The 64777-nt window shown below is 62.6% G+C and overlaps 6 protein-coding genes across 10 annotated transcripts; 2 read left to right on the top strand and 4 right to left on the bottom strand.

The window, feature by feature from the left end:
- Positions 1-16724: 16724 nt before the first annotated feature.
- Positions 16725-20665, bottom strand: SLC35C2 (solute carrier family 35 member C2). Its single transcript, XM_070744301.1, is given in 10 exon segments — positions 16725-17441; positions 17520-17646; positions 17971-18082; positions 18084-18145; positions 18863-18946; positions 19025-19193; positions 19302-19374; positions 19471-19534; positions 20260-20416; positions 20495-20665. Coding segments are annotated over 10 exon segments (1707 nt in total). The 3' UTR covers positions 16725-16753.
- Positions 20666-20709: 44 nt separating this feature from the next.
- On the bottom strand, positions 20710-28099 carry ELMO2 (engulfment and cell motility 2). Of its 5 annotated transcripts, none has more exons than XM_070744296.1 (22): positions 27972-28085; positions 26323-26432; positions 26145-26185; positions 25965-26037; positions 25821-25871; positions 25516-25697; positions 25023-25122; positions 24780-24931; positions 24580-24658; positions 24356-24391; positions 24116-24166; positions 23888-24010; positions 23670-23792; positions 23479-23583; positions 23276-23384; positions 22718-22854; positions 22475-22638; positions 22278-22390; positions 22086-22193; positions 21916-21998; positions 21742-21819; positions 20710-20988 (listed from the first exon to the last, which is right to left on the bottom strand). In XM_070744296.1, exons 2-22 carry the CDS (start codon positions 26398-26400, stop codon positions 20788-20790), a joined length of 2187 nt encoding a protein of 728 aa, XP_070600397.1. In that variant the 5' UTR covers positions 26401-26432; positions 27972-28085; the 3' UTR covers positions 20710-20787. The 5 variants fall into 5 exon arrangements, with proteins under 5 accessions (XP_070600397.1, XP_070600398.1, XP_070600399.1 ...); XM_070744297.1 differs by having other exon boundaries at positions 27976-28081; XM_070744298.1 differs by lacking the exon at positions 24356-24391 and having other exon boundaries at positions 27972-28099.
- SNRPB (small nuclear ribonucleoprotein polypeptides B and B1) lies at positions 27637-30022 on the top strand. Its single transcript, XM_070744302.1, has 7 exons — positions 27637-28367; positions 28455-28606; positions 28704-28815; positions 28992-29144; positions 29255-29393; positions 29591-29716; positions 29861-30022. Exons 1-7 carry the CDS (start codon positions 28365-28367, stop codon positions 29896-29898), a joined length of 723 nt encoding a protein of 240 aa, XP_070600403.1. The 5' UTR covers positions 27637-28364; the 3' UTR covers positions 29899-30022.
- Positions 30023-33514: 3492 nt separating this feature from the next.
- On the bottom strand, positions 33515-41125 carry DDX27 (DEAD-box helicase 27). The gene is made up of 21 exons (XM_070744293.1): positions 40704-41125; positions 40476-40598; positions 40324-40383; positions 40090-40234; positions 39628-39677; positions 37455-37544; positions 36953-37058; positions 36692-36865; positions 36441-36591; positions 36261-36360; positions 35985-36126; positions 35743-35896; positions 35582-35663; positions 35323-35500; positions 35117-35223; positions 34802-34904; positions 34620-34714; positions 34390-34531; positions 34185-34272; positions 33888-33962; positions 33515-33802 (listed from the first exon to the last, which is right to left on the bottom strand). The coding sequence occupies exons 1-21, from the start codon at positions 40779-40781 to the stop codon at positions 33787-33789; spliced, it is 2259 nt and encodes a 752-aa protein (XP_070600394.1). The 5' UTR covers positions 40782-41125; the 3' UTR covers positions 33515-33786.
- On the top strand, positions 41112-46763 carry CCNDBP1 (cyclin D1 binding protein 1). The gene is made up of 10 exons (XM_070744294.1): positions 41112-41251; positions 41347-41411; positions 44736-44817; positions 44922-45027; positions 45147-45220; positions 45342-45418; positions 45694-45941; positions 46151-46211; positions 46344-46390; positions 46541-46763. Exons 1-10 carry the CDS (start codon positions 41149-41151, stop codon positions 46710-46712), a joined length of 1035 nt encoding a protein of 344 aa, XP_070600395.1. The 5' UTR covers positions 41112-41148; the 3' UTR covers positions 46713-46763.
- Positions 46764-47509: 746 nt separating this feature from the next.
- On the bottom strand, positions 47510-55051 carry TGM5 (transglutaminase 5). Its single transcript, XM_070744292.1, has 13 exons — positions 54529-55051; positions 54258-54437; positions 52457-52693; positions 52012-52130; positions 51710-51838; positions 51419-51596; positions 50797-50935; positions 50004-50107; positions 49676-49915; positions 48524-48853; positions 48282-48442; positions 48047-48180; positions 47510-47745 (listed from the first exon to the last, which is right to left on the bottom strand). Exons 1-13 carry the CDS (start codon positions 54626-54628, stop codon positions 47571-47573), a joined length of 2226 nt encoding a protein of 741 aa, XP_070600393.1. The 5' UTR covers positions 54629-55051; the 3' UTR covers positions 47510-47570.
- Between the last annotated feature and the right edge of the window lie 9726 nt (positions 55052-64777).

Below are 64777 nucleotides of genomic sequence, written 5' to 3'. Positions count from 1 at the left end.
CCAGGAAGCCTGCCCCACTCAGAACCCCCTTTCCCTGGGGCCACGCAGCAGACCCAAGGGGGGGGGGGGACACTGCAGAGCTGCATCCAGGGATGGGACCCCCAGGCCCTTCCTATCCCAGGGGCTCGGAGCTTCAGCCGAGGGCAGCGGGGGGGGGGGGTTGGGAGGGGCAGAAGGAATGCCTGGAAGATAAAGGGTGCCCCCCCCCCTTCCCACCGCTGGGCTCCACCGGCTGAGCTGATGGAAGGGCAGTTGGCAGCCAGGAGGAGGCAAGGGGGCCTTGGCAGGGACGCCGCCGGGCAGCAGCGGAATGAACGCCCACTCCGCCCGGGGACTGGCCGGCGGCAGGAGGCCGAGAAGAGGCGCCCCTCCACCCAAGACGCAGACGGGAGCCCCCCTTTGCGCGGGAGTCGCAGCCCGGGCGCCCACGGCGAGCGCTTCAGCCCGGCCAGACCCGCCCCGAACGACCGGCGGCCGAAGCCGGCTGACCCAGCGGCGCCCGGCGAAACGAGGCCGCCCGCCCAACAACCCCGGCCAGACCCGCAGGAACCGCGAGAGGAGACGCCTCTTCCCGGCGAGGCACGGCGACGCTCCCAGGGCAGCCGAGGGCCCGTGGCGGCCCCAGCGACAAAGTTTGCGAAGTTGAGCGGCTCCTCGGCGGGCCGACGGGGCGGACGCGCCTCTCCCGGCCGGCGCCACGGAAAGCGGCTTACCTGGATCGGCGGCGGCGGGGCTCCCGCGGCGGAAGGGCGCATCTCCCGGCGGCTGAAAGCTTCCCAGCGAGCCCCGGCGGCTAGGCGGCGAAGCGGGGACGGCTGGGCGGCCGGTCGGTCTGTCGGTGGGGCGCGCCCCTACCTAGCCGGCGCGAGGTGAGCCGTGGCTGGAGCGCGCCGGTCAGCGGGCCGAGGCGGGGAGGGAGCCGCCCGAGCCCAGCCTGGCCAGCGGCCCCGGCGAGCTGAGTGTGGCGGGCGGCGGGCGGCCGCGGGGAGGGGCCGGTGCGGCCAGCGTCCTCCCCGCCTGCTCACCGTGCGCCAGCCCAGCCCGGGCTTCCCCCCGCCGCCGCCGCCGCCCGCCGCCGCCCGCGCCCGCCCGCCCGCGGACTCCCGGCGCTCGCGATCCCCCTCTGCCGGCCGCGGCGCTTTGTCTCCCTCGGGCGGTGGCCGGCGCGGCGGGGTCCCCCGGAGCTCCCTTCGGGTCCGCCCGTCTGAAGCTGAGGCGAGCGCCCGGCGCCGGCCCGCCCAAGGTTCCCGTGGGGCTGGCGGGGAGCGGGGCGGCCTCGCCGGAGGGAGGAACGCTGCCGCCCAGGAGCCTCGCCCCGGAGCTCGCCAGCAGGACGGGGGCAGCGGCGGCGGCGGGGCTTCGGGCGGCGGCGGCGGGCGAGGCCGGGGTGGGGGGCGCCAGGCGGGGCGAGGGCGGCCGGGCTGAGCCGCGGAACGCGTGAGCTGCCGGTCTCGCTCCACTCCCGGCACGGGCAGCGCGGAGTCGGAAACCGGCGCCAGGTCAACTCACTCCCAATACCGCAGCGCCCCCTGCGGGCCTACCGAGGACGGCCGTCCGTGGGCCCGTCGCTTCCTCGAGCCGCTCGCCTCTCGGGCGGCTCCTGCGAAGGGGCAGAGGGGGGGGTCTTCCTTGCTCGACGCCCCCGATGGTCACTCTGGTTCCTGCGTGGTCTCTGCCTGCCTTCCTCCCTCCCCTGAGGGTCCCCTCGCTGCCCCCTGCCGCTTCTCCTGCCCTTTGCCCTCCCCAGACCGAAGCCTCCCCCCTCCCTTTGCTCAGGCTGCTTTCCCCTCGCCTGCAGGTCCCCCTCCTCCTCCTCCTCCTCTGCCCCCTCTGGCTTCCTGCTGGCATTGGAGGTCCCGTGGGGAGGGCAGAGGCAGGTCCCGGGGTGGATGAAAGGTCCTCCCAGTCAAGGCAGAGCAGGATACTGACCGGCTTGCCCTGTGGGTGGGGGGGCTTGGTCTGCGATTCGCTTGGATAGTCCCTGGGATGGTCTAGGCCAGAAAGCACTCTGCGCATGGGCAGGGGCGGCACAGCAGAAGCGGAGCGATTCTCACCCATCCCAAAGCAGGGCTGGCGCTGCCTAGAACATTTGCAGCAGCCGGAGTGGGCGCTGGCCACGCCCGGCCGCAGCAGATCTCCAGGGACCCTGCAGGAAGGACTCCCCAGCGCACACCTGGCTTCCCTGGGCGCTCCAAGCCGCCGCCTGCCTCCGTGGAGCAGATGTGTGCTTAGATTCTGCTGCCTTTATGAATAATTTGTTGTGCAGTTATAAAGCAAATATTTAATTGAACTTTATGCAAAATGTGCTGCCACTGCTGCAGCCTCTGAAAGGGAGACGTTCCGGCACCTGCCTCTGCCCCTGTGGGGGGGGGGGGCGAGACAGGTTCCTGTGGCCTGAAAGGCGGCTGGAGGAAGGGTCCGTGGAGGGCATCCAGACGGGTCTGCCTCCAAGGCTTTCCTCCAGCAAGAGAGGCCCCCTGGGACGCCCCTCCTTTGGCTTCTCAGAGGGGTCAGCCGGCCAAAGGGGAACCGCTGGGCCCTCCCTAGGATGCCTGCGTCCTCCCCACCCGCCAGCAGCCCCCTCTGCCCGAGGCAGCCCTCCCTCTTGGAGCCCGTCAGGCTGTGGCCTCTGGCTCCAGGGCCTCTGCTTACATGACAGCCCCCACCCTACCCCCCCCCGTGGCTCTCAGCGCCTGGCAGGGAGCCCCTCCTGGGCCTTGGCCCCCAGCCCCCAGCAGACCTGCCAATGGGGCAGCCAGAGAGGCAGCTCTGTGGAGGGGGGGGGCGCTTGAGCTGCCTGCCTGGGGTCCCAGCAGAGAATCCCGGGGAGGGCAGGTTGAGGGGAGGACTGGAGGGGTCTCACCTGAATGGGGTGGGAGAAGAGACAGGGTGGCATCTCCCCATACGTGGGGGGCTGCGGCAGAGAGGAAGAAGGGGGTCAAGCTATTCTCCAAAGCACCTGAGGGCCAGACGAGGGATACCGGGTGGAGACTGGTCAAGGAGGAACAGAGAGGCCGAAGAGCGTTCCCGGGAGAGCCGGCTGTGGGGTGAGGAAAAAGCCCCCCCCCAGGGAAGGGCTCGGTGGGGGGACAGAGAGAAGAATGGAAAAAGAATGGTTTCTTCTGAATTTCTTTGGCACATATATGAATAAAAAATATAGCAAACTTTTTAAACATTTGTCTACACTGTTTCCCACATAATTCTGATCTTCAAACCCAAAATCAATTTTTTCATTTCTTTCAGTTTCTCACAAGGGAGAAAAAAATGCTTTCCGGGTGGAAATAAAATGTGAGTGTCGCCAGATCCACCGATCACCCCAGGATCCCAGGATCTTCCACGTCCACGGTTCTCCCACTGCAGCTGTTTCTAAGTCCACCCATCTTTGAACTTATAATTTTTGTTGCCATTATTATTATCTTCCTCTCTCTTCTTCTATCATCTTCTCCTTTTCCTTCTTTCTGTGTCTTTCTTCTATCATCTACCCACCTCTCTGTGTGTGTGTGTGTGTGTGTGTGTGTGTGTGTGTGTGTGTGTGTGTGTGTGTGTACGTATGTTCCAGCATAACTCTGGAACCCATTGAGCAATTTCAACCAAACCTGGTACACAGGATGACTTGCCCTCCAGAGATAAAGGCGTAAGACACCGTGTGTGTGTGTGTGTGTGTGTGTGTGTGTGTGTGTGTGTGTGTGTTCCAGCATAACTCTGGAAATCCTGGGCCTTTTAAGGAGAGCGAGTCTGGCATCCTAGAGCGGCAATTGTTCACAACTAATTCATGGCAGGGAAAAGGGCGCCTGACTAGGCCCAGGACAGAGGCCTTGGACTGACCAGGCTGCCTCACGCAGGGGGCTTTTAAGGCCTCGGCCTCCCTCACAAAGTGGGCCTAGGAAGGGCGCCTGACTAAGCCCAGGACAGAGGCCTTGGATTGACCTGGCTGCCTCACTCAAGGGGCCTTTAAGGCCTCGGCCTCCCTCAGAAAGTGGGCCCAGGAAGGGCGCCTGACTAGGCCCAGGACAGAGGCCTTGGATTGACCAGGCTGCCTCACGCAGGGGGCCTTTAAGGCCTTGGCCTCCCTCAGAAAGTGGGCCCAGGAAGGGCGCCTGACTAGGCCCAGGACAGAGGCCTTGGATTGACCAGGCTGCCTCACTCAAGGGGCTTTTAAGGCCTCAGCCTCCCTCAGAAAGTGGGCCCAGGAAGGGCGCCTGATTAGGCCCAGGACAGAGGCCTTGGATTGACCAGGCTGCCTCACTCAAGGGGCCTTTAAGGCCTCGGCCTCCCTCACAAAGTGGGCCCAGGACAGAGGCCTTGGATTGACCAGGCTGCCTCACTCAAGGGGCCTTTAAGGCCTCGGCCTCCCTCAGAAAGTGGGCCCAGGAAGGGCGCCTGACTAGGCCCAGGACAGAGGCCTTGGATTGAGCAGGCTGCCTCACGCAGGGGGCCTTTAAGGCCTCGGCCTCCCTCACAAAGTGGGCCCAGGAAGGGCGCCTGACTAAGCCCAGGACAGAGGCCTTGGATTGACCTGGCTGCCTCACTCAAGGGGCCTTTAAGGCCTCGGCCTCCCTCAGAAAGTGGGCCCAGGAAGGGCGCCTGACTAGGCCCAGGACAGAGGCCTTGGATTGACCAGGCTGCCTCACGCAGGGGGCCTTTAAGGCCTTGGCCTCCCTCAGAAAGTGGGCCCAGGAAGGGCGCCTGACTAGGCCCAGGACAGAGGCCTTGGATTGACCAGGCTGCCTCACTCAAGGGGCTTTTAAGGCCTCAGCCTCCCTCAGAAAGTGGGCCCAGGAAGGGCACCTGATTAGGCCCAGGACAGAGGCCTTGGATTGACCAGGCTGCCTCACTCAAGGGACCTTTAAGGCCTCGGCCTCCCTCACAAAGTGGGCCCAGGAAGGGCGCCTGACTAGGCCCAGGACAGAGGCCTTGGATTGACCAGGCTGCCTCACTCAAGGGGCCTTTAAGGCCTCGGCCTCCCTCAGAAAGTGGGCCCAGGAAGGGCGCCTGACTAGGCCCAGGACAGAGGCCTTGGATTGAGCAGGCTGCCTCACGCAGGGGGCCTTTAAGGCCTCAGCCTCCCTCACAAAGTGGGCCCAGGAAGGGCGCCTGACTAAGCCCAGGACAGAGGCCTTGGACTGAGTGCCCCCACAGCCTAACCGGGTCATCCTCCCCCACCCACCTCACAAGTTTGGCCAGGATTGTCCTTTGCCCCAACTCATCCCATGGAGGACAGGACCACCTCAACCGACCATGGAGGCCAGAGAGGTGACCCAGCTTATCTCAGCAGGGCTGGCCCAGCTCAGGGATTTAAGTCCCAGGCCCACTTTGAGGAAATGGCGAAGAAGGGTAATGGAAGGGGTCAGGGGCATGGAAACAGGTGGGGGGTGAATGGCTCCCTGTCAGACAAACACTTCAACGTCTATAAATATCTGGGCAGCACCAGGTTATCAGGGAGCCAGATACGAAAACAAAATCCCATAAACGTTGGTTTGTCATTAAGGTCCAAGAAAGCCTGGTTCTGCATCAAAGTCTGCACTGGATCCCCTTTTTTCCTCCGTTGGATCCCATCAGCCCGGTTTCCCTGATCTGGAAGAGAAGCCCACTCCCTGGTCATAGAGGCCCTGCCAGCCCCACCTGCAGGGCAGCCCCTCTGAAGAAAGGGGGCGGAGGGCCTTCTCTCTTCTTTGGGGTCAGCCCACCCAGGCGGTGGTCTTGTGGACCGGCCCCAACTGGCTAAGGAAGGTCCTGCCTCAAATGCCCCCCACTCCAGATGTGGCCTTAGCAGTCTAAATTGTGCACATTGGGTGGTGAAGGGATTGGGCCTGTGAAACGGCAAGGGGCCTTCTTCCAGTCTCTGCTCCGGAGGAAGGAAGGGTGCCGCCCGGGTGGTCCTGGGGCCAGCCCTCTTCCCAGACCCAGCTCCGAGACCTCTGTTCCACCCCAAGGGATGCCCAGGGATGGCCACCTGCCATTCAGCAGAAGCTCTGGGCCTGACAGGTCATTAAGCCAGGGATTCCTTGAGATGCTGTCAGTTTTGGTGGCCCTTCAGAAAGCTGGATCCCAGAGAGGCCAGGGGAGTTAATACTATGAGTATAATTAGTTGCTTGCTACAATATGTAATTAACCAACAATGTATGTTTGGTAATGTTTCTTTAAGAGTAATGATTCCATTGGCCACAAGAGGGAGCCAGCAGTATTTCCTCTAAGGCAGTGATTTTCAACCTTTTTTGAGCCGCGGCACATTTTTTTACATTTACGAAACCCTGGGGCACATCGAGCGGGGGGGGGAGCGGCTAAAAAAAGTTTGGACAAAAAAATATCTCTCTCTCTTCCTCCCCTTCACTCTATTTCTTTCTCCCTCCCTCTTTCTCTCCCTTCCTTCCTTTCTCTCTCCATCCCTCTTTCTTTCTCTTCCTTCCTTCCTCTCATTTTAGCTCTTTTTCTCTCTCCCTCCCTACCTCCCTCTGTCTTTCTCTCTCTCTCCTACCCTCCCTCTTGCTCTCTCTCTTGCTTTCTTTCTCTCTCTTTCTCTCTCTCTTGTTTTCTCTCTCTCTTGCTTTCTTTATCTCTCTCTTGTTCTTTCTGTCTCTCTCTCTCTCTCTTTCTTTCTTTCTCTCTCATTCTTTCTTTCTCTCTTTCTTTCTTTCTCTCTGAGCTTCGCGGCACACCTGACCATGTCTCGCGGCACACTAGTGTGCCACGGCACACTGGTTGAAAAACACTGCTCTAAGGGGTGGGTGGATTATGGTAGGGTTGCTATGTGTAGAGAACTGTGTGTTCGGATCTCAGTTTGTATTTGTATATGATTGATTGATGTCTCTGTGAATGACTTGGATTGTTACTGACTATTCTATTGGATATATGTAAATAATATTTATACTTAAATTGGATTGGTCTGGGTTATTGGCTGCCTATCTACTACCACAACATTTACTCTGTATGGTTTTGCTTAAGAATATTGTACCTAATTCTTTGGGGTCTGGGTGGGTGTCAACAGACTCAAACTCAACCCGGATAAGACGGAGTGGCTGTGGGTTCTGCCTCCCAAGGACAATTCCATCTGTCTGTCCATAACCCTGGGGGGGGGATTACTGACCCCCTCAGAGAGGGTCTGCAACTTGGGCGTCCTCCTCGACCCACAGCTCACATTAGAGAACCATCTTTCAGCTGTGGCGAGGGGGACATTTGCCCAGGTTCGCCTGGTGCACCAGTTGCGGCCCTATCTGGACCGGGGGTCACTGCTCACAGTCACTCATGCCCTCATCACCTTGAGGCTCGACTACTGTAACGCTCTCTACATGGGGCGACCTTTGAAAAGTGTTCGGAAACTTCAGATTGTGCAGAATGCAGCTACGAGAGCAATCATGGGCTTCCCTAAATATGCCCATGTCACTCCGCAGTCTGCATTGGTTGCCGATCAATTTCCGGTCACAATTCAAAGTGTTGGTTATGACCTATAAAGCCCTGCATGGCATCGGACCAGAATATCTCTGGGACCGCCTTCTGCCGCACGAATCCCAGCGACCGATTAGGTCCCACAGCGTTGGCCTTCTCCAGGTCCCGTTGACTAAACAATGTCGTCTGACGGGTCCCAGGGGAATAGCCTTCTCTGTGGCGGCCCCGACTATGGAACCAGCTCCCCCCGGAGATTAGAACTGCCCCCACCCTCCTTGCCTTCCGTAAACTCCTTAAAACTCACCTCTGATGTCAGGCATGGGGGAATTGAGGCATTCCCCCTCCCTCCCCCCAGGCCTATATAATTTATGTATGGTGTGTCTGTGTGTATATGTGGTTTAATAATGGGGTTCTTTAATGTTTTTAAAAAATTATTAGATTTGTTATGAATTATCTTATTGTATGCTGTGAGCCGCTCCAAGTCTACGGAGAGGGACGGCATACAAATCTAATAAATAATAATAGTAGTAGTAATAATAATAATAATAATAGTAATAATATAATAATAATGATGATGATGCTAACAGGGCTCCTGAGGGAGGGGGGTTCAGCCCTTCCTGCCTCCTCCCCAATGAGAGCGGAGGGGCTCCCTGGCTGCTGTGGGGCCTGGTGGTCCCCTTCTTGGCTTGAGAAGGAGTCTGCCCCGTCACTCTCCGCTTTCCCTCTGGGGCACAGCGCGAAGTCTCCCTGGGGCAGCCCTGCTGAACGGGGACTCTGAGCTCGGGGGCTCTCCCCTGGCCCAGCGGCTGCCTCACAGGGCCTCTCCCCCAGTGGCTCCTTCTCTAGAGACCAGCCGGTTGGGATGGAGCCCCCAGGGGAGAAAAGCCATGAGGAGGCAGGCGGGGTCCCCAGAGATTGAGAAGCAGCCAGGGGACGGTCATCCCCACCACTCCCGGGGGGGCTGGAGTTAAGGGGAGAGTAATGGCGGCCTGAGGGTCTAAGCGGGAGACCCCCCTGGCAGGAACTCGTGGGGGCAGGGGGGTTTCCTGACCTCCCTGGATCTCATGCAGGTTGGTGGTGGTCATGTGCTGAAGACGTTTTCTCTCCAGTCCGAGCGAAGGCCTGGCTCCCCATTTCAACCCCTCCCTGTCTTTGGTGTCTGGAAGTCCCTCCGCTGGCATCCGGAACGCAGCATCTGCAGCCACTGAGGATCCGGAACGTGGTTTTTGTGCCCAGTGGCTGCGGCTGCCACACCGGCAGAAACGGAGGGTCTTGTGGAGGAAATAGGACCCCCTGCTCAGGGAGGGGGCTGGACTTGATAATAAATAAATACACCAATACAATCAAGGCAGCCCGGCTGGGATTCCGCCTTCCAGGGAAGCAGGAGGGAGCAGACCGGGGGGGGGGCAGCGCTCCCTAATGGGAGGGTGCAAACTCGGTGCAAAGAGCCTTCCCAGGAATGGTGCCGAGTAAATTGTGTACGTATCTATAGGGACCAGGCGCAACTACTCAGGGTTTAACTCAGTGACTTAGATTTGGCTTCCGAAAGCAAAGCCCCCACGCTGGGTTGTCTTCAGCCCCCCTGAGGCAGGTGAGCAGCCCCCTTCGCTGGCCCAGCCACCTGGACTGAACCCCCAGGCCTCTGCTGTGCCACTCGGTCCCGGCTGCCCTTCCCTCCCTCCCTCTCGTGGGTCTCCCCTGCAGCCCTCCGCCTCTGGCTCCCTGCCTGTGGGCCCCCCTGCCCCCCCCCACCTGGGTGCCTCCCCCTCCTCCTGCCCAGCCCAGAAGGCAGCCCCTCCTCCTGCCCTGTCTCTTGCTTCATCCTCCCTCCCTCCCTCTCCCTCCCCTCCCCTGCCAGCTTGCGAGGGGTTCCCGGGCGTCCCCTCCTCTCCTCTCTGCGTGGGGGCCACTGGCCGCCAGGCTGCTCCAGAGGAAAAGCCGGGAAACCCCCCCTGATAGAATTAATGGAGGCCTTTTCTCTGAATGGGGAAAGGGATGAAAACGCCCCCCGGGCTCCTGATCCTGCACCAACCGTTCTGGGGCAAAGCAGAGAAAGGAGGGAGAGAGACGCGGAGACTCTTTCTCAGGGCGGAGGGTCCCAGAAAAGCCCCCCTGCATTTCCTTTACTACCGGGTCTGTTGGCCTGCGACTGAGTGGGCGTGGCCAACGAGACATCACCCATGCGCTCCGTCACAGGCCCCTCCCCCTCCCAGCCACACCCACCAAAACGGTGGCAGAAAATTTGGGGACTCTGAAAGAGGGAAGCGGGGGGGGGCGGAAGAGAGGGGGAAAACAGACTGCGGGGGGGGGGTTGCTGTGAGCCGGTCTCTATAAAAGTTGTTCGTGTGTCCATTAGATTCCCACATACGGGGGGCACACGCGTGCGTGAAACTCCCCCACGGAAACCCCCAGGGGTGCAAACCCCAGGGAACACAAGGTGGGTTTCAGGGTTGGTGTCGGAGGGGCCTTCAGCTGAGCGCCCCCTCCTCCTTCTGCAACCCCCCCTCCCTGGCGAGGTTGAGAGGTTCCCCTCCCGGGTGGGTTCCACCTTTGACCCACCTGCCCGAGAAAGTGGCTGGTTTTGACTGGGGTCCGGTGGGCCGCCAGGTTCAGCTCTTGGCAGGGATCTCGTGGCCTCCCCCAGCCGGGCTTGGAGACTCCCGAGGCTGCTTTGGGGAGGGGGGCATTCGGGCAGCGTTACACAAACCCTCCCCTCCCCCAAGAGTCCGCAGAGGTTTTTCTTCCCTGTGCAAAGGCCAGCAGTTCCTCCAGGGCTGCAGACACCTGGGAAGGGGGGGACGCTGCCCGGCTGCCCCCTCCCAAAGCAAGGCTTCCAGCTCGGCTGGAGAGGCGGGCAGGGCGAGCAAGTGAGGGACGGTTCGGGGGGGGGGGGCACGGCCAGTCCCTCCTTTTATTCCCAGTTGTATAGAAAGGGCCGGAAGCCCCCTGTGCCTGAGAGGAGGGCGAGATCTCCTCTTTGGAGTTGCTGAAAAGGCCTTAGCGGAGCACAAACGGCCAATGCGGCCCCCCTGGCACGAAAGGGACCCCAGCAGGGGAGGGCAGGCAGGGGAGGGAGCGGCCCCCTCCTGAGCCGGTGAACCACCAGGGCCTCCAAAGGGATGTCCCCGACAGGCTGAGCCGGATGGACGGCTTCCTTCCACTCTCCAGCCACCGGCAGAGACGCAGGTGCCGAACCCTCCCAGCCAGAAGGTCCTGTGTCTTCCCATCCCCCCACTGAAGGGGGGCTCGGGGGGGGGAGATGCACTCGCTGCTTCCTGCCCTGGGGGGGGGGGTTCATTTTGAAAAGGTGACAGTTTGCATTTGGGTCCAGGGTCTCTTCGGCCTCTCCTGTCCCAGGGCCAAAGACCCCCTCAAAGTCCGGCCCGAACATTCTAGCAGCTGAACAACAACAATGCCCAGCCAGAGCCTGCTGCCCACCCCCCCAGGATGGACACTTCTGTTGCGTGGTTGGTGGCTTCCAACAAATATCCAATACACGCACTTCACACACAGACCCGCAACCACACTCCTTAGTGAACGCCTTTCGCGCTGCCTGGAGGACGTCTGGTCCGCATCATCAAGGGAGGGGGGCACGTTGCGAAGGTCCCTCAGACTCAGATTTGGGGGGGGGGGCTAGCAGGCCATGGAGGCTGGCACCAGCAGCTCCTTCTGCCCTTTTGCCAACAGTGCCAGGGGGCCAACACAAACATGCCTCTGCCTGCTCCCTTTGTGGGAGTCACAGACACCCCCTCCCCTCCATCCCCCGAGTTCTGGCCCAGGTGCTTCTGAGCGAAGGACTGTGAAGCGGGGGGGGGGGGCGCTATGGGCCAGAGCTCTTTGGCCCTTCATGCTGCCCCTCCCTTCAGGGGGCCCCTTGGGAGCTTCCCCCCGTCCCTGGAGGGGGCTCTGGCACCCTGATGAGGAGAGCCCCCCCCCCAGCAGGGCTGCTCCCCTGGAGAACTGTCGGAGCTGGCCTTCCAGGGGGCAGGAACATACGCCAGGCCCCCATGGCCCCCCCACCCTTTGGCTCTCCCAGTTCAACAAGGCCACCTAAGGAGCTGCCACGGATGGGGGGGTGCCGTGGGGAGGCTCCTGGCACCACCTGGCCTCAGCCTGGCCCCACGGAGCTGCCCCCCCAGCCGTGAGCTGCAGTAGCCCTCGCTGTGCCTCCCCTGCCCCCAGGTGGGAGAGGGCCACTCACTGTCCGCCAGAGTGCACCCTCCCTTGGCGAGGGGGGAGCAGCTGCAGAGCCCAGGAAAGAGGCCCTGCCCCCCCCCATGTGCCTGCCAAGCAGCCAAGCGAGGGGCTGTGCAGCTGCCGAGGCCCCCCACCCTCCTGCCCAGTGGCTGAGCAATTGGGGGGGTCAATCTGGGCGACTTCCCCATGGAAGCCTCCCGTCAAGGTCTCCAGAGAATTCACATTTGGAAGGGGGGGCTCTGGTGGCAGCAGCACTTGCCTCTGAAGACGGGAGCCCCCCTCCCCAGTGCAGCCCCCTCCCCACTCCTCAGCCGCTGCTTTCAGGGGGGCAAGAGGCCCTGGACAGCTCTGGAGGGTGCAGGGGGGGCCGTAGGTGAGGAAGCCTCCCCCCCCATCAGAAGGCTGGCTGGAGGTCAGGGGGGGAGGAGTGAAGCACAGAGCGGCCCACTACCTGTCCTCTGGACAAAATGCCCCCCTGGGAAATGGCAGGTGATGTCCAGGATGCAAGCTCAGCCCCCCTCCCCATGCAGCAGCCCCACAGCTGTAATCACACTACCACCCCTCCCCCCCCCCCGGAAATAGCCTTGGTTGTCCTGCTCCTCCTGGCTGGGTCACACCACTGCCCATCCCAGCCCCTCCGTCTCCCCTCTTAGCTCTTGGGCCACCTCTGGCTGGCTGGCTGGGGGGGAGGTGTGGGGAAGGTTAGTGGGCCCTGGGTTCTAGTCCTGCCTTGGGCACAAAGAGTGGCCTTGAGCCGGTCCCTCTCAAGCCGTTTCCAAGCAACCTTGGTGAGAGAACTGCAGGGACGCTGGGAGTCAGGGCACGGGTAGAAACACACACACACACACACACACACACACACACTCAGGTTCCATGCAGCCCCTAGTTCGCTTCTTGCACAACTACGTTTGAAACACACACACAGAGACAAACAGACCCTCCCCCTACTGTCCCTGAGAAGAGGCTCTGCACAACCCCCCCTCCCCTACTGGTCCCCCCTCCCCAAACAATGGGCAGGGTGGCCGGCAGAGCCCTCTCTCCGTGGGTGTCCCAAAGGGGGCAGCACGCGGACCGAGGGTGTTGGTTACAAAAACGGCCCTTCAGGTTTGTGCCGTCACGAGCAACACCACACAGGCTGTGGGCAAAGCAGGGCCAGAACCATCCGGGCCCAGCCAGCGCCCTGGGGAGCGGAAGGGCCCCTGGGGAACGGGTCAGCCACTCGAACCAGCGTCTAGAAGGGCTGGGCAGCGGTCACCCTGGACGCCCCACTGCCAAGGCAGTCATGAAGCCCTCGGCTTGGCGTCCCTCTCAGGGCAGTGGGGTCACGGCCGGTATCTCTCCCTCGCAGTGGTCAGCCCATTTCCTGGTACGGCTTGGCTCTAGGGCACCAACCCCCACCACAGCCAGTGTGTTTCGCCCCAGTCGCCTGATGGGCCCAGCAGGGCCGCTTGGGGAGACGCCCGACTTGCCTACGCACAATTGGTGTCATAAAGTCAAGCCATAATCATGGAAATGTATAATCAGGTGTGTTTGTGGCATGACGTAAGGCACACGCATGGGCAGGTACATGGAGATTGTGGAGGAAGAATAAACTTTAAAAAACCCAACTGTGCCCGTCAGACTCTTGTTGATTCTTTCTGACCTCAAAGATGACCTGAACCTGATCCACTAAGGTGACTCACATCTCTGGCTGCTCTTGCGCAAGCTGCCGGGCAGCAGCAGGCGGTCACTCACTCTCTTCCTCAGCTCCAGGTGGAGCCACTGGGGGGCGCTCCCGGGCAGCTCCAGCCCTGACTCATCCGTCCGTATTTTGCCTCCTCCTGCGGCGTTTTGATAATGGGGCTTTTAGCACACGATGACTTTTTAAAAACTTGGCAAACTGGCAGGAGCCCCCCCCCCCCGCCCCCCGTGTGCGAGTTGGGTGGCTGTATAGATTTGCGTAAAGAATTAAGAGGGGCGTGAAAGGACAAAACGCCATCTGCCAACAGGCTTGGAATTTTGGCCTTGGAAAACCTACAACTGCGCTGCCTACAGTCTGATCCAAGCGTCTGCTGCCCGGGGCCACTGCAGCTCTCACAATGACAGACGGGCGTGCCACCAACACCCAGGCCAATTCTGCCCCCTCAGGAATCCCTCAAGAGCCAGTGGCTGAGATGGACAGCCACAAAAACCCACTGGAAAGGCAGGGGAGGGCAGTAGAGCAGCTGGGGCCCAGTGAGGGTAAATGGACCAAGGAAAAAGGGTGGTTGAGGTCTGCTTTGAACTGCCCCTTCTTGGCCTCTGTGTGTGGGGATTCCGGCATCTCCTGGGCAGCTGGTGCCCGGCCCCTTCAAGACCCCTCCCCAGCTAGGGGAGCCCAGCAGAAGAGGAGCCATGGCTGTGCGGGAGCTGTGCTGGGAGGGAGGGAGGGGGAGGAGGGGGTCTCTGTGGCAAGCCCCCGGAAGCAGCACCCATGTGGAAATGCAGCCGCCCCGCCCCCACCATGGGCCAGAGCGCCTGTGTTGACCAGGGGAGGGTTTAAGAGGAGCCAGCAGCAGCTCCACTGCTCACAACCCTGTGTAGATACAATGCCACACCTGTCGCCTCTGGGCAGAGGTCCAGAAGTGACACTCGCAAGCAACGCGGGGGAGGAGAGGGGGGGCACCTATGAATTGTGGGCCAGGTTGGGGGACCCAGCCAGGAGGCGGCCGAGGCCAGAGACAGACAGCCAGGAGAGGGGGGGAGGCTGACGTGGGTCCCGCACGACTTCTCCTCCCAGAGAAACGGAGGGTTTGGGGGCGGGCAGGAGGCCACCCGGAGCCACGTCAGAAGGCAGCCGAGCTGGGCGAGGATCGCTGGGCCCCACGGAAGCCAGGCGGCTTGAAAGGAGAAGCTGGAGGGAGGAGAGAGGGGGGAGCATTTGAGGGGGTGGCAGAGGGGCCCCACTGGTCCAGGCCCTGCAAGAGGAGAAAGGGAAGGGCTGCCAGGGAAGAAAAATCGCTGCCCCAGGGAAAGTGGACGGGGGTCCCCGGGAGAGGCTCGATAGGTGCTGGGGGCGGATGAACATTGGCACAGGACCCGCTTAGCAAAAAGGGCAGGGTGGGGGGAGACCCCTCTGCAAAAGGCGCCCCCCCTGCTGGAAGCCAAGGTGGAGGCAGAGGAAGGGGGGGCTTGCTTGCCACGTAGCCTACGGACAGGCGAACCTTTTAGGCAGAGCACCCAAACCAGAAGGGGACACGTCTCGGAAACCCAACCGCCCGAGGGGGGTGGCTCCGTGTGCCACCTCTGGCCCGCATGACACGGGTTCGCCATCCAGGTCCCGTCCCAGACAAGTGACTGTCCGGGCTGAGCAGAAGGAACAGGGGGGGGGGGGACACGCCAGCATCCGCCTCCTGTTTGCAAGGCTCCACACCCACCCGCAGCCCTCAGGACCCAGAGGGTCTCCGGGGGCCTCCGTGGGGCTCTCAGAAATGCCGGGTACCTGCAAGGAATATCAACCCTTCCACCCCCCACCGTTGTCAGAACCAAAGAAACCTCTCGGGCGAGAAGCGAAATACCCTCAAGAGAAAAGGTCCGGTGGCCTTTGGAAGGAAAAAGGCACCTTTGGGCCACCGTCCTTGCAAGGCACAGCAGCAGACGGCAGCCTGGCCGAAGGAAGGAACCGGGGCCCAGAGAGGAGGCCCAGGAAGCATTCGGGGGCAGGGGGCTGCACAGGGGGAGGCTCTCCAGGGTCCAGCCCGCTTGAAGGATCGCACGGAGGACAACCTTGGGGTGGAACCGTAGGAGGCCCAACATCCGAATCGAGTCCAAGAGGCCCCAGGACAGAGGCACCGCCCAGGAAGCACCAGAGAGGGGCAAAAGTCTGACACCCCCCCGGAGTATGATGAGGGGTCTAAGGCCAAGAGGGTTAACGGGGCAGAGCCTGTCACCGCTGCCTGGCAGAGCGCAGACCACACGCCCAGCGGCAGAGGTCACTGACACGGCGAGCAGCACAACGGGGGCAAGTCAGGGGCAGGACTGGGAGTGGGAGCCCAGGGGAGAAGCGACCCAGTGCCCCCCCCCCCCCCCGAAGATATTCCTGCCCAGATCCCAGGCCTGGGCACCCCCTCCCCCTCCCTGTTCTGCCAGGCCCCGAGATCTCTGGGCAAAGCCAAGACAGGGGTCCCTGGGGGGGGCATGGGGGCTGCTGGCTGGCGTGTCCTCCATGCATGTCTTGGTGCTCATGTAACACACACACACACACACACAAACAGGCGTGTACATGGGGGGGGGGCTCTCAGGAAAGAGGGAGGAAGCGAAGGCCAGAACCCTGCAGGAGCTGCCCCAGGAATCCCCCCCCCCAAGCCCCATTGTCTCCGAGGATGCTCTCCCTCCCCTCTCCTCCCCTCCCGCAGGGGGGACCATGACGGGAGACACCAGCAGCTGCCCCATGGCCCTAGGGGGGTCAGTGGGACATAATGCGCCCACACCCTCCAAACGCTCATCCTGGGATTCCCCACTTGGGCAGAACAGAACCAGCTGCTGGGTGGTGAACAGCTCCAGACCGAGGGTCCGTCTGCCTGGTCCAGAGTCTAGGGCTGGGTGCAAAAGAGCCGCGGCCGTTTGGCATCACAGAGGCAACGCGCGTCCTTGATCCGTAGCTTTATGAAGGGTCTGAAATGTACGTTTGATGTCTGCCAAGCCCCCCTCCCCCATCCTGCCTGCGTCCCTGCGCAGAGGCAGCGCAAGGGAGGGAGGGGGCAGGAGCGGGAAGCCCCCCTGGACCACCGAGCGGAGGCGCCGCGGCTTGCTTTAGGCGGTTCTTCCCCTGGGCCCGATGATCCGGGCTGCCCCCACCAGCGCTCGGACCAGCCTCGCCCACAGGAGGAGGGGGCGGCGACCTGGTGGGCCTCCACCGGGGCAAACGGAGCAGCTGAGAGCGACGGCCTGGCCCGACTGCCCATCAGAGCCTCAGAAGCGCCCAGCTCCCCCCCCTCTGCCGTTCAGGGTCCCCAAAGGGGTTGTGGTGCGGCCAAGGTGGGGTTGCCCTCCAACTGAACTGCTGAGGCCCTTGGGCCCCAGGAAACACCAGCAGACACACACACACACACACACACACATATCGGGGGGGGGGGGGATCGCCTTCCCCCTCCCCTGCAGACACTGGCTAGAGAGACACACCCTCCTTTCAGGTGGGATGGACATGGATGCCCATTTATTGGGGACGAATGGCTGTGCCGCTCTTGATGCCCCCCCCCTTTGGTCTGCTTGGGGGGTCTCGAGTTCTTTGGGTCCCAGAGATGGCTGCAGTGGGGGAGGAGCCCAGCCAGGCCCCTCCCCGGAGTCCTTGCCATTCTGGGGGGGGGGGGTGAGGATTCATGGGCATCACTGCACCCAGGTTCAGCCCCCCCCCGGCTCCCCCTTCCCAGGCCGGCCAGTCCTCCCCTTCCTCCCCTTCCTCTGCTTGGCACAGGGGCCCTTGTGGCCAGAGGGCCGGCAACGTCTCCCTCCAGGGGCCACAGGGGGACAAGGGGAGGCCGCCTTCTTCCGGCCCCTCAACGCAATCTCTGCCGCAGGGAGTCCTGGCAGCCCCCATTCCAAGCAGGCAGTTGCTGGGGGGCACGGAGGGGAGCTCAGCGCGGGTGGGGGGGGGGCCTCCGCAGGCCCTGACACTTGGCTTCTGGCCCAGCCACTCCGGGGGCCCCAGCCCCTCCCCCCAGAGGCAGCCCTCCTGCCCAGCCTCCCCCTCCCCCCTGGGGCCCCAGCAGCCCCCCAGGGGTGGATCAGTGCAAAGGGGCGTCCTCGGCCCCCTCCTCCTCCTCGTCCGGGGGGTCCGGCAGCAGCAGAAGTTCCAGGTCCGCAGCAGAGGGGGGTCCCCTCGGGCCGCCTGCTGCCCTTTGGCCCTGTGGGGGGGAGGGTCAGGTCAGCTGCCCTCCCAGGGCCCACGGAAGGACCGCCCCTCCCCTTCGCCCCCCGCTTACCCCCGAGGGCCTTCAGGGCCACGTGCAGAGAGATGCCCACGAGGCAGACGGAGAAGCCCAGCCAGTTGACCGGGGAGGAGCTGGTCCCCCATCAGATGAGCGGCCAGGACGAGAGTGAAGACTTCCTGAGGGGGGGAAGGGGGGGCAGCGTCTCAGGCTCCGCGCAGTCCATCCCCATCGCACACACACACCCCTTGGCCAGGCTGGGGGATGGGAGGGGCCTTGGCAGCCTTCAACAGCCCCCCCCACCAGCCCCCTCCGGCTTTCTCTGCTGTGAGGGGGGGGGTGGATTCCTGGAGGGGCTCAGAGACACAGTGGGGGGGCTCACAACCGCCACAGCTCCCCCCCATTGTGTGGGGAGAGCAAGAGAGGCAGGCGGTGGGCATCTCCCCTAGAGACCACCCCCCAAGGAGAGGGGGGTCTGGAGAAGGCCCCCCCCCCCCGCAGTACCTGAAGATGCCCGAGATGGAGAAGGTCAGGCTGGACGTCCGGGAGACCAGGAGGAACTCGGAGAAGGCCAGGCCGAAGGCCAGCACCCCGCCCAGCGCCAGCTTCCCCAGCAGCCCGCAGCAGCCGCGGCCCCTCCTGGCAGCGGAAGAGCTTCTCCGAGGCGGACAGGGGCAGCCCTGCAGGGACGGAGGGAGGGGGCTCGCCTGCAGACCCCAGGCCCAGCACCACCGGGAAGCCCCAGGGACAGGCAGCGGAGCGGGAGGGCAAGGCCAGGGAGGGGAGGGGGCGCCTTTCCCCTGCTGCTGCTCTTCCCTCTGTGGGGCAGGGGGGGCAGAAAGCCCCGATGGGAACCACAGAAAACTCCCCCCACTCCTCCCCCCCTTCCGTGCAGGCCAGTCCGCCTGGAGGGCCAGGGGTGACCGGCTGCCTCCCACTCACGCTCACAGCCTCCGTGCTGCCCCCCCCTCCGTGTCCCCAGCCGCAGAGCCGTCGTGGGGGGGCTCCTTCGGCCTGGCCCACGTGAAGCTCCCACTCCCTGCTCAGACGAGGGGAGCTCCCCCCCCATGCCCCCATCCACTTGCCCCATGGTCCTGCCAGCCCCCCCCCTCAAGAACCGTCGGGGGCCCTTCTGGCTGGGCAGGAAGAATGCCATCAGGAGGGGGGTGCAGGAAGGACCCCAAGGGGGATCAGAGCCCAAGGCCTGGAGCTGGAAGAGAGGGGGAGGGGGGGAGGGGTGGGCAGCCTCGGGTGGGGGTGGGGCTCTCCCGCTCCTGGGAGGCCGAAAGGCACCTGCAGAGCCGCGAGGGGGCTTCCCCTGAGATGCTGCCCCCCCCAAGACAGCTCAGGAGATGTGGGGGGGGGCACCCGAGGTCACCACTCCCCCCCCCGCTGACCTTCAAAGACGGCAAAGAGCGGGAAGAGGCTGAGGAACATGGGCGGCTGCAGGTGGAACATGGTGTCGATGGGGTTCTGGAGTCCTGCGGGGGGGGGGACAGCAGGGGGTCAGGGGGCCTGGCCCTGCCCCCCCCCCCACACCCACGCGCTCACCGACTCACCCAGCTCGTCCTTCTGCAGGAGGATCTGGGTGCGGGTCCAGCGCAGGCCCCCCAGGAAGGAGGCGCCCAGCACCATGGCAAAGCCCTGAGCGTCGAACTGCGTGGCCTCGTAGGTGAAGAGGAAGAGGCCCCCTGCGATCAGCACCACCACCAGCACCAGCGCGGCTCTCTGGCAAGGAAGGGAGCGGCGTCACCCGCGGGGGGGGCACAGGACGGGGGGGCACTGGGGGGAGGGGTGACCACCGGCCTGGGACCCCCAACACGGCGCGCGTCTCACCGGCTCCTCCAGCTTGAAGACCAGCGAGAAGAGGAGGATGAAGAGGACGGCCGAGGACTTGGTCATGGTGTAGCTGGGGGGAAGCCGGGGCGGGTGAGGGGCGTTCCCAGCACCCCCACCCCCCGACCCCCCCCCCCCTCTCCCAACCTGGAGTCCCCGGGCGACTCACAGGGAGACGGTGATGTAGAGGAAGCTCCAGTTGCTCAGCCCGACGTCCAGGGCGGTGGAGAGCGCTGCGGGAGGGGGGGGCGCCGTCAGGGGAGCCTCGCCGGGGCTTCCCCCCACCCCTCCCCCCGCCCCCCTCGGCTCACCGGTGGGGGCCTCCTGGCGCAGGTAGGTGGCCCAGGGCAGGAGGGTGCGGCGAGGGGGGAGGGAGGGGGGGGCACCGTCAGGGGAGCCTCGCCGGGGCTTCCCCCCATTCCTCCCCCCTGCCCCCTTTCCCTCCCCCTCCCCGGTGGGGCCCACCTGGCGCAGGTAGGCAGCCCAGGGCAGGAGGGCGCGGTGGGGGGGAGAGAGGGAGGGGGCGCCCTCAGGGGAGCCTCGCCGGGGCTTCCCCCCTCCCCCGAGGCTCACCGGTGGGGGCCACCTGGCGCAGGTAGGCGGCCCAGGGCAGGAGGGCGCGGCGAGGGGGGAGGGAGGGGGGGCACCGTCAGGGGAGCCTCGCCGGGGCTTCCCCCCATTCCTCCCCCCTGCCCCCTTTCCCTCCCCCTCCCCGGTGGGGCCCACCTGGCGCAGGTAGGCAGCCCAGGGCAGGAGGGCGCGGTGGGGGGGAGAGAGGGAGGGGGGCGCCCTCAGGGGAGCCTCGCCGGGGCTTCCCCCCTCCCCCGAGGCTCACCGGTGGGGGCCACCTGGCGCAGGTAGGCAGCCCAGGGCAGGAGGGCGCGGTGGGGGGGGAGAGAGGGAGGGGGGCGCCCTCAGGGGAGCCTCGCCGGGGCTTCCCCCCTCCCCCGAGGCTCACCGGTGGGGGCCACCTGGCGCAGGTAGGCGGCCCAGGGCAGGAGGGCGCGGCCGGGGGCAGCGGGGCAGCAGCGGCGGGAGCAGCGCCTGGCCAGCCCCGAGAGCGCGAAGATGACCAGCAGGTGCAGCAGCGTCATGAACAGTGGGAAGGCGAAGCTCTGCGCGGAAGAGAGGCCACGCGGTGAGTCCGCCGGGCCCCGCCTGCACCGCCCCGCCCCCTCCTTGGCCCCGCCCACCTTCATGAGCCACTTGTTGTAGAAGGTGATGCCGATGGAGAAGCCGTAGTAGAGCAGCACCAGCCCCGCCGCCCGCGCAGCCCCCCGCGCCCCCGCCATCGCCCGGGCGGAAGCGGCCCCGCACCAGAGAGGTCGCGCGGCTAGAGCGCCCAGCCCCGCCCCTCCCGCCATCGCCCCCTGCCGGCCGCGGCGCAAGGAAGAAGCTGGAGCCGGGCGAGAGGGGCAGGCGCAGCTTTATTTGGGGAGGGGCGGGGGGGCGCCAGGTCCAGCCGACGCCAGCAGTCCCGGGGGGGTCAGGCGTAGCGGTAGGCGAAGTCGTAGGTGCTGGGCTCGCGGGGGACGGGCGGCGGCTCCTCCGGGATCTGCACGTTCTCCAGGTCGAGCAGGCGCAGCTTCATCTCCATCCCGAGCAGCGTCTCCAGGTCGCTCTTGGTCAGCTCGCTCGCCATCTCCTGCCCCAGCAGCGCCTGCAGCCCGTCCACCCAGACGCAGAACTGCGGGCGCCCAGAGGCCCGGTCAGGAAAAGGGGGCGGCTGCTCCTCCTCCGCCGCCCCCCTCCCGCTTCAGGGTCACGGCCCCCCAGGCAGCGCCAGCAGGGGGGAGCAGCCCCGCCCTCCAAGGGGAGCCACGCAGGGCAACGGGGGGGAGGGAGGGGGCAGCCACGGGGGGGGGGAAGGGCCCGGAGCGCTCAGCCGTAGCCCCCCCCCCACACACACACAGGGCCCATTGGGAACAGGGGGGACCCCCGAGTGAGGAGGGGGAGCTGCTCCTGCACAAACTCCTCCCCTGACTCACACGGAGGTGGATTCCGCCTTCCATCCCCCCGAGGGGGGGGTCAAAGGAGGACACGGATGGGGGGGGGCATAGGCTGGCTCTGTTCAAAAGTGCTAACATGTTGCAAGCCGCCCTGAGTCTAAGGAGAAGGGTGGCATAAAAATCGAATAATAATGATAATAATAATAATAATAATGGAGGGAGGGGTCCCTTTCCAGGCAGAGGAGCTTCAGAGTCGGTGATTCAATCTGGGGCCCGGCTGAAGAGGAGCCACTCAGCTGGGAGGGCAAGGACAACACCCCCCCACCCCCCACCCCCCAGGGTCTGGCCGAAGGCCACGCAAGGCACCTGCTGTCAGGGGGCTGCCAATGCACAGGCACGCCCCCCCCCCGCACAGCTGGCAGCCCAGGAGGGGGAGGGGGGAGCAGGGGGTGGGAGGCAGCAGCCCCCCCCACTTGCCCCCTTCTGCTCACCTCGTATTTATTGGGGGCGATGAAGTTCAGGGCCTCGTCCGGGTCATAAAGGATGGAGAAGGCCAGCTCAAGGGCCTCCTTGGGGAGGGGGAGAGACGCCCGGTGACTCTCCATCCCTCCAGAGGGGAGGGGGGTGCCGTGTCCTCCTCCCTGCCCCCCCCCCCCCCCCCGTACCTTGTTCTGCTTCAGCGCCCCCTTCTCCTTCATGTGTGGGCACTCCTTCCCAGTCAGGACGGCCTTGATGTCTGCCACGGAGACTGAAGGGGGAGGGGCTGCAGTCACACACACCCTTCCCCCCTCCCCCCAAAGCCCCCCTCCCTGTGCGCCCCCCCCCCCCCGCATACTCTTCTCCTGCAGGGACTCCAGGGCGGGGGGGCCCTGCGCGTTCTCCTCCAGGTCCCCGTAGTGGAGGGTCTTGTGGTTCAGGGCCAGGCGACAGTGCCAGAAACGTTCTGTGGGGGAGGCAGGGGAGGCGGTCTCGGCCAGGGGCCAAACCCACACCCCTAACCCCGCCCCTAACCCCTCCCAAGGCTCACCTTGCCGCCTCCGGTGGGCCGCCTTGCGGAAGCTGCTCCCCTGGCAGAGGCGGTTCAGGCGTTGCTGCTTAATGAGCGCCAGGATCTCCGGCTGGACCCTCTCCCGCAGCTCCCTGGCGGAGGCCGGACAGCGGGCGCCAGTCAGAGGGGGGCGGGCCCACCCCCGCTCCCCCCTCCCCGCCCTCGCAACCACTCACACGATGGGTGGGGACTGGACGTCGTCCTGGCTCATCCGCTCCGACTGGCGCAAGCGCAGCACCTCCGAGTAGCCCAGGCCGCGCAGCTTGACCTTGAACTGCTCCAGGGAGGGGGGCTGGGCGGGCAGTGCCCGGGTGATCTGCTCCCGCACCACCTGCATCACCTGGCAGAGGGGGAGGGCGGAGGCATTGCAGGGCCACGGAGGGAGGGGGAGGGGGAGGACACACCCCACCCCCACCCACCTTGTGGAAGTCCTCGGCCGTGGCCCTCATCTCCTTCCAGGTCTTGCTCAGCAGCTGGATGGCGATGGCGAAGAGCTCCTCCAGGGCCTGGTCGTGCGTGAAGAACATGGGGTGGTAGTCGTTGCGGCCCTCGTTGGCTGGGCGGAGACGGGGAGGAAGCAGTGGAGCGTCAGAGCGGCCAGCCGGGGGGGGAGCTTTGCCTCGGGGCCAGCACGCCTCAGCTGAAAAGGCCCAGGAGGGCGGGTGGGCGAGAGGGAGGAACGGAAACCCCTCGGCTGGACGCATAGGCGCCCCCACTGTTGCCCCGAGACTGGCCTGAGGAGGCTCTGGGTGGCCAAGCGGAGCCCCGACTTTCCCGGCCCACCCCTGGGGCACGAGTGGCCCCCCTCGCCAGCCAATGCTTGCCCAAACCACACCCACACACACCCATGGCCGGCCACCGGCCAGGCGTCCTGTGGGGCTCAGAGCGGAGGGGGAAAGCAGTGCCCCTCCCCTCTGGCCCTGAATGGCTCCCCTGCGGGGGGGGAGGGTGCAGGGGGGGCTGCAGGCTCCGCTTACGCAGTTCTCCGATCTGCAGGATCTCACACAGCATCTTGGTGAGCTCGATGGCGCTGCGGCCGAAGGGGCAGGCGTGCTTGTCCTCGGGACTGCTGTTCTCCAGGATGATCTGCGGGGCGGCAGGGAGGAAGGGGGGCCCGTGGTGAGGGGGCCCGGGGCGGCCGATGGCGCAGCACCTCCCCCGGGGTCAGCTGGCCCCTTACCCGGACGTAGGCGTCCTGGTGGTGCCTGGCCAGGTAGAGCATGTTGTCCAAGGCCAGCATCCCTGGCGGGGTCTGTAGGAAGTCCTGGGCCGGGTTGACGGGGTTCTGCGGAGACAAACGGGGGGGTCCTCTCTCTCTCTCTCTGGGGCCCTGGCCCGGCCCCCCTCCCTCTCCGCAAGCCGCCAACCAACCGTGAAGCCCAGGGCCTTGTAGTCCCGGCTGTACACGGCCTTCCGCTTGTCTGCGCCGGCTCCGCTCTCGGCCTCGGCCTCGAAGGCGACCCTGCGCAGTTCGAAGAGGACGTCCCTCTGGGCCTGCGTGGGACGAGGGTGGCAGTCAGCCTGGCCAGTGGCAGCAGCAGCAGCAGCAACAACCGGACCCCTGCCACGCCCTGCCACGCCCCTCCCACCTGGTCGCTGGGGTCCATCTTGGTCATCATGCGCTCCTCCCGGAGGTTGAGGGTCAAGACCTGCAGCACGTACAGCTGGTGGGCCATCTCCGTTTTGATGGGCCGGTTCCCTCGGATGACGTGCTGGGGGGGGGGGGCATGGAGGTGGTCAGAGCAGGAGCAGCCCCCACAGGGCCCCACTGCCTTGCAAGCCTGTGAGGCCGAAGGGAAGGGGACCCCGGGCCTCACCGTCAGGACGGCCAAGCGCAGCTGCCTCTGGGCCAAGGGATCCGCCATCTCCTGCCAGGAAGGTGAAAGGGGAATTGGGGTGGGGGAGTGGAAGAGGGGGCAACCCCTCACACACACACCTGTGCTGCTCCCCCAGCCCACCCTGGGAGCCAAGACGGACAGCGGGAGGAGCCTCCTGCCCCAACCCCCCGGGAGAGGGAACCGCCGGGCCCCCCCTCCCTGGCACAGGGGGCGACTTACAGCGCAGGGCAGGTCAAGCGGGCCAGCAAGCGCCTCCTAGGGGCGGGAAGCAGAAACAGGCACAACGGGAGCAGGTGACGGAATCTCGGCAGGCGGGGGGGGGGGAAGGGGGAGGGGCACACGCAGCCTTTCACGGGACACAGGCGGGGGGGGTGCATGCAGAGACACCCGAAACCCCGCCCCCCAGGGGGAGAGAGCACCCCCTGCTGCCCCCCCCCACTTGCCTGCCTCTTTTCCTCCGGAGCCTTCAGGAAGAGGGCGTTGATGAGGGCCACCGTGTAGGTCTGGATCTCGGGGTTGGAGCTGCAGGGGGAGGGAGGGAGGGGGGGGAAGCGGTCTGGCTCTCCCGCCCTGCCGCGGGGGGGCCTCAGGGAATGGGGGGAGCCCCAGCCAGGTCCTTGGGGAGGGGGACACACCCACTCACACTTGGAGGTGGGAGAGGAGCTGCCCCACCGTGAACTCCTCGGCCACTACCGGGTACAGCGCCTGGCTGTTCAGCACCAAACTCTCCAGGACGGCCAGAGACCGCTGCAGGATGGACACGTCCACCATCGGCCGGCTCACGTACCCTGCGATCTGCCGGCAGAGACACACACACACGCACACACGGACGGTCAGCACCAGCCGGCTTCACCCCCAGGATGATCCCCCCCCCCGCCAGCCGCACCTGCTTGATGAAACTGGCGGAGACGGTGTCCCAGGAGACAAGGCCGTGGTCCATCAGCTCCAGGAAGGCGGTCAGCGTGAAGGCCAGCGTCTCCCCATAGCTGAGGGGGGGAGAAGGCACAGGGGCCCCCCCACTGTCGGCCCTTCCTCAGCCTCCGACAGAGCCCCCCGCCCCCCGTGCCTGGCAGAGAGGCCTCCATGGGGGTGGGTGGGGGCCTCCTCTGGCTGCCCCTGAGTGCCCCCCTCCGTGGACTGCCAAGCTGACTACGGGTAGTGGGTGGGTACCCCAGGGGCCACTAGATGGCGCCCCCCTTCCCTCTGCTTCCTCTGGGCTTTCTAGGAAGGGGAGAGCCTGACTGACGGCCCTCTAGCACCCCCCTTTCCTCAACTCCAAGAGTGCTTGACTGCCCCGGCAGCAGTGAGGTCTGGGAGCGACCGGACGTCCAGTCCTCAGCCGGTCGGAAGGGGCACAGGTGTATGTGGGGGCTGCTTACTGAGAGAGGAGCTTGGAACTGCCCTCCACCAGGCGGGTCAGCACCGCAATGCCATCCATGTTGATGAACTCGGTGGCGAACGTGAGGTCAGCCGAGAGCTTGGCCAGCTCCTTCATGGCCTCCAGGCGGCCCTCCTGAGTGGAGGACTGGGTCCGGTCCATCAGTTGGCGGGCAGCCCTGGACTGAAAAGGAGTCAGGGGGACAGAGCAGGCCCCCAACGCTGCAGCTGGCATGGGGAGGAGAGCCCCCACCCACCCAACCACCCTCCCAGGAAGAAGCAGGGCTCAGCCGCAGCCCAAACCTACTGGAGAAACCGCCAACTGGAGGATGGTCCCGTTCTTGATGTCGCCACGAGTCTGTGATGCACAAAGAGGGAAGCCGGCTTAACCCTGGTCTGTGTGTGCGTGCGTTGGACTCCCGGCCTGCAAGTGGGGGGGCCGCCCGCCTACCTGTTCCGTTATGTAGAGCTGGGCTCCGTCGGCATAGCGCAGCGTGTAGTATTCAGGGTTGGGCAGAGACCACCTGAACGGCCGGAGAAGCCTTTGAGCCTCCCAGCCTGGGCATTCCTTCACCAGGGAGGGAGGGGGCTCCTGAAGCCCCCCCATTGGAGGGGAGGGGGCTGAACTCACCCGTCACAGACTTCCTTGATGATGGAGACCAGGGGCCGCTTCTGCAGAGGGAGAGAATCAAGGGCTAGGCGGCTTCTCTGGACCAAGCCCTGCCTGTCCCCACCCCTCACCCACGGCAGGCCCCCTCCCGCCAAGACCTGGGAAGCCTTGACTCAAGCCCAGCCCACCCAGCCCTCACCTGGTCAAACTCCAGCAACTGGGCGTTGGCGCCAGGCCACTCCACAGCCACCTTGACAATGTCCGGAGGGGGCGGCATCTCTCGCTAGAAACAGGGGCCGCCTTCCACACCTGCCAGGGCAGGAGAGGGCTGACAGGTGAGCAGCCCAGGGGTTGGTCGGGACCAGGGCTGGCTGCCGGTCTGTTCTCTGGGCCCTTGCAGCCCCCCCCCCCATACGACTGAAGAGGGGAGGGAAGGGGCATTGGCGGGGATGCAATCTGAACAGCTGGTCCTCAACTCCCCCCCCACACACACACACACCTGTGGAGAACCTCCCACTCAGGAACCCGCCCGGTTGGTGGATGGGGGGTGGGGAGGCATAACAAATCCAGTGGAACTCTCCGACAAGAGAGAGAGGGGGGGGCGCACAGACCCTGCCCAACAGCAAAGGGCCCCTGGTCGCCCCCAGGGAAGGAGGCCAGGCTGCTCTTGGTGAAATAAATTCTGCTCAGGGCGGCCAGACTGAAGCTCAATTCGGACCGCAGCCTGGCTGGGCTTCTGCCAACGTTCCCCTGCCGGCCTCCAAGCAGAGGAGCGCAGGTGGGGCCACGGGGGTCCCTCAAAGCCCTTCCAGAGATGGGACTCTTTTACCTGCTGGGTTTTGTACCACAGTGTTCCCTTGACTTTCCCTACACCACGGTTTTCCAAACAATATTGTTAAAAAAATACTCCCTGGGTTTTTTGGCATAGCAAGGGTTTTCCGGGCTGCCCGATGTACAATACTGTGCGTTTTCACTCTCCTCCTCTCCCCCCTCCCCACCCCAGCCGTCCTGCTTTCTCCAACCGGTGGTACGCTCCACCTGAAGCCGAGCCTTACTGCCGCCCGCCACCCCACCGAGCGCAGCAAAGCCCCCACTTGCCGCCCCGTTGCCCCTGTGGGTCCTGGGGGGAGGCAAAACACCAGGAATGGAGGAGGGAGCGGGGAAGGGAGGGAGCATCTCTACTTTGACTTTCGCGGGCGGTCTTGGAAGGGATCCCGGGGAAAGTCAAGGGGACAGTGGACTTGTCTGCTATGCCATATGCCACCAATCCCGGCCTCCCCTCCCGCTGCTCCTTTCGGGCCCTTGATGCCCGCACTTGCCACCTGCCTCCCAACAGGAAGTCGGACCAGCCAGGCAGGAGGAAGCATCTCTCTCCACACAGGGGGCAGCAGGGAGGCTGGGCATGGGAGCCCCCCCCCGGCGCCCCCCAACTGCCCCACCCCCGCAAGGGAGAGGCGCCTGGATGGGGGGCGGGTGTCTAAGAGAAGCGGACGTGCCCAGCTGGGCGCCCCAAAGAGGGCTGGAGAGGAAGCCGCCTCCTCCGCCCCCCTCCTTCTTCCAGGGCTGCCAGGCGCCGTCCGGGGAGGGGGGGGAGGGCCGCCGAAGGGGTCAAGGGCGGCACGTGCTTAAACTGCCCCTCTGGACCCAGCAGCACTAACGGGCCGAGGCTCCTCCCGCTTCATAGGCGGGGTGGGGGTGGGTGGGTGGAAGCCCCAGGGCAGAAGACCGGGGGAGGGAAGGAGTGGGGGAGGGACGGGGGCTGGCCCAGCCGAGGCCTTCTTCCCCCCCCCCCCCCGGAGGCCGCCCCCTCCCTCCCTCCGCCCCTCCCTCGCCTGGCCGCGTCCTCACCTGCCTTGAAAGGCCGCTCGGGGCGCCGGGGGAGGGGGGGGGTCAGCCTCTCCCACCGCTCTGGGGCCCCGCACTCACTCCTCCCGGGCTCGGCTCCGCCCTCTCCACCCCTGCCCCGCGACCTTCCGCTCCCTCGGTCCCGCCTCCCCAGCCGATTGGAAGAGGCGCCCCGAGCCTCCTCCCCCATTGGTGGACTGGCGGGGCCGTCGCCGAAGAACAGGCTGTCATGGAAACCCCGGCGTCGCTCGGGCCCGGCGGCAGCCGCTGGGAAGGAGGCCGTCGGGACCGGAAATTGAGCTCTGCTTCCGGTTCCGGCGGAAGCGGGCTGGCGTTGGCGGTTCGCTAAGGAGCGGGAAGCGCGGCGTCCGAGGCAGGAGACGCGACGCCGCCACCATGGTGAGTCCGGGCTCGGCGGGGCAACCGGGCCGCCCCCCCCCCCACGCTCCCGCTGACCGCCGCTCCTTCCCTCCCTCCCTCCCGCAGACGGTGGGCAAGAGCAGCAAGATGCTGCAGCACATCGACTACTGCATGCGGTGCATCCTGCAGGACGGGCGCGTCTTCATCGGCACCTTCAAGGCCTTCGACAAGCACATGAACCTCATCCTCTGCGACTGCGACGAGTTCCGCAAGATCAAGTGAGCGCCGGGGGCGGAGGGGGGGCGGAAGGGGGGCACCGCGTGGGGGGGGGGGCGCAGGCCGCCATCTTCCCCTTCCCCTCCCCCTTCCTGGCAGGCCCAAGAACTCCAAGCAGCCCGAGCGGGAGGAGAAGCGCGTGCTGGGCCTGGTGTTGCTCCGAGGCGAGAACCTGGTCTCCATGACGGTGGAGGGGCCGCCCCCCAAGGACGTAAGCCGGGTGGGGAAGGGGGCGGGGCAAAGGGGCCTCTTCGGATTGGCCCCCTTTGTTAACAGGCCAATTGAATGGAGGACCCAATGGGGCCAGAGCGGCTGTCTTGAGAGGGAACCCTGGTGGGTTTTGGGTGCCCAGCACGGACGGTGACCCCTTGGCTGGCTCTTTTCCAGACTGGGATCGCGCGTGTGCCCCTGGCTGGGGCAGCCGGGGGGCCCGGTGTCGGCAGAGCAGCTGGAAGAGGAGTCCCAGCCGGAGCTCCCATGCCCCAAGCGCCTGCAGGTTTGGCCGGTCCTGTGCGTGGGGTTGGTGGGCCATCCCAACAGGTAAGCAGAGCTCAGTTGCCTGGGGCACGAACGCTGCTGTGGGGGTGATGAGTCCTCCTCGCCTTGTGGCGGGTCCTGTTCAAAGTCTCTGGACTGTTTTTTCATTACAGGTGATGACGCCTCAGAGCCGAGGGACAGTGGCTGCCGCTGCGGCCGCCGCCACTGCCAGTATAGCAGGAGCCCCGACTCAATACGCACCGGGCCGTGGAGGCCCTCCCCCGCCCATGGGAAGGGGCACTCCCCCTCCAGGTGAGCTTTGACTACGCTGCCCGCACCCGCTTCTCGCTACCAGAGCCGAGGGGACCTGTGATGAGTGGTAGCACCTGAACCTTGCCGTGAGGAGCCTTTGCCAAAGCAGGATTACGCTGAGGTCCCTGCTGGGCCGGGAGGCGGCGGGAGGAGGGGAGGGGCTGCCGCTTGCTGACACTCTTGCTTTTCCGCCCCAGGAATGATGGGCCCCCCTCCAGGCATGAGACCCCCCATGGGCCCTCCCATGGGGATGCCACCAGGCCGCGGTTCTCCCATGGGGATGCCACCGCCGGGAATGAGGCCGCCACCCCCTGGCATGAGAGGTAGGTCCTCTTTTGTTGGAGAGGGTTGGATTCTGGGATGGGAACCGTCTTTGACTTGGCACGAGGGGCCGTTCTGATGCCCGGGGTGGAAACCAGTGGCTCAGGGTTCTTGCGGCTGCAGGTAATTGTGGTTCTCGTTTCCAGGCCCCCCACCTCCCGGCATGCGCCCACCTAGGCCTTGACACCCATGCTGAACCCGGGGGCCGATGTGGCTGATCACAAGGTGGCAGGAGCAGCATTCGTTGTGTGTGTATGTGTTGTTTTTTGGATGTCATGTTGCCCTTTCTAATAAAATGTTGCAGTTTCTTCTTGTGGTGTCAATGTAATGCCTGTGTTTGGGGAAACGAAACATGGAGAGCGTTTTGGGACTGAATATTTTTGGACCCCTTGGCCTGTGACAGGGCCATCCCCTTCCTTGGCAGCAGCTGCCTCCCAAGTAGCCGCCAAGGACACATATGCCAAGATGGTGAGGGGGTTGCTTCCACGGTACTTGTCTGAAGTGGCATAGTCCCTCATCCTTGAGCAGGGGGTTGGACTGGATCAGCAGCTTCCCAACACACACACACACACAAACGTTTGAGGTACTAGGGCCAGTTCTGTGGATAAAGGATGTGGCTTCGTTTGTTTGCCCAGTCCAGCCGCTGGCATGCTAGGGACCTCTGGACTGAACAATCTCCCAGAACCTAAGAAGAGCCCTGCTGAATGGGGCCAAAGCCCATCGAGTCCAGCATTCTGTGTCCCAGAGTGGCCCACCAATTGTCCCTGGGGATCTTGAGCCGAAAGAGAAGGCAAGACCCTCCTTTCCCTGGGACCCCAACAAATGAGACCCCATGGAACCCTGCCTGCCTCAACGGGGCTTGGACATCCGTTTCGATCACCACCCGTGGGTCTGGCTCATCCTGCCCTGACGCTATCGACTCCTGTTAAAGAGGACACGGGAAGAGGGTCTTTGGCCTGCACGTGCTCCCAATGTGGGCGTGTTCACCACATTAAGTGAAAACCAATCCACGCTCCTTGGCCCTCGATTCCATCCCCCGTCGTACGTTAGCAGTTTAGGTCTCTGCTAGTCCAGGACGTTTGGAAGTCACCACTGGAGAGCAGGCCCATGGTTCCACTTCCAAGGAGACCTCTGTAAATTCACTGTCTCAACAAACTACACCTGATGGTTACCGTATTTTTCGCTCTATAAGACGCACCTGCTGATAAGACGCACCTAGATTTTAGAGGAGGAAAATAGAACAAAAATATTTTGAGCCAAAAAGTAGCTATCACACATGAGCAAGTTCTTGCATCCATAATTCTATCCTTTCTATGTCTTCCTCCCTCTTTCCTCCCTCCCACTTTCCTTTCTATCTCTCCCTCCCTCTTTTCTTTCTATCTTTCCCTCCCTCTTTCCTTTCTATCTCTCCCTCCCTCTTTCCTTTCTATCTCTCCCTCTTTCCTCCCTCCCTTTTTCCTTTCTATCTCTCCCTCCCTCTTTCCTTTCTATCTTTCTTTCCCCCTGCCTTTCTCCAAGCCCTTCCTTTTCCCTCTCCCTAACTACCCCCTTCTCCCTCCTTTCTATCTCTCCCTCCCCCTTTCTCTCTCCCTTCCTTCATCTTTCATTCCCTCTCTCTCCATCCCTCTTCCTTTCTCTCTTCCTTCCTCCCTCTTTTTTGTTCTTTCTCTCTCCCTCCTTCCCTCCCTCTATGTCTTTCCCTCCCCCTTCTTCCCCCCTCTCTTTCTCTTGCTTTCTTTCCCTGTCTTTCTCTCTTGCTTACTTTCTCGCTTTCTTTCTCATTCTTTCTCCCCTCCTTTCTCTCTCTCTCTCTTTCTCTCTCGTTCACCACGCCGGCAACAGAGAGAAAAAGAGAGAGAGAGAGAGGGAGAGAGAGTGGGGGGCGCCGTTGTCTTCGCCTCTTCCCGACAGCTCTGCAGCGAAGAGGAAACAGTCGCGCACCGCCCCCCGGGAGCCCAGCCGATTTTTGGAGCCGTTTTGTTTTCAGCTGGGCTCCCGGAAGGCGGAGCGTGGCCGGGTACCGTGTCTTCGCCTCCGCGCGCTGCCTCCGCCCGGCCGAGAACAAAACGGCTCCAAAAGTCGGCCGGGCTCCCGGGAGGTGGTGCGCGACTGTTTCCTCTTCGCTGCAGAGCCACACGGAGGCGAAGACACGGTGCCCGGCCACGCTCCGCCTCCCGGGAGTCCAGCTGAAAACAAAACGGCTCCAAAAATCGGCTGGGCTCCCGGGAGGCGGAGCGTGGCCGGGCACCGTGTCTTCGCCTCCGTGTGGCTCTGCAGCGAAGAGGAAACAGTCGCGCACCACCTCTCGGGAGCCCGGCCGACTTTTGGAGCCGTTTTGTTCTCGGCCGGGCGGAGGCAGCGCGCGGAGGCGAAGACACGGTACCCGGCCACGCTCTGCCTCCTGGGAGCCCAACTGAAAACAAAACGGCTCCAAAAGTCGGCTGGGCTCCCGGGAGGCGGTGCGCGACTCTTCAGGGTTGGGAAGAGGAGAGGCGGCGACAGAGGCGGGACACTTTTGGTGAGTATATCGCCGCCCCCCCCTCTGCTCCAGCGCCTCTCCCCCCCCCCCTCCCTGCCTGCAGCTTCGCTCCATAAGACGCCGCTGATTTTTCATCCTACTTTGGGAGGGAAAAAACTGCGTCTTATGGAGCGAAAAATACGGTATGTCGTATTTGCCACCTGTCTCTCGAAGGAGAAGTCGCAGGCACTGAACGTCAGCCAGCCTCCCAGGCCAGCAGTGTCGCAGCGCCAGCAGCAGGCCGTCTCGGGGCTGGGACGCGGGGTCCGGTGCTTGGTGGCACCGTCTCCAGAGGAAGTGGCTGCGAGGAAACCGAGCCCCAAGAGCTGCAAGGGGGGCTCCGTGCTGGCAAAATAAGCCGTGTCAGATGTTGTGGGCGCTCCAGCTCGAGGGCCCAGCGGTTCCTAAAGCTCAGCACCTGCAAGCTCTGCCAGGGCTCCCCTCCCGCGGTTCTTCTCGGCAGGGGGGCCATCAACTTCTATCCGAGCGGCTGTAGGCGTGGCCTTGGCCCTTAAAGCCTTGGCCGAAGCACTGGCCCTCCACCAAGGTCTCTCCACAGCTCAGCCCACCAGCTCCCCATACACCCCACCCCACGCTCGCTGGAGAGCTCACGGCAGAGGCCGGGGAGACTGGCCCAGCCCCTCACAGGCCTCCCTCCCTCCCTGTTCCGACAGCCGCAGCATCAATCACTCCACAATTATTAAGTGTGGATTTGTCCTTCCAGTCATGTTCTGCAGTTGGAGAGTTCACGATTGGTGACCCATTGCAAGTACTGAAGAAGAAATAGCTAAGGGGGCCATTGGCATCTCAACCGCAGCCGCCTATTTATTTGGCTTTTGTGTCGTACGGGTGTGAGAGACTGCCCAGTTCTATAGCTGGACATTGGGCCCCTCCCTCAGGCAACACAAAGAGACTGGCTGGGCTGGGGGGGGAGAGATGGGAAGCCCCCCCGCTGTTGGTTGGGCAGGCAAATGCAGAGGCCTCTGCTCAAAGTGGCAGCAGCAGCCCCCGTTCCAACCAGAGCCTTCATCCTGGGGGGTCAAGGAGGGTGGACGCCCAGAGCGCCAGAAGCTGCTCCGTTGAGTCCTGGGAGGCTCTCCAGCCGGGCCCAGACATCCGAGGGGGGCGGCAGCATTTGTGGGCCCTACGGCAGGCCCCCTTGAGAGCAAAGGTAAGGACAGCGCTCCCCACCTTAAGCCCCCCCCCCCGTGATGTCAGTGGAGTGCCCCACCCTTACTATTAGGAGCAGCTACCTTTTGGGGAGTAAGGGCAACCTTCGGGCTCTTGGAATTTCCTTTAATAGCCGGTGGGTATAAAGGCCACACAAAACAACCACCCTCAGTTTCCAGAGTCCACCACCTCGCTGGCCCCTTTGGTCTCGGGGTCTGTGTCCAGGACGTTTCAGGGCAGCAGGAGGGGGGGGGGAACTGACGTCCTCCCCCCCCCAAGGTCCAGTTCTCCAGCCACCGCTTGTTTCCAGCTGCTGCAGGGGGGGCAGGTGTGGAGGGATCCCGAGCTCCACAAGGGCTGCTGGGCGGAGTCCCGCGGGTGCGCTCACTTCCGCCTGTACCTGCGCCAAGGATAAGCAAGGGGCCTCTCAGGAGTCGGAAAAGGACCCGGGGAGGGGGGCTGGGCAGACGCGCAGTGGGACTCACCTGGACTTGGTCTTAAATTTCCCTCCTCTCCTTCTATCTGGGAAGCCCAGGCGCTTGCGGTCCTCGAAGGAAGGCCTGGGGAAGGAGAGAGAGCTCGAGGGGGGGGGCTGCTTTCCCTCTGAACCACCTGGGGTCATTGAGGAGGGGGGGAGCACAAGATGCTCCCGAGTCAAGTTTCCCTCCTGGTGACCCCTCCGGGCACGATTCTCCCCCCCCCCTCGCTGCCCCTGCTGGGCTCCCAGCCAGGCCCTTCCCCGACCCCCCCCCCCCGCCAGAGGGAGGGGGAGGGATACTCACCCCGCTCGATACTGCTTGAGGGCCTTCTTGTTGGTGCTGGTGAGCTCCACCTCAAAGGCCGACCTGGCCTTGCGCTGCTGCTTGGGCCCTTGCAGGGGGGGAGGGGAGCCGAGAAGCCAGGTCAAATGGGCCGGAAGGGACCCCCCCCCCCCCCAACATCCCTGGACTGAGAAGCCCGGAAGGGAAAGAGGAGCCGCCTTCTCACCGGCCTTTGCCGTTTCTGCCGGGGGCGCCGCCTCCTCCTCCTCCGGCATGGCCCGGGCTCGCTTGGGCCGGCGGTTCCTCTTGGACAGCCGCTCCGCATACATCTGGGCCTTCAGGATCTCAAACTGGGAACGCTCCTCTGGCTGCCGACGAGAGGGAGGAACGCTCGCAGGGCTTCCCGGGACGTGCCAGCCCCCCCCCTCCAATCCTCCCCCCCCCCTCCAAGCTCACCGTCGGCTGGACCTTCTTCTGGGAATCCTGCACAAACTTCGTTCTCTTCTTCTTGCCTCGAAGCGCCAGGTCAAACTCCTGGAGTGCCTTGGCCACTGGGGGAGAGGCGGGGGGGGGAGGTCAGGGCCAGGCCTGGACGGACGGGGGGGTGACCCAAGCCCTCCCCCAGGCCCAGCCCTTACGCCTCTCCTTCTTCCTCTCATCCTGGCTCTGGAACCAGCTGCGTGGAGCCTCTGCAGCTGCTTGCTGGGAACCGCTGTCCAGCCTCCGCCTGGCAGTGTTGATCTGGGGGGGGGGTAGAGGGGGGGTTGGGAAATCCGCAGGAACAGAACGTGAGCAACACAGATCCACCCTGAGACGGAAGACGGGAAGCGGGGCCTCGGGGTAGACGAGAGGGACCGGGGGGGGGCTGGGGGGGGGGGAGAAAGAGAAGAGGCCCCCCACCCAGGGTAGACCCTGCAGGGGCTGAAGCGCAGTCCTCCCCCGCCCTGCCCCACCTGGGCCTCCGAGCACTGCAGCTCCCGCTCTTCCCGCTCCAAGCGCAGCACCGCGTACACATCTGGCTCCAGCCTCTCAATCTTTTCCCGGAAGCGCAGAATCACATCTGGGCGGGGGGGGGGCACAGAAAGGCTTATGATGCTGCTGCCGCCCTCAAAGCAAAGTGGGGGCCCACCCCCCCCAGCCGTACCCCCGCGGCCGTTACCCTGGGGGAGGATCCTGGCCTTGACGGGGGCCCTGGCGGCCTTGACGATCTCCTTCAGCATCCGGCGCTCTTCCTCCCCCACCAGGGACACCGACCGGCCCACCCGCCCCGCCCGAGCCGTGCGCCCCACGCGGTGGACGTAGTGCTTGGTGGTGTTGGGCATGGTGAAGTTGATCACCTGCAAGGGGGGGAGAGAAGAGGGGAGTGGGTGGGGGAGGAGGGGGAGGCAGCAGGGGGGGGCAGCGCCGAGGGGCCTTACTGTCTTGACGCCTTCAATGTCCAGGCCTCGGGCGGCAACATCAGTGGCCACCAGCACATCGATCTGCTCGTCCTTGAACTGCCTGCAAAGAAAGGAGTTCCCACAAAGGCCGGACCGGCCCCCACGCAACCCCCCCTCATTCCCCCTCCCCCCCCGCTTACCGGAGCGCCTCCAGCCGCTGGGCCTGGGAAAGGTTGCCGTGCAGCTCCCCAGCCCGGAGGCCCATCAGGCCCAGCAGGATGTGGAGGCGGTGGGCCTGCTTCTTGGTCTGGCTGAAGAGCATCACGTGGTCCGGGAAGGTCCTGGTCAGCAGGGCTGGGGGGGGGGGTGAGGGGGGGGGAGTTAATCAGGGCCGGCTGGCCCCCCCCTCAACCCTCCCTCCTCCGCCCCCCCCGAGCCCCACCTGCCACGATGGCCTCTCTGTCCCCCTCGCGGCTGGGCCGGATGCGGACGAACTCCTGGCGCAGGAAGGGGGCCACCTCGGTGTTGCTGTTCACAAAGACCCGGACGGGGCATCTCAGGGAGACCGAGGCCAAGTCCTTGACCTGGGGGAGGGGGAAGGGAGGCCTCCTCAGCCCCAGCCCCTCCCCCACAGGCGGGACAGGGAGGGGGGCGCCTCCTCCTCCAGCTCCGCCCCCTCCCCCTGGCTGCCCTCCCCCGCGCCAGGGGCCTGCGGTACCTCCTCCGTCATGGTTGCAGAAAAGAGCATGGTCTGGCGGTGCCGCGCGCACATCCGAATGATCTCCTTCATCTGCTCCTCAAAGTACTCGTCCAGCATCCTGCCACGCGAGAGGGACACGGTTGGGCCACGAGGCTCAGAGGAGGAAGGGCCCTGGGGGAGTCCAGCCCCACCCCTCACCGATCGGCTTCGTCCAGAATGAGGACCTCAATGCTGCCCAGGTGGAAGGAGGGGCAGTTGTGCAGGTGGTCGATGAGGCGGCCAGGAGTGGCGATGAGGATGTCGGGGCCGGAGCGCAGGGCCGCCTCCTGGGTCTTCAGGTCCAAGCCACCTACGGCAGTGAAAACGATGGGCAGCTCGGCCACTCCCAAAAGCCACCAGCCGCAGGTCAGGGAACTGCCCGCAGAAGTGCCCACGACCGGGCCACTCACCCACTGCCAGGCACACGGTGATGCTGCTGAACTGAGCCAGCTGCTTCGTGACAGAGAACACCTGGATGCCCAGCTCCCGGGTCGGCACCAGCACCAGCACCCGGCTGACGGGGGCCTGCCGAGGTTTGTAGATCAGGCGCTCCAGGACGGGGAGGATGAAGGCGGCGGTCTTTCCTGAAAGGCGGGCAGAAGAATTTAAGGCCCACGGGAGCCCATAAGTGCTTTCACGCCCGTTCCCGCCACCGGCCGGGTGCAGCCTACCTGTCCCTGTGGCTGCGCACGCGCACAGGTCCTTCCCCAGCAGCCCCACAGGGATGCAGGCCTTCTGGATCGGGGTGGGCTGCCTGAAGCCCAGGGCGGTGATGGCCTGGCAGGAGGGACAGAGGCGCAGACACATGCTGAGGCCGCTCGAAAGGGCTCCCGTCCTTCAGCAGGGCCATCGCATGGAATATTTACGTCTTTAACACTCCCCATTTCTATAGGAAGGGGGCACTCTGCCCCGGAGGGAGGGAGGGGGCTGAGAAAGAGCCCTCTCAGCCCGTCCCACTTGACTGGTGTGTTGCGCTGGGAGGCCGTGGGAACGGCTCAGAACTTCACTCTCTTCAGAGCAGCCATCTTGTCTATGCTGCTAACGGGCCTCTCTTTCTTTCTTTCTTTCTTTCTTTCTTTCTTTCTTTCTTTCTTTCTTTCACATCGCAATGGGGTCTTTGGGCTGCACCTCAAATTTATTGGGGCCCTATTCACACATTCCAAAAATCATTACCTTCAGCAAGGGGCGCGAGAGGCTCATGTCTTGGAAGGACAAACTATCATCGTATTGCGAAGCATCTTCCTGAAAGAACTCTGCGGCTTCCTGAAAATCAGGCCAGAGGAAAAAACCAGAATGTAAACATCCAACCATGTGACACAAAAGCCCGCTAGTCGCCCGGCTTTGCACAAAGCCAGCGTTTACTTTAACCATTCTTTGCAATCAAATCCCAGTGGTCTGGTATATGCACAACGCTCACCCTGATCAAGCACATGCACAACAGCTCAAAGCCAAACCAATTTGTGATGAGTGAGTAGTGCATAAACTCATAGAAACATAGAAGTCTGACGGCAGAAAAAGACCTCATGATGCATCTAGTCTGCCCTTATACTATTTCCTGTATTTTATCTTACAATGGATATATGTTTATCCCAGGCATGTTTAAATTCAGTTCCTGTGGATTTACCAACCACGTCTGCTGGAAGTTTGTTCCAAGCATCTACGACTCTTTCAGTGAAATAATATTTCCTTACATTGCTTTTGATCTTTCCCCCAACTAACTTCAGATTGTGTCCCCTTGTTCTTGTGTTCACTTTCCTATTAAAAACACTTCCCTCCTGAACCTTATTTAACCCTTTAACATATTTAAATGTTTCGATCATGTCCCCCCTTTTCCTTCTGTCCTCCAGACTATACAGATTGAGTCCATGAAGTCTTTCCTGATACGTTTTATGCTTAAGACCTTCCACCATTCTTGTAGCCTGTCTTTGGACCCGTTCAATTTTGTCAATATCTTTTTGTAGGTGAGGTCTCCAGAACTGAACACAGTATTCCAAATGTAGTCTCACCAGCGCTCTATATAAGGGGATCACAATCTCCCTCTTCCTGCTTGTTATACCTCTAGCTATGCAGCCAAGCATCCTACTTGCCTTTCCTACCGCCCAACCACACTGCTCACCCATTTTGAGACTGTCAGAAATCACTACCCCTAAATCCTTCTCTTCTGAAGTTTTGCTAACACAAAACTGCCAATGCAATACTCAGATTGAGGATTCCTTTTCCCCAAGTGCATTATTTTACATTTGGAAACATTAAACTGCAGTTTCCATTGCTTTGACCATTTATCTAGTAAAGCTAAATCATTTACCATATTACAGACCCCTCCAGGAATATCAACCCTATTGCACACTTTAGAGTCATCGGCAAATAGACAAACCTTCCCTACCAAACCTTCCCCTATGTCACTCACAAACATATTAAAAAGAATAGGACCTAGAACAGACCCTTGTGGCACACCGCTTGTAACCTGACTCTGCTCAGAATACTCGCCATTAACAATAACTCTCTGATGTCTACGCTTCAGCCAGCTTGAAATCCACTGAACTATCCAGGGATTAAGTCCAATCTTCACTAATTTATCTATCAGCTCTTTATGTGGAACCATATCAAAGGCTTTGCTGAAGTCCAGATAGGCAATATCCACGGCACCACCTTCATCCAACACCTTTGTGACATAGTCAAAGAAATCAATGAGATTAGTCTCACATGATTTGCCTTCAGTAAAGCCATGCTGATTTGGGTCCAATAAGTTATTGTTTTTTAGGTGCTGATTTATCCTCTTTTTGAGTAGAGTCTCCATCATTTTAACTACAACTGATGTCAAGCTAACTGGCCTGTAGTTACCAGCTTCTTCTCTACTGCCCTTCTTGTGGATAGGCACAGCACTGGCCATTCTCCAATCCTCAGGAACATCTCCTGTTAACAGGGATTGGTTAAACAATTCAGTCAGGGGGGTAGCAATGACAGATCTGAGTTCTTTAAGAACTCTGGGGTGGATGCCATCTGGACCCATTGCCTTATTTATCTTTAATCGTTCAAGTTCTTCTAAGACATCAGCTTCTAAGATCACTGGAGCTGAATCCGTACAGCTGGAAGCAATGCTATATCCCTCTATAGTATTATTTTGTAAGGTGTCTTTTGAGAAAACTGAACAGAAGTAGCTATTGAAATGCTCAGCGATCTCCTTATTCCCATCAATGCATGTATTATTCCCGGTACTAAGCTTTGTACCGGGAATAACTCATCCCATTCATCCTCTACTTTTAAGACAAGTTTCTGATGCAAAACAAAAGGGCAATGGGATAGACCTCCAAATGACTTAGGCCAATTTCACGCCACTAATGCTCACCTCCTTTTCACCGTGCTTCTGTTTCCATCGTTGCTTCAGCTTTAGGGTATCTACAAAAAAGGCAAATGCTTTGTGTACATGTTATAAAATGCAAATGTGTACTTACATTGCAACATACAAGAGCCATTTTGTACACTACAAATGAAATTGAGGCAGTGATTATTTAATCTATTGTGTAAGTTTATGAAATACCAAGTACTAGCTGATTATCTTTGTAGGTGTTAAATCCAAATTCAGTTTGAGCTAATGCAATGCCTGAACAAACAACTCATTATGGCTTCAAACGTATAAGATGTTTTCACAATGTTTGGAACCACAAATTTTCTAGTCCTATTTCTATTTGAAGTAGTGTAGAGGGTTGGACTCCAAGGTCCCTTCCAACTTCCAAGTGTTCCCGCCATATGTCCAACCCTGCCGGGAGCCCTTCCTGGTCCGGCCTCCCTCGACGCCCGGCTCAGTTACCAGCTTTTGCATAGACGCTCTGGTCCTCCGCTGAGGAAGGCAGCTCCTCTTCCCCTTCCTCCTCCTCTTCCTCACTCTCGCCGGCCTTTGCGTCGCTTCCCTGGGCGGCCTCCGTCTTGGCTGCGCCTTCTTTGGCCGCCTTCTCCTGCGGAAGGGCGGAAGGCCTCCTGCTCAAAGCCCGGCGCCCCAGCGGCCTCCCCCTCCCTCCCTCCCACCCCCGTCTGGGGTCCTGACCTGAGCTCTGCGCTGCCTCCGCACCGCCGCGATCTTCTCGTCCAAGCTGGTGGCGCAGCGCTGGGGAGGCGAGAGGGCCGAGGGGTGAGGGGGGGCCGCGCCCGCCTCGCCCGCGCCGCCCCCCCCCCCCGCGCCGCCCCCCGCCGGCTTACCTTGCGCTTGAGCTGCCCCAGCGCCTCCGCCCAGGCCCCGCCGCCCGCGCCCGCCGCCGCTTCCCTCTCGGAGAACGCGAAGCCCGCCGCGAAGTCTCCCCGGCCCGCGCCCGACGGCTCCTCCTGCAGGGAAAGGGAGGCGGGGAGCGTCGGTGGGAGGCCCGCATCCCCCCCCCCACCGGCTTTCTTCCGCCCCCCCCCCCCCCGCGGGCCCGGCCCGCCCCCCACCTCCGACTCCGAGTCCGTCCGCTCGAGCTCCCCGTCGGGGACCTCAGGGCTTCGCTTCGCTCCGGCGCCGGCCTCCATCGTGGCTGCGGGGAAGCACGCGACTTCCGGTTCCCGGGCCCTTCGCTCCGGGCGGAAACGTAGAACGCTCCGAAAAGGTCCCCGCGCAAGAGCGCCCCCAGCGGCACCTCCGGGAACTGCTCGGGTAGGGCGGCGCGGCGCCCCGGAGTTTCAATGGGCTTGTGGGGCAGGGAGGGGGTTGAGTAGCGGTGCCCGGGTCTTGGCGCGGCGCCAAGGGGGCGTAGAAGCCCCGCGGACCCCAGAGGGGGGTGGGGACTTGGCTGGCCTCCCGCGGGCGGGCAAGCGAAGCGGGGGCCGGAAGCGCCTCCGCCCGGACTCTCGCGGGCGACGGACCTGCGGGCCCCTTCCGCCCCGGGGCTGGCGGGCCATGGAGGCGCTGAGGGAGGCGCTGGCGGAGTTGCGGGGCGCAGGCCGAGGCGGAGGCGGAGGCGGGGGGCCCTTCGACCGGGGCCGCTTCTGGGAGGCGCTGGGTGCGGAGGCGGCGGGGGGGACGGGGACGGGGGGGGCGCGGCCTCCTGCCTGCCTGTCTCCCTGCCTGACGCGGGCCTCGCTCTCCCCCTCGCAGCCGGAGCCTTCGGGGCCGTCTCGCGGGCAGCCACGGGGCTCAGCCTGGCAGCCGCCCAGCCCCAGGTGGGTCTCCCGCCCCCTCCTCCTCCTGCCCCGGTCCCCGCTCTCCGTCTGGCGCTGTCCCGGGCTAACAAGAGCCGGTGCGGGGGAGGCGCCCGGTCCTCGCGCGGGGCGGCTGTTCCGGGGGGGGCGGACGGGGCCCTGCTGGCTTCAGGGCCGGCGCTGGTCTGGGCCTGGGCTCAAGGACGCCGCCTCCCGCCGCCCGCCCGCTGGAGTTGATGGTTCTCGGGACCCAGTATCCCAGGCGCAGGAAACGTTCAGTGTTTCTTCGTTGTCCCAAAGCTTTTCTGGAATTAAGTGCTTAGGCTCCTGATAATTTTGGCTATTCGGCAACCATTCGAGTCGGTGCTGCTAGTTCATCTTTTCATAGCAAACTTTCCTTTGTTTATTGATTGATTGATTGATTGATTGATTGTTAGAGTTGAAAGGGACCATGAAGGCCATCAAATTCAACCCCCTGCCCAAGCAGGAACCCTATAGTACACCAGTCAAGTGGCAGTTCAATCTTCTCTTAAAAATGTCCAGAGTGTTGGAGTTCACAACGTCCGTTCACAACGTCCGCTGGTAGGTTGTTCCATTGGCTGATCGCTCTGACCGTCAGGAAGTTCCTCCTTATCTCCACGTTGAATCTCTCCTTGGTCAGCTTCCAGCCGTTGTTCCTCGTCCGGCCCTCTGGTGCCCTGAAGAATAAAGTGATCCGCTCCTCTCTGTGACATCCCCTCGAATACTTGTAGACTGCTATCCTGTCCGCTCTGGCCCTCCTTTTCTCTAGGCTATCCATGCCCAGTTCAGCAGTCTCTCTTCCTAAGTCTTGGTTTCCAATCCCTTAATCATCTTGGTTGCTCTTTTTTGCACCTTCCCCAGAGTTTCAATGTCTCTTTTGAAGTGTGGTGACCAGAACTGAATACATTACTCCAGGTGTGGTCGGACCATGGTGTAGTAGAGTGGTATTAAGACTTCCCTGGTCTTGGAGTGTATTCCCTTGTTGATGCAGCTTAGGATTGTGTTGGCTTTTTTGGCTGCTGCTGCACATTGTTGGCTCATGTTTAGTTGATTATCCACCAAGACTTCAAGGTCTCTTTCGCAGTCGCTACTGCTAAGATGGGTTTCTCCCAGGTTGTATGTGTGTCCAGGGTTTTTTCTGCCTAGGTGAAGGACTTTGCTCTTGTCGATGTTAAACATCATTTTGTTGGTATGGGCCCACTGTGTTAGTCTGTGTTGCTTGGACCCGTCTTTTTACCTTTTTTGTGGATGGGAACTACGTCCGCTCGTTTCCAGTCATCTGGTAGGTCTCCAGTGGCCCAAGATTTTTGGTAGATGAGGAGGTTCCACTATGGTGTCTGCCAGTTCTTTTAGGACTCTGGGGTGGAGTCCGTCAGGTCCCAGTGATTTGTACTCATTGAGCTCCCTCAAGTCCCTAATGGTAGCTTTGTCTGCGTTGAGTTTGGTTCCGGGGCTGTTAGTTGCAGTTAGGTTGTAGGTTGGTTGGTTGGTGGTTCCTTTATGTGTGGACTGATGTAAAGTAGGCATTGAGCAGCTGTGCTTTGTCTGTTGTTGGTGATTTTGTTACCATCTTTGTTTTTTAGTATGGTGACTGTTTCCTTAATTTTTTTCTTGTTGTTTATGTGGTGGAAGAACCTTTTTTTATTGTCGTTACTTTTCGTTGCGAGGTGCTGTTCGTGTTGAGCTTTTGCTGTTCTTAAGTTTTGTTTGCAGGTTCTGGCTGTTTGCTGATATTCTGTCTTGGTTATGAGTCCTTCTTTCCATTTATTGTATTTGGCTTTTTTCTCTTTTACGTTGTCTGCGAGGTCCTTGTTTAGCCATGCTGGTTTCATTTTAGTTTTTCTGCTTTTCTTTTTCCTGGGGATTGAATTGTCTTGGGCCTCAGTGATAATGTTCTTTAGGGCTTCCCAGGCTTCCTGTGTGGATTTACTCTTTAGAAGTTCCTTCCAGGGTTTATTCTTTAGGTTCGCTCTGAGCTCGTTAAAGTTCGCTTTTCTGAAGTCCGGGACTGTACTGGAGTTGGGTGTTGTAGTTAGTGATTGCAAAATGTTGAATTTTAGGATGATATGGTCATTCTCACCTAGCGTCCCTTCTCCTTCTATTCCCTCTATCTTCATTGATGACCTAGAGGAGGGAATAGAGGGGGAACTAACCAAATGGGCAGACAACACCAAGCTGCTGGGAGTAGCCAACACCCCAGAGGACAGGCTCAAAATCCAGATGGTCCTTGACAGAATTGAACACTGGGCCCAAACAAATAAAATGAAATTCAATGCAGATAAAAGTAAAATCCTACATCTAGATAAGAGAAACCAAAGTCATGCACAAAAAAATGGGTGAAACCACACTCAACAGCAGTGACTGCGAGAGGGGTCTTGGTGGACAGGCAACTAAGTATGAGCCAGGTGTGTGCAGCAGCAGCAGCAGCCAAAATGGCCAATGCCGACCCTGAGTTGCATTAGCAGAGGGATACAGTCGAGGGCTAGGGAGGCACTAATGCCACTCTATAAAGCCCTAGTTGCTCCATACCTTGAGTCCTGCATCAAGATTTGGCCCCAAGATTTGGCCCCTAGGCCTCAAAAAAGAGATTGAAACTCCGGAGAAAGTGCAGACGAGAGCCACCAGGAGGATAAAGAGACTGGGAACTAAACCGGGAACTAAAGAGACTGGGAACTAAACTAGCCAAGAGAAGGACCAGGGGAGGCAGGAGGGCAGCATTCCCATATTTGTGGGAGGGGGCTGACCCAGAGAGGAGGAAGGGGGTCAGGTCACCAGAGAGCCAGACAAGGAATAATGGATGGAAGCTGACCAAGGAGGGATTCAACCTGGAAATGAGGAGGGACTTTCTGGTGGCGAGAGTGGTCAACCGGTGGAGCAGAAGTTGGGGACTTTCAAGGGGAGATTGGATGGCCATGTGCCAGGGTTGGGCTAGATGGCCTCCAAGGTCCCTTCCAACTCAAATGAATAAAGAGGAGAAGGCAGGTGTGGGGAGCCCCGTGTCAGAATCCTTACCTGTAATGGCCGCCCAGGTTGGCCTCCCTTTGTGCTGTCACCCTGTGCTCTGGGCTGGAGAACGTTTTTCACCTTGAGGTCTATGGAGATTCTCGGTGGTGGCCCCAGAGGTGGCAGCTGGGCTCTATGGTTTTTCTCCGAAGGCCTTTCACTTCTTAGTCTTCAGGGAGATTGTCCCCCGATCCATCCCACATTTTGAAATTATCTTGCTTGTGGGGGAAGGGGAGGCCAGGGGCCCCTCCAGGCCTTGAAGGGCAGGGGGCCAGTGTGGCCGGGGCAGCATCTCAGCCTTTGTGGCCGGTTCCTTTGCAGGCGCGCGAGAAGCTGAGTGGAGAGCTGGGCAGTGCCACCCTTGGAGCAGTCTTGGCCTACTACCAGCTCCCAGAGGGCCAAGGTGAGTGGGGGTCCCCTGGTCCCCTGTGGGGGTCCTCGTCCCTGACAGCTGCCCCCCCCCTCCATGGTGGCTGTTTGCAAGGATAACCTTTGCCTCCCCCCCAGGACGGACCCTGAACAACGCTGTCCGCCGGGCCACCGTCCAGCTGGTGGAAGGGGCGATCCAGCTGGTGGAAGCCTTCCCCCGTGGGGGGGGGCGTCCCCAGGAGAGGTGAGCCTCCTCCCGCCACGGCTGCTTCCCCTCCCCAGAAGAGGCCCTGGAAGGCAGGTGGGGGGTCCCAGCCGCCCGTCGGCTGCCCTGGTCAGCCTGCCACGTGGCCCCTCTCGCAGTCTCTCTCAGGAGCAGCTCATCTCGACCGGAGGCGTCTGGGCAGCCTGCGACCGGGCTTCCTGCCTGCCGCGGGGTGAGTGGCGGGAGAGACGCAGGGGGGGCGGTGGGCAGGGAGTGGGCCTAGGCGGAGCTGGAGCTTTAGGGGGGGGGTCAGCTCTCGCCTTCCCCCTCCCCCGGCGTCTCCCCCTTCTCAGACAACCTGGCTGCGGTCACTTTGGCAGTGTCCTCCTGCCTGGAGCTCGTCACGGATGCCCTGGAGGAGATGGAGCAGGTGGGAGAGGGCCAGGGGCGGGAGGGAGGGGTGGCAGCTCTGCGTGTTGGGGGCCCTGAGACCCCAGAGCTTCCCACTCTCTTGGGGCCCTGGCTGACCCCCCCCCCCCCAAGCGCTGGAATTCTGTCCCTGTGGTCTTGCCCAGGGTTCTGCCCCCGGTTTGGGGGTCTCCTGCAAGGGCTCCCCCCCCGGCTGGCCCCCTCCCCTCCCCAGAGGCCGCCCGGATTCCCTTGGAGGGGGCGCCAAGCCTTGCTGCGTGTGTGTGCGTGTGTCAGATGCAGGCCGAGGGAGGGGCCTCCCCCAGGGACCTGCTGGAGGATGAGACGGATGGGAGCGGCGGGGGCCTTGCCTGGACAGAGGCTGAGCGGCAGCTGCTGGGCCCCTGCCAGGGGCTGGTGAAGGCCGCCAAGGCCGGGCTGAGGAAGTTGCTGGCGGCCCTGAGAGCTCACGGTGCAGCAGACGCGGAAGAGCAGGTGGCTCAGCTGGACGCCCTGGCTGAGGCCGCGGCCGAGCTCAGCCCCAGGTGAGGGGAGGGGAGGAGCCTCGGCCCTCTTGGCTGGGGTGGGGGGGGCCCACTGGGGAGGAGGGGGCTGCCCCCGGGAAGCCCGTTGCAGGGCAGGGGGGTGTTGTGCTGCCTCGGTTCCCCAACAGCCGTGCCCCCCCCCCCCCCCCCCCGCGAGGCTCCCGAGCCTTGGTGCTGACCCCCTGCCGCTTTTGCCTCCCGTGTCTCAGTGTGGACGAACTGGTGCTCAGCCTCTGCCCGCCCGTCCACCAGCTGGCTCTGCGGCTGAACGTAAGTTGGTCAAGGGGGGACCCGGCCCGAGCCCCTCCCCACCTGCCTGCATGAGCCTGTTGGTCACACCCAAAGCCCCCAAAGGCCCTTTGGGGAGGGGGCCTCCTGGCTCACTGGCCGGTCCCTTTGCAGGCTGGGAAGCTGGCTTCAGTGCTGATGGCGGTGCTGGACATCACCAGGTGAGAGGACCGCTTCGGGGGGGGGGGGCATCGCAGTCTTCCCCCCCTCTTGGCCATTTGCCTTAGGGCCAGGCTGGGAGGCGCCTCCCCCCCCCCCCCGGCCCCTTATCCCGGTCCGTCCCTTCAGGGCTCCTGTCTCGCCTCCTGCAGGGCCAGCCACCTCTGTCCCCCCTCCGAAGAGAGCTGGGTGCGGTTCCTGGCTGCAGCAGTGGACCACAACCTGGGCAAGATCAAGGGCTCCACCCACGGCCTGCTGCGAGACCCCGGCCCGACCAGGGAGGATCGGTGTGCGGGAGACGCCCGGCCGAAGGAGCTGCCCTAGCTCTACTGTCTCCACTGTGGACAATAAAGGCCCTCGGCCGCTGGAACGCTGGCACCCTGCTTATTTCTCTGACCCACTCACGGCTTCGGTTCCAGGGAGACTTTGGCGTGGAAGTGGCGACTTCCGAGGGGAAGGCCAGGGTGGGCGGGGGCCGCGTGCAGAGGGCAAGAGGGCTCGGCCCTCTAGGTTTCCTCTCCCACCCACCCCACTCCCTTCCTCCTCGGTGGCCAGGGGCGGCTGCCAAGTGGGGTGGTCAGTTGTGGCTCCAGCCTCTTCCTTGTGGGGGAAGGCAGTGTCCAGTGGGCGGGGGGGGGAGCTGGGGCGGGTGATCCCGGGGTGGCTTTGGCCTTTCACAGCCCCAGCCATGGGGGAGGGTCCCTCCGCTCGCCCCCCCTGAGCTCCACCGCGGGATCTGCTGCGCCCAAAGTGAGGCCCCTCGGGGCAGCTGCTGTCCAGGCCCCCCTGCTTGTGGATGCCATTTCTGCTGCTTGGACATCTGATGTGTTGCGACAGGAGCCTTTTGTGTTGGGTGTGTGAAGCCCCCCCCCCCCGGCTCAGCCCACCTTTGCAGTCTCAGTGCTGTTCCACCCCCCCCACTCAGTCCCACTGCCCCTCTCCCCTCACCTGGGGGACGCCCAACCCCCTTGCTCCCTTCCCTCAGCCAGAAGCCCCCCCCAAAGGCCCAGAAGCTGCTGGGGGAGGGGGGCCTCATTGGCAGCCGGTGCCCTGGTGACGGACACTGCCTGGTGGGGGGGGTCCTGGGGGAGACGCTCCTGAGAAAAGAGTCCCCCTCCTCCTCCAGTGCAACAGCCAGTTTATTGAGTGCATTGAGGGGGGGGAGGGGGGGGGCAGCCCCGTCTAAGGCAGCCAGCCCGTCCTCCAGCCGTCTTCGGCCACCTGCAGCTGCTTGTGGCCCTTCAGTGGCGGGAAGAGGCCGCTCCTGAGCGTGAGGTGCAGCTGCCGCGCCCCACTCTTGTAGGGGATCAGCTGGAGGGTGAGGCTGGCCTGCTGTCCGGCAGGCAGGAAGCCCAACCTGGGGGGAGGCAAAAGCAGGGGGCTCAGGGCCCGTCTCCCCGTCCCTCCCTCCCCGTGGGCCACCCGCCCTGCCTGGCTCCCCCACCCCACGAGAGGGCCCCCTCGGAGGCACCAAACGGGCCCAGTCAGAATCCAGCAGCAGCCAAGCAGCCTCTGGCCCCCCCCAGGCCGGCCGCTCTCCCTCACGGCCCCCAGGGGGGCTCAGCAGGCAGCCCCAACAACACGCACACGGGGTTGTGCGGTGCAGAAAGGGAAGAGCAGACCCCCCTCCCCCGGGAGCCCTCTTGCCCCCCACTCACTCTATCTGGGCTTGGCCTCGCACCAGGCCGGCCCCCTCGACGGTCAGGAGCCCATCGCTGACAGCTTCGGCCAGGGGGTTGGCGAAGTCCACTCGGAACTGGAAGGGCTGCGCCAGCACCACGGCGGACAAGACCTGCACCGCGTCACAGGAACGGGCGGAAGGGAGGCCGTCAGGAGCAGCACCTGGCGGTGGTGGGGGCAGGGGGAGCAGCCCATGGGGGGGAGGCCACCTACGTGGATCAGGATGGGGGGCGTGGCCACCGTGATGGTCTTCTCAGCCAGAGCCCTCTGCCAGGAGGTGTTCTCCTCCCCCATGGCCACCACCCGGATCTGCTTGTCCTCCTGCAGGTGCTGGCCGTACTGTCGGTAGGGGATGTGCCAGGGGATGCGCTTCTCTGTGGGGAGAGGGGAGGGGGAGGTAGCAGGGGGAGGGACACCCCCCTCATACCCACCCGCCCATGCCCCCTCCCACTTACCTTCCTTGGGGCTGAAGGACAGGTAGATGGTGTCCTGCCAGAAGGGGGCCAAGGGGTGTCCGTTGTGCAGCACCGACTGGGCACTCAGGCTGACCTTCAGCTCCTTGGAGGCAAACTCCAGGTTGTGGGCCAGGAGGGTGAGGTGGATGTCCTGGCCGATCTCCGGGCTCTCCACCAGCTGCAGGTGGAGGAAGGTCTGAGCCCCTGTGGGGGGGTCCTGGCGCCGTCCGTCAGGCAGAGCCGGAAAGGTGCTGGTGCTGGTTCTGATGGGGCTGAAGGGCTGGCTGCGCGTGAGGGCCTTCAGGAACACCTGCCGCTCCCCCAGGGACCCTGCGGAGGGAGGGGGAGCTGCCTGAGGGGGTTCCGGCAAAGGAGGGGCTCCTCCCAAGGGTGGGCAGGCCCATAAGCAGCTACCCAACTTCACCCCAAAGCCTTTGATCTGAGGGGCCCCCTTCCTGCTGCCAGAAGTTAATCTGGGCTTTAATGAGGGCCCACCAAGCTGCATCTTGGTCCAGGTTCTGCTTCCATTCATGGGAGAGGGAGGGGCGGGTGAGAGCACAGGCACGGGGGGTGGGGGGCTTTGCTCTCAGGGTAACAAAGGGCTTGGAGGAACTCGTAGGCCGGTGCTGGCAGAATCGGCAATAACCAGGCCAGGAGGAGCTGCATGGGTGGCTCCAGGGAGTCCTGCTGAGTGACCCGGTCACGGGCGACTGGTAGCTATAGATCTGGTTTATTTATAGATTGCCCGACTCCACAACCGCCCTGGGCAGCCTGAATCTCTCTGGAGGGTGGCACAGAAGCCTAATTAATAAATACATAATAAGGTGCAACAGGCAGAGGCCTGGAAGAAGCCCCCCTTCGGGGTCAACCTGTCCCCCAAGGCCCCTGGAGGCAGGGCAAGGAGCCACAGAGGGGGCCCTTGCAAGGGACCCGGCCTAGAACGGAGGAGGGATTTCCTGACAGCAAGAATGGACCATCGGAGGAACAGCTGGCCGGCCTCCAGCAGGTCGTGGTGGGTGCTGTATCCCCGGAGGCCTTTGAACGCTTGCACCTCCGCTGGTCCAGGAGGGCGCATAGGGTCCCCTGCGAGAGCAGCCCTGCCCCCCACCCCGGCCCAAGGCCTGGAGAAAGAGGCCGCTTCGGGGCGGCTACCTTCCTGGTGCTTGTAGGTGTGAGTGATGTCTTCTCGCGCCTCGCTTCCGATGGCCTTGGTGCTGATGTAGTTCCCCACGGCGCTTGGGTTCCACTGCAGCTTTTCCCTCCTCGTCCCAGAGAGCAGCCAAACCACGCGGTCTGCGTTCACCATGGAGAACACAAAGGGGGTGTCGTAGCGCAGGTGGATGTCACCATTCCTGACGGCTTTGACGGGCGCTGGGCCACAGCGGTACAGCCCTGTGGAACAGGGGAGAGAGGGAGGGTCAAGGTGCCCACCAGCCTGCCAGAGCCCGGCCGGAGAAGAGAGTGAAGCCACCTCGGTTACCGTTGCTGGACTCCTGCGGCGTGGCGTCCAAGACCTGCCAGCCATCATAGCCAGGGGGCAGATCCCTCCGCACCATCCAGCACTCATTCCAGACGTGGAAGTTCCTGCCACGCAAGCAGAGGGGGAGGGGGCGTCATTGGCAGCCAACGGCCGTCTTGAAAACCCCAACCCTGCTGGTGGAGAGATGGGGGGTGGGCTCACCCAGCCTGAAAAGCCAGCCAAGCCAGGCATTTGGGGAGCGGGAGGCATGCCAAGCACCGGGGAAGACCCCAGCCACCAGAACTGGCCCCATGAACTCGGCCTCAGCACAAGCAGCAGCTTTTGGGGCCTCCTGCAGAACAGCTCTTTTGGGGCTACCAGGAGGAGGCTGCATGGGGGCTGTATCAGGCCAGAGGCCCTCCAGCCACCCTTGTTCTGCCGTAATGGTCCCTCCGTGGTTCTCAAGAAGCCCACAAGAGTCCCAATGATCTTGTAGATTTGGGCTGGGCAGGCAGGGCCCTTCCGATACTGCAGGGAAGGCAAAGTCACCCACAGGAATCCCCCCCTCGGCTGCCCCCCTCCTTTCCCTGAATGCATCTACTCTTCTAGATAGAGTCGCCTCTGAGCCCCCCTCCCACCCCCTCTGAAGGCCTGGCCAGGTGCCCATCGCAGGGCTAAAGGGGAGGAGAGACCCCCTCTCCCCACGGAGGCTGTTCTCTGGGTCCGCCGAGTCACCACAGGGGACTCCAGCCGCACTCTGACCCGGGAGCTCTGTCCAAGGCCGCGAGGGGAGGGGGGCCAAGGAGCCACCCACCAGATGCTGTCCTTGCTCTCTCGAGGCAGCAGCTGCCCAGTGTTGTCGTAGAAGACGTCGATAACCAGGTTGCCATCCTTCTCATGACCCGAGTCGAAATTCGTCACCACCCGCGTTGGGATCCCGAGGCTGCGCATCACTGGTGAGAGAAGCATCTCTGTGAGCCTCCCAGCCCCCGGGGCAAAGCTCCTTCTTGCCCCCCAGCCTCCTTTGTGGGGTGTCTGCCAGGGGTCCTGCCCCCCCACCACGGCTCCCTGCAACATGGGGCCCTGGGGCCTGTGACTGCAGGGATCCAAGAAGACTGCCGCAGGGGCTGTGGGGGCCCAAGGGAGTGCCTTGGGCCCCCACAGGAGTGCCAGCCCCAGTCCTTCTGGCACAGGGGGGCTGTCTTGGCCCAAGGGGGGAAGACTTTGGAAAACTGGCCTGGGGGAGGAGCTGCTGGGCGAGAGCAGCCGGCCTGCATTCCAGCGTCCAAGGGTTTCAGCAGGGAGGCAAGGCGGAGATGTCGAGGTTCGCTTCCCCCTCCCGGGGTTTGCCCAAAGAAATTGGTCAAGGGGCACGAAGGAAGAGTGCCACCCTCCCACCACCTGACGGGGCAGGTGCAGTGTGCAGCCCACCCTACCTGTGCACATCACAGCTGCAAAGACCCAGCACTGCCCGTACTTGACCGGCTGCCCTCCGGAGCGCTCCCACTGCTTGAGGATGGGGCTGCTGCTGCTCCACTCGCTGGGCCGGGTGCCCCCGGAGTAGTCCTCCCCCCAGTTGCCCAGGAGGACCCCGGAATCGTCGTTGCTGTTGACCTGGGGAGGAGGAGGAAAGGGGTGGACGCCTGCAGCCCTGAGGAAGAGGTAGAGGGCCCCCCTTCCCCTCCACGTGGGCATAGTGACCGGGAGGCGCAAGGCACACCTCTTACCATGGCGCTCAGCACCCGGCTGACGTAGACGGGGCTGCTGCGTAGGGCAGAGTCCTGCACTGGGTGGTGCCGGAACTGCAGGTTGCTGTCCAGCAGCTTCAGGCAGATGCTGACCGTCTCTTCGTCAAACTGCGGAAGACAAGCGCCGCTGAGCTGGACTGGGGTGGCGCAAGCGTATCCGGCCATGTGGTATGCCTGGCCCCGCTGGCCAGCTCTTCTCAAGACTGGCGGGGGAAGGGGGTGGGCCACCCGCTAAACTGCAATGCTGTGGCCCAGGGAGGGTGGGGGAGCGTCCCCCTTACCTGGCCGTAGTTCCAGGGAACTGGGTTGATCCAGTTCTTGTTTCCATGGAAGATGACGCCATGCTCGCTCATCACGTACTCCTGCCTCTCCTCCTCACTTTCCAGGTAGACGTCATCATCTGGGCAGTGGAGGGAGAGAACAGCGGTTGGCCCTCCCCACGTTCCCTCTCCTGGATGTTTTGCTTTTCCCGAAAGGACCCAATACGTTCCCCCCTTTGGGGGGGACCCCCGAGCGACAGCCTCTTAAGAGTCTCTGGAGTCACAAGGCCCGTCTGAGAGAGAGAGAGAGAGAGAGAGAGCGCTCTGGGTGCTCTTGAGATCTGCTGGTCTGGTGGTCTTCCTTCCAAAGACCAAGCAAGCCCTAACCTGCTCAGTCCAGTCTGGGCACTGGAGGCCAGTGGGGCCTTGAAAGGGAGGAGGAGAGAGGGAGAGGCCGTCCTGGTACCTGGACACCAAGCATTGAAGAGGAGGAGGATCTCGCCTAGCTGGTAGGACGATGACACGCCCTGGCCAGAGTCAAAGTGGATGTTCAGCTGGTACTGCCCAATGGGGGCCTCCGCGGGGGCAGAGATGGTGACATCTGTGGACTGGGGGCCGCTGGGCACTGCGCTGGCTCTCCAGGCCTCCCTGCTGTGCGGCTGGCTCAGACTCACCAGGAAGATGGCCCTCTCCGGCCCTGGCCCTGTGGGAGAGGGAGTAGAAGGGGCACCAGTGGAGGCCTCTCCTGCCTGCACCAGCACTCCGGTGGACGGGCGAGGGAGCCTGCTAGGGCTGGGCTCACACAGCGCCTGGACCGCCTCTCCCTCCCTCTCCCTCCCTCTCCCTCTGTGGCTGCTCCTGTGGGACGAGCCTGTCACCTCATTTGGTCCATGGAAGTGGGGGAGGGGCGTGGGGGAGGGCGGCTCAGCAAAGGGACCTGGAGCATCCTCTACGGTCAGCCCGTTTCACGCTGGGGAAGGGAGGGCCCTTTGTGCTCCACAACGGGCGGCCATTCAGCCAGACTGGCCCAGCTGGATGGGCAGCATTCCTTTGGCCGGCTCTGCCTCTTGCAGATTGGGGGGGGACAGGTTCTAACTACACCCAAGGAGTAACCAGTGCGGACCCCCACTGCTGGCCCTCTGCTCTCCTTGGCCTTTGAACCGAGCACCCTTCCGTTCTGCCGGGGCCGCGGGGGCAAAACTCCTGCCTTGGCCCAAATCCGGGACGTCCCCCTCAGCCTCGGGAAAGCAGGGGCAGCGTTGCAGGGCAAAGGAGGTCTCCTTGGCAACAGCCTCAGAAGCAGGGTGGGGTGGGGGGGTCACTGTGGGCATTGCCCAAGGATGGTCCCTGCAGGGGGTGGGCCGGGCTCCCCTCCTGCCCAAACGCACAGCCGCCTGGTGGAATTCCCCAACCAGCAGCCTGATGGGTTTGCCAACCCGCAACCAGGATACCTGAGGTGTAAATCACACCAACACTCACTGCCCAGCTGGGGCTCCCGGGCGGGTGGGGTGGAGGGAGCAGGACAAAGAGGGCGTATTTGTCCCACGAGAGCAGCCCCGAAGACGCGGCTGGCCAGGTAACGAAACCTCGGCAAACAAAGCTCAGAGAGGCACCGAGACTCCACCGAAGTTCCTACGGACAGGTGGACTGCGGGCGGTTTGCTGAGGGATGCATTTGGGGACTCCAACATCGTCAGTGGGGGGACTGTTTGGGGCTGCTGTTGGCTGGGGAGTCCATCAAGCTTGAGCCCCCTTTAGGCCTCCGTCATCTCCTGCCCTGCCTCCCCCAAGGGGACCACAGCCGATCCCTCTGGCCGGGTCTCCTGCCTGGCGGATCCGGCCGGCCTTCCTCAGCTCCGGCCACTTGCTGGGTCTCCCCTCTGCAGGCAGAGACCAGCCTCTTTGACCGCCCTTCTTTCTTTTCACCTGGGCAGGCTCCCTCTCCCCCCACCGACACACCTCGTCCAGGTAGCTGAAAGCTTTTCGGCAGCTGTGGTGCAGCCTGGCTACCAGCCACCGCTCGCTCTGCCCAGGGGCTTATGGTGGGGGGAGGCACCTCCCCTGCTGTCATCCTCAACAGCGCCCACCCACTCCACATGTCTGGACCCAGACGGCCATGAGTGGAATCCGCAGCCTTTGTGCCGCCTGGTCTGCAGTGGGGGGGGAGGCCCCCCGCTTCCCTAGTAGCAGGAGCAGGAGGAGAGCCCTCCAGAGGCAGACTACTCTCGCGGTCTGGAAGGCCAGCCTGGGGCTCCCCCGGCCCCTTACCTGTCTCTGCCACCAGGTGCATGGAATCGAAGCCCGGCTCGTAGTTCCTGGCGTGGAAGTGGAGGGTGAGGGCAAAGGGTTTCCCCCTCCGCACGACCAGCTGCCCACCGCTCGCCTCCGCCGTGTGGTGTCCCTGGGCGTTCTCCGGGCCACGCCAGTCCACGAAGGCCAGCTGCAGCTCTGTGGGGAAGGGGGGCAGAGGGGGTGAGGGGCTGTGGGGAAGCGCTGGCTCCCCTCCCCACCGCCGCCTGTGCCTGCCGAGCCTGCCTACCTCCAGCCATGCTGCTCCTGCGGCTGCCAGGCTCTTCTGGCGGTGCCTGCAGGCGGCATCTGGCAGGAGCCAAGGAGGCTCCGGGCGTGGCACCGGGCATGGCCGATTCACCTTCCTGCTCCGTCACCAACTTGCTGGCACAGCAGCTCCCACCCAAGAGCCACCTGGGTGTGGGCACCGTTCACACTTGCTGAAAAGGCACATCAACACACACTCTGTGTGCGTGTGTGTGTGTGTGTGAGAGAGAGAGAGAGAGAGAGAGAGAAGGGGGGCAGTTGAGTGGCGTGCGTCCATCCCTCCCCCGTCGCTCCCTGCGGTCGGAGTCGCTGCCAAGGAGCCTCTCTGCGAGTTCGGGCAGGGCCTCCCTTTGTGGGGGGGCAGAGCCCCTGGGCCTCAGGAGCCTCCAGGTGCTGGAGGGGGGCTCTTCTTCCTGCTGGGGACCCCATGGCTTGCTTGGCCTTTCCCCCCACAGGGCAGCCCTAAGGGACCGAATCCACCACCATCAGCCAACCCTCCCCCACCCGATCTCTCCACCCACCAACACACACACAGACACACACACACACAGACTGGTCCCCTGGGGGCAGCTCTAACCCACCTCCCTTGCTGCTCAAGGAAGGCCAGGCCCCCAGTGCCCCCCCCATGCATGAGCTGGTCCTTCTGGCCTGAGTGGTCTTGAGGGAGGAACAGATCTGAATGAATGCAAGGGATAAAAGAGGGGGGCCCACCAGCCCCTCCCCACCTGGGGCTCCTTCCGAGGGGCCCCTCCCTCCTGCGTTCTCCGGCTCCCTCTTCTGCCCCTCTGGGCCCCAGGAGCCTTCGTGGGCAGAGGAGGGGAGGGGGAGAGGAGGCCCCCCCCTCCTCTTTCGGTTCAGCTTCAGAGGCAGCTTCTGCTCCCCCAGGGAGAATCATTTGGAGAGAGGAGAAACAGCCCCACACACATACCCCCCCCCCCGCCTTCTGCAGGGAAGTTCTCTTTTCCAAGCCGCAGGTGTCCTTGCCTGGTCCAGGTGGAGGGGTGGCCTTGAGCCACAGGCCCTTCTGCCGGGGGGGGGGGTGATGCTGGTGGAGCCAGGCCAGCCCCTTTTTGGCACAGAGGGGGCCTTTTTCAGGGCTGCCCCACACGGCAGCAGTGACCTCTCCATGGACTTCTCCTCCCAGGAGGGGCGTCCGTTCCAGAAGAAGCCAGAAGAAAAACAACCCAGGAACAACCGAGGCAGCCCTGTGGCTACCAGGCCCAGCTGCAGCCGCCCCTGCCCCGGCTGAGGCCCTTCGCGGTCAGCCAGGAGACCGAAGGAGGCAGAGAAGGGGGAGACCCCGGCCGTGTGCAGGGCAAGGACCACAGCAGCCTCTGCCATGTGTGGCAGGCGGGCAAAGCTCCCCCTGAATGACAACCAGGAGACCCACTGACCCCCCGCCCACCTGCCCCGGACCCCGGCTTGTGTCCCTTGGGCCGGGCAGGGCCTCTGCTTGGCTTGGTTTGGGTTTAATCGGGTTGGTATATAAAGACATAGTGATCCAATACTTTAAAATATCTTTAAAAATTCTGACTTAAATCATTCACAACATTCACTCAATGGATCTCACTAACTCTCCCCCCCCCCAGGCAGCAGCCCAGAGGCAGCCGTGTGCTCCCCCTCTTGCAGGAGGAAGGCACAAAGGAGGGAGGGTCCATCTCTCCCCATCCTGCCCTTTCATTCCCTGCTTGGTGGTGGCCCCTGGTGTGGGAACCAGGACCTGCTAGGCGGATTAAGGGCCGAAGCTCAGGGTGGGATGGGTGGCAGAGGCAGGCAGAGGCCTTTCCCACTGGCCGTCCCAGCCGGCAGGGACCCTCCCTCTTCTTTCCCAGCCCCACCAGGAAGAGCAGGTTTGTGGGCAGGGGACCCCCCTCATTCTTCCCATGGGGGAAAGGGCCCGGGGCGGAGTGAGGGGGACGGGGAAGGAGGGCAGGCACAGGAGCAACCAGGCATCCCCTGGGACTCCTGCAGGGGGGCAGCCCAGCCCCCTCTTCCTCCCCCCCGGCTCCTCCCCTGCCAGCCCAGACCGGCCAAGGGGCCAGGGCAGGGGGGGGGCAGCAGAAGCAGCGGCCGCAGCCGCCTTGGAACTCCGGCTGGCAGGTGGGCAAGTCAGCCTCCCCCCCCCCAGCTCCCCCGGCTGGCCGGCTCTTCCCTTCTGCTCTGCCCCATTTTCGGGAGAGGGGCTGGGAGGGCCCCCCCCAGGAGGCCGGCCCTGCAGGCAGCGTCTGGCAGGAAGAGGGGCTGGTCCCACCTGCAGCATCTCCGAGGGGGCTTTGCTGGGCTGGTGCTGCCACAGCAAGACCCTCCTGGCCAGGCCGGGCTTGCTACGAAAGGCAGGGAGGGGGAGGGGGGTCCTGGGAAGGGGCAGAAGCCTCTGGGGTGCCAAAAGTGGGGTCAGGGGGAATTGCCCCCTTCTTCCGGCTTTTCAGGATTCCGTGGAGGAAGAAGCCAAGAGGCCAGTTGCAGAATCCAAGAGGTCATCCAGTCCATCCCGTGGACATCACCCTCCCCCCCCCCGGACTAAAGTCAGGCATCTCCGGTCCATCCCAGACCACTGACTGGCCAGCCCCGCCCCCACCTGGACTGCAGGACCTTAGTGGGAGCTCCCGCTGGGGTCTCCCTGTCTTCTGGGGCTGCCCTCACCCACCACCGGGAATGGCTGCAGGCCCTCTGGGGGGGTGGGGGGGTGGAGAGCTGCTATGCCTCCCCTCCCACTTCCTTTGCCTGTGCGGGGGGGGGGGGGGCTGAAGCCCTGCAGCGTCTCCACTATGCCCAGGAACTGGCCCTCCCCCTGGCCTGGACCCCCAGAGCTCCCCAGGGATTGGGAGGGAGGGGAGGGGCCCAAGGCCAGGAACGCTGGGGAATCCCAGGCCGGGAGTCCCAGAGTAGGCACGGAAGTCTCCACGCCCGGTGGCCCCCGAGTGAGGTGGGGGGGCCTCCGCAGGTGACACCTAAATGAAGCACCACCAAGAAACCCCGACACCTCCCTTTGCCTGGAGAAGGTGGGTGTTGATGGGCAGGGGCTCCTTCACTGCCCTCCAGCGCCTGCCCCCTTGAGGAGGGAAAGGGGGGCTGCTGCTGGCTGTGCCCCATGGTCACGGAATTACACGGGGGGGGGGGGGCGCACGAGTGTTGTGGTTGTCCAGAAAGCTGGACCGGGGCAAAAGCCAAAGGGCGGCACCCCCTCCCAAACCAACGGCAGGTAAAGAAAAGCAGCCCTGCTTCCCCCCCCCCCACTCAAGGCTCCTGCTCACTTCTAGCTGCGGTGGGGGAGGGACAAGGGTAGGGGGCTGCGGCCTGGTGGGGGGGCAAGGAGGGGCCAGCCTGGCACCCAGAGGCTGCCCAATTTGTAGAGCAGGGAGGGGAGGGTGATCTGGAGAGTCGTATTTTTAGGGCAATTTTATTGTGCAGAAATGTAGAATCGCCAGAGAACCCCGATCCGCTTCCCTTGGCCCTTGGCCCGCGGCTGACCCCCAGCTGCGGAGGAGGAGGAGGAGGAAGAGGCAGCAGGTTCCTGCTGGGCCCAGGTGGAGCCACCCCAGCAGAAGGGACCGGGCTGAGCGGCGCCTTTCTTGAGCCCCAGGTGACCAGGTACCGCGCCCCAGGTGAGGCTCCGGCCGCGCCCCTTCCCCGTGGAGCTGCAGGTGCGACCCTGGGACGGGCGTGGGGGGAGCGCAGCGGGCGGGCGGAAGCGGGGAAGGCCCCCTGGGCGGAGGGGGCTCGGGCGTGGGACGCACCCACCCACCCACCCACTCCCCGGCCAAGGGAGCAGCCCGAGCCGCCTGCAGCGCCTGCCCCGGGCTGAGGCGGAGGGCGAGCACTGAGGAACTGCCGGAGAGGCGGGCAAGGGACCAGGGCCGGTCCCGCGGAGGCTGCCCTCGAGTCCCCGGGCTCCCCGCCGTCCTGCCGGCTCTCGCCTTCCGCGTCCCGCCCTGGCCTTCGCCCGGCTGCCCCGGCTCTCTTCCCGCACGGCTTCTGCCGGCGCCTGTTGGGCTTCCCTTCGGGGCCGCTTCCCTTCCCGCACACGCGCGGACGCGCAACCGGCGCGGGTCTCGGGGAAATCCCGGCGGCTTCCAAGGCGGGCAGCGCCGCTGATTCACCGGGAGACGCAGCCTGGGCGCTGAAAGCAACCGGGGCAGCCCAGGAAGCCTCACTCATTCAGGGGAACGCGGGCTTCTCCCCTGCGGCCCCTCCCGCCCGACCCAGACCCCTCCGGCCGGGAGTTGGCTTAAGTCGCCTTTCCCTATCCTCGCTCCGGGCGGCTCGGAACGGAAGATGAAATCGCGATTCCCGTCCAGGAAAACTGCAGGGACCAGGATTCAAAGCCAACAACACTGGCGCCCACCCGCCCGCCCCGTCATTAAGGCCGCCTGACCACCAACCCCCCCTCCCCCTTCCTGGCCTTCGGGGGAAGAGCCTTCGGGACCCGGGTGCTTTCTGGGAGGTTAAAAGGGGGGATGAAGGGGGCTCCACAGGGGAGGGGCCGCCAGGGAAAGGGTGGGCTGCGGGGTCCCATCGGAGGTCAGCGTGTCAAGGGGGAGGGAACAGAAGCTCCCCCCCCCCCATCTGATCTGGTTGCCGATAGGCGGACCTCCTGCCAATCACCTGGCCCCTCGCCCTAGATGGAAAAGCCAGACTTCCTTCTAAGACAGGAAACTATAAATGTTTTCAATGAATGAATGAATAACTATTTGAATTATTATTAATCTTCTCATTGTTCCCATCCCCCATCTCCTCCCACTCATGACTGGATGCCTGTAACTTGATTGCTTGTATCCTTACGATTTATACCGACTGGTTCCTAATAAGATTTGATTGCTTATTTGTACCCTGATTATCATTAAGCCTTGTACCTTATGGTTCTTTTTATGATTCTTGACCAACATATCTTTTTATTTTATGAACACTGAGAGCATCTGCACCAAAGACAAATTCCTTGTGTGCCCAATTACACTTGACCAATAAAGAATTCTATTCTATTCCATTCCATTCTAAAAAAATAATCTTTATTAGGTAATCTACATTAAAAAGTACAAAAACAAGCACAGAAAGAAATAAGTAACAATCATACATGTAAACATATAAGACCTATACAAACACACTTTCAAAAACAACAACTAAGACAAAGTGTTACATAAATAATATTTTACATATGTACATAATTATGGTTTGTACTTTGTTTTTCTATTTGTAATCTGATTGTATTTATTCATAGATCTCTGTGTGTGTGTGTGTGTGTGTGTGTGTGTGTGAACATGGGTTTATATTTTACATAGAAGACCTAGTGGTAGGGTGTGTCTGTGTCAGGTGTATCCTATTCTGTTTTGTATCTTTGCCCTATTTGCTTTTGTGCATTAAACAAAGCATTTCATCTGGTTATAAATAAAAATGGAATTTTTATCTTCACAATTTTATTTTTGATCGATAACTTAATATTTTAATCTCACATTTTCTTTTTAATATTATTTGGATTTCAATGTTATTTCTTTTAATGTTTCTATGCTGTTCTACAAATGAAAAGAACCAGCTGCTTGAATAACACTGAGAAAGAAAGTTGGAGCCATTGCAGGTCATTATTATTATTATTATTATTATTATTATTATTATTTATTAGATTTGTATGCCCCCCTCTCCGTAGACTCTCCGTAGATAGGTCATGCGATGTGGGTGTGATATGTGCATGACATCAGGGCACCACCAGGCACTGCGTGTCTTACCACATTGATTGATTGATTGATTGATTGATTCATTGGACTTATATGCTGCCACTCTCCGTGGACTCAGGGCGGCTCACAACAGACAAAAAGATACAATATAAAGCATTTCTAAGCCAATTAATAGAATAAAATAATTACTTTAAAAATTGTCTTTAAACTAATCATTTAAAAATGAACAATCGCATCCATGCTGTCACATTCACTCCATTCACTGGCCAGGGGCTGCAGTCTAGTGACCCCAAGGTGCGTATTCAAGTTCTTACGAAAGACGAGGAGGGTGGGGGCAGTGAGACTCTCTGGGGGGAGCTGATTCCAGGGGCCGGGCCCCCCACAGAGAAGGCTCTTCCCCTCGGCCCCACCAGACGGCATTGGTTAGTTGACGGGACCGGGGGAAGGCCGACCCTGTGGGACGCGACCGGGCACTGGGACTCATGCGCCATGCTGGTTCAGTGGTGATTTCTGGGTGGCCTTCAAGGGCAGCCCCATGGAGGCCGTGCTGCAGTAGCTCAGCCTTCCCAGTCCAGGAAAGGATGACGTTGGCACACAGAAGAAGCCTCTGCAAGGACACACAAACACACCCAAGCCATGGCAGCCACCTGCTCTTTGAGGACTGTGTGAATCCAGCAGCCCCAGAAGTCCATCCGGGCAGGTCATCTCCTGCCTGGGGGGGGCATGGAGGGGGATCCAGAGCCCTGCTGGGTCTGCTGGGGTCGAGCTGCAGCTGCGCTGAAATCTGATTGGAGAGACCCCCGGGAATCTGCTCAGCCGGGCCCTCGAGAGCCGAGGGTTGGGGGACAGACAGAGGCTGCCCAGCACTGTTGCGTCCAAAGAGGGGCCTCCTGCAAGGCTGGTGGGAACGCCCCCTCCCACAAGGGCATTGACTGCTGCTTGGGGGGGCGTGCACAGACACACACACACAGAGGAGGCTTTGTCCGAGCGGAGGGGGGGAGGAGGGGATAGTGCCCAGCCTCCCAGCCAGAGTGTCTGAGAAGAGAGCCCCTCCCCAGCCCCCAGAGAGGCTTCCGAGCGCCCCCAGACCTGCAGCCAGCCGGGGCCCCAAGAGAACCGGAGAATAGCCCCCTTGCCTCAGCCTGGAAATGGTGGGTTGAGAGCAGGCTCCCTGGCCCTGGGAGGGTGGCACGAGGGGCCACTGGGCAGAGGAGGAGGCCCCCAAGCCCGTGGCTGGAGCATGCCGGTGGCTGCTCTGCGTGTGGCCAGGCGGCCCAGGAGGACTTCCTTCCCTTCAGCGACCGGTCCCTCCCGAAGCCTCCTCCACGCGGCTGCTCAGGAAATCCAGGCGGAACAAAGAGGAAAAGGGGGCGGGGGGCAACTCCATCAGCCTCCTCCCACTGCTGGGGCTGCGGGGGGGTGAGTGGCACTGCTCAAGGTGCAGGGGGATGGGCCTCCGGTGCGCCTGGTGGGCCCAACCCACGGCTGCTGTGGCTGCTTCAGGAAAGGAGGAAGTGGGGCTTGGGCAGGGCAGCACCTGGTGTTTCCTTCCCCAGGAGGGAGGCAGGTTCAGCCGCTTCCTTATTCTCATCCTGCCTCCGTCTCTTATTTCTCTAAACAGCTCAAGGTGGCAAACGTCTCCTTTCCTCCCTCTGTTTTCCCTGTGAGGTGGGTTGGGCCGAGAGAGGGGGGGGGACTATGTAGGGGGAGGGGGGTCCCTATAGCCACTCACCCCCTCCAGCCTGCTCAGTAGTCCGGAGCGTCCCAAGAGTGAGGCCGGAGAGGGGTGGCATACAAATCTAATTAATAATAATAATAATAATAATAATAATAATAATAATAATAACAACAACAACAACAACAACAACAACAATAATAAACAAAGCCAGAACTGAAAAATCAACAGACTGACTACAAGCATAGACATGATGCTGTGGCACAGATGATCCACTGGAACTTGTGCCGGAACTACCATTTCGGCTCGGCCTCTGCCCCCTCCCCCTGCTTGCCCTGAGGGGAGGGCCCGGGCCCCACCTTGTCCTCAGCCTGTGCTGGGAAGCGAAAGCCCCCTCCCCTTGTTTGGAAGTGGAAGTGGGAGGGGATGCTGTGGGCTGTTGCCGCCTTGAATTACTATGAGGAGGAGGGGTAGGAAAAGGAGGAGGAGGAAAAGAAGGAGGAGGATAAGGAGGAGGAGGAGGAGGAGGAAAACGAGGAAGAGGAGGGGGTGGAGGAGGAGGAAGAGGGGGAGGAGGAGGAGGGAGGAGAGGAAAAGGAGGAGGAGGAGGAGGGAGGAAGAGGAAGAGGGGGAGGAGGAGGAGGGAGGAGAGGAAAAGGAGGAGGAGGAGGAGAGGGAACAGGGGGAGGAAGAGGGAGAGGAGGAGGAAGAGGAAGAGGGGGAGGAGGGAGGAGGAAAAGGAGGAGGAGGAGAGGGGGCGGGGGAGGAGGGGGAGGAGGGGGAGGAGGAGGGGGAGGAAAAGGAGGAGGAGGAAAAGAAGGAGGAGGATAAGGAGGAGGAGGAGGAAAACGAGGAAGAGGAGGGGGTGGAGGAGGAGGAAGAGGGGGAGGAGGAGGAGGGAGGAGAGGAGGAGGAGGAGGAGGAGGAGGAGGAAGAGGGGGAGGAGGAGGAGGGAGGAGAGGAAGAGGGGGAAGAGGGGGAAGAGGGGGAGGAAGAGGGAGAGGAGGAGGAAGAGGAAGAGGGGGAGGAGGGAGGAGGAAAAGGAGGGGGAGGAGGAAGGGGAGGAGGAAAAGGAGGAGGAGGAAAAGAAGGAGGAGGATAAGGAGGAGGAGGAGGAGGAAAACGAGGAAGAGGAGGGGGTGGAGGAGGAGGAAGAGGAAGAGGGGGAGGAGGAGGGAGGAGAGGAGGAGGAGGAGGAGGAGGAAGAGGGGGAGGAGGAGGAGGGAGGAGAGGAAAAGGAGGAGGAGGAGGAGGGGGAAGAGGGGGAGGAAGAGGGAGAGGAGGAGGAAGAGGAAGAGGGGGAGGAGGGAGGAGGAAAAGGAGGAGGAGGAGAGGGGGGCGGGGGAGGAGGGGGAGGAGAAGGGGGAGGAGGAGGAGAAGAGGAGGAGGAGGAGGAAAAGGAGGAGGAGGGGGAGGAAGAGGAGGAGGAAAAGGGAAAAGAGGAGGAGGAAGAGGGAGAGGAGGAGGAAGAGGAAGAGGGGGAGGAGGGAGGAGGAAAAGGAGGAGGAGGAGAGGGGGCGGTGGAGGAGGAGGAGGAGGAGGAAAAGGAGGAGGAGGGGGAGGAAGAGGAGGAGGAAAAGGAAAAAGAGGAGGAGGAAGAGGGAGAGGAGGAGGAAGAGGAAGAGGGGGAGGAGGGAGGAGGAAAAGGAGGAGGAGGAGAGGGGGGCGGTGGAGGAGGGGGAGGAGGAGGAGGAGGAAAAGGAGGAGGAGGGGGAGGAAGAGGAGGAGGAAAAGGGAAAAGAGGAAGAGGAAGAGGGGGAGGAGGAGGAAGAGGAAGAGGGGGAGGAGGGAGGAGGAAAAGGAGGAGGAGGAGAGGGGGCGGTGGAGGAGGAGGAGGAGGAGGAAAAGGAGGTGGAGGGGGAGGAAGAGGAGGAGGAAAAGGAAAAGAGGAGGAGGAAGAGGGAGAGGAGGAGGAAGAGGAAGAGGGGGAGGAGGGAGGAGGAAAAGGAGGAGGAGGAGAGGGGGGCGGTGGAGGAGGGGGAGGAGGAGGAGGAGGAAAAGGAGGAGGAGGGGGAGGAAGAGGAGGAGGAAAAGGGAAAAGAGGAAGAGGAAGAGGGAGAGGAGGAGGAAGAGGAAGAGGGGGAGGAGGGAGGAGGAAAAGGAGGAGGAGGAGAGGGGGCGGTGGAGGAGGAGGAGGAGGAGGAAAAGGAGGAGGAGGGGGAGGAAGAGGAGGAGGAAAAGGAAAAGAGGAGGAGGAAGAGGGAGAGGAGGAGGAAGAGGAAGAGGGGGAGGAGGGAGGAGGAAAAGGAGGAGGAGGAGAGGGGGGGAGGTGGGGAGGGGGAGGAGGAGGAGGAGGAAATGGAGGAGGAGGGGGAGGAAGAGGAGGAGGAAAAGGGAAAAGAGGAAGAGGAAGAGGGGGAGGAGGAAAGGAGGAGGAGGAGAGGGGGGGCGGTGGAGGAGGGGGGGAGGAGGAGGGAAGAGGGGGAGTAGTGGGAGGAAAAGAGTGGGAGGAAGAGGGAGAGGAGGAGGAGGAAAAGGAGGAGGAGGGGGAGGAAGAGGAGGAGGAAAAGGGAAAAGAGGAGGAGGAAGAGGGAGAGGAGGAGGAAGAGGAAGAGGAGGGGGTGGAGGAAAAGGAGGAGGAGGAGAGGGGGGGGGAGGGGGTGGAGGGGGGAGGGGAAGAGGGGGAGGAGGGGGAGGAGAAGGGGGAGGAGGAGGAGAGGTGGAGGGAGGAGAGGAAAAGGAGGAGGAGGAGGAGGGGGAAGAGGGGGAGGAAGAGGGAGAGGAGGAGGAAGAGGAAGAGGGGGAGGAGGGAGGAGGAAAAGGAGGAGGAGGAGAGGGGGGCGGTGGAGGAGGAGGAGGAGGAGGAGGAAAAGGAGGAGGAGGGGGAGGAAGAGGAGGAGGAAAAGGAAAAAGAGGAGGAGGAAGAGGGAGAGGAGGAGGAAGAGGAAGAG

The sequence above is a fragment of the Erythrolamprus reginae genome, chromosome 3 (assembly GCF_031021105.1).
Source record: "Erythrolamprus reginae isolate rEryReg1 chromosome 3, rEryReg1.hap1, whole genome shotgun sequence".
NCBI classification, from domain to species: Eukaryota; Metazoa; Chordata; class Lepidosauria; order Squamata; family Dipsadidae; genus Erythrolamprus; species Erythrolamprus reginae.
This window is presented reverse-complemented; position numbering and strand designations above follow the sequence as displayed.

Coding starts and splice junctions, on each gene's coding strand:
- ELMO2 (XM_070744296.1), bottom strand. CDS start 26,400: ATGCCGCCCCCTCCGGACATTGTCAAGGTGGCTGTGGAGTGGCCTGGC. Junction 25,872..25,964: donor AGCTCTACATAACGGAACAG/GTAGGCGGGCGG, acceptor TGTGCATCACAG/ACTCGTGGCGACATCAAGAA. Junction 24,932..25,022: donor CCGCCAGTTTCATCAAGCAG/GTGCGGCTGGCG, acceptor CTCTGCCGGCAG/ATCGCAGGGTACGTGAGCCG.
- SNRPB (XM_070744302.1), top strand. Junction 29,145..29,254: donor TTGGTGGGCCATCCCAACAG/GTAAGCAGAGCT, acceptor TTTTCATTACAG/GTGATGACGCCTCAGAGCCG. Junction 29,394..29,590: donor AAGGGGCACTCCCCCTCCAG/GTGAGCTTTGAC, acceptor TTTCCGCCCCAG/GAATGATGGGCCCCCCTCCA.
- DDX27 (XM_070744293.1), bottom strand. CDS start 40,781: ATGGAGGCCGGCGCCGGAGCGAAGCGAAGCCCTGAGGTCCCCGACGGG. Junction 40,384..40,475: donor TGGGGCAGCTCAAGCGCAAG/GTAAGCCGGCGG, acceptor TCGCCTCCCCAG/CGCTGCGCCACCAGCTTGGA. Junction 34,273..34,389: donor GGCAGAAACGGCAAAGGCCG/GTGAGAAGGCGG, acceptor CCCCCCTGCAAG/GGCCCAAGCAGCAGCGCAAG.
- CCNDBP1 (XM_070744294.1), top strand. CDS start 41,149: ATGGAGGCGCTGAGGGAGGCGCTGGCGGAGTTGCGGGGCGCAGGCCGA. Junction 45,028..45,146: donor GGGGGGCGTCCCCAGGAGAG/GTGAGCCTCCTC, acceptor CCCCTCTCGCAG/TCTCTCTCAGGAGCAGCTCA. Junction 45,942..46,150: donor GCGGCCGAGCTCAGCCCCAG/GTGAGGGGAGGG, acceptor CCCGTGTCTCAG/TGTGGACGAACTGGTGCTCA.
- TGM5 (XM_070744292.1), bottom strand. CDS start 54,628: ATGCCCGGTGCCACGCCCGGAGCCTCCTTGGCTCCTGCCAGATGCCGC. Junction 51,839..52,011: donor TTCCCTGGAACTACGGCCAG/GTAAGGGGGACG, acceptor TGTCTTCCGCAG/TTTGACGAAGAGACGGTCAG. Junction 47,746..48,046: donor CGAGGCCAAGCCCAGATAGA/GTGAGTGGGGGG, acceptor GCCTCCCCCCAG/GTTGGGCTTCCTGCCTGCCG.